The sequence below is a fragment of the Primulina eburnea genome, chromosome 1 (genome assembly GCF_022965805.1).
Source record: "Primulina eburnea isolate SZY01 chromosome 1, ASM2296580v1, whole genome shotgun sequence".
NCBI lineage: Eukaryota > Viridiplantae > Streptophyta > Magnoliopsida > Lamiales > Gesneriaceae > Primulina > Primulina eburnea.
This window is the reverse complement of record NC_133101.1, coordinates 14,432,097-14,504,185: the sequence shown is the minus strand read 5'-3', so window position 1 is coordinate 14,504,185 and position 72,089 is coordinate 14,432,097. Positions and strand designations below refer to the sequence as shown.

General features: G+C 39.0%; 2 protein-coding genes across 5 annotated transcripts in view; one reads left to right on the top strand and one right to left on the bottom strand.

The window, feature by feature from the left end:
* Positions 1-8,351, bottom strand: part of LOC140804741 (uncharacterized) — an 18,228-nt gene extending 9,877 nt beyond the window's left edge. The window contains exons 1-2 of the mRNA XM_073160853.1: positions 8,246-8,351; positions 8,037-8,114 (exon numbers count right to left, since the gene is read on the bottom strand). Of these exons, the coding sequence (XP_073016954.1) occupies positions 8,037-8,114; positions 8,246-8,351 (184 nt within the window). The remainder of the gene's footprint in view (positions 1-8,036; positions 8,115-8,245) is intronic.
* Positions 8,352-55,424: 47,073 nt separating this feature from the next.
* On the top strand, positions 55,425-58,422 carry LOC140811514 (uncharacterized). Of its 4 annotated transcripts, none has more exons than XM_073169470.1 (4): positions 55,425-55,857; positions 55,944-55,967; positions 56,233-56,272; positions 56,854-58,422. In XM_073169470.1, the coding sequence occupies exon 4, from the start codon at positions 57,505-57,507 to the stop codon at positions 58,099-58,101; it is 597 nt and encodes a 198-aa protein (XP_073025571.1). In that variant the 5' UTR covers positions 55,425-55,857; positions 55,944-55,967; positions 56,233-56,272; positions 56,854-57,504; the 3' UTR covers positions 58,102-58,422. The 4 variants fall into 4 exon arrangements, with proteins under 4 accessions (XP_073025571.1, XP_073025563.1, XP_073025554.1 ...); XM_073169462.1 differs by having other exon boundaries at positions 56,206-56,272; XM_073169453.1 differs by having other exon boundaries at positions 56,233-58,422.
* The last annotated feature ends 13,667 nt before the right edge of the window (positions 58,423-72,089 follow it).

Sequence of the window (72,089 nt, the reverse complement as noted above, 5' to 3'; positions counted from 1 at the left end):
AAGAGGCGCCCAATCTCGTGTCTTAGGTTAGTGGTCTTGGATAGAGTCCATGAAAATAGAAACAAATCTCGCAGAATCTTGCTGGATCGCGTGACTCGCTAGGGCGGTAGGTTTTGACCGCTGGGGCGAGTGACTCTCGAATAAAAATCTTTAGCCTTCTCTCTAGTCTCGCTGGGGCGGCCACTTTTGACCGCCCGAGCGAGAGATCTTCTGTTAAATTCTCTTGTCCAGGCTAGCAGTCTCGCTGGGGCGGTCAGTTTTGACCGCCCTAGCGAGAGGTCTTCTGTTCGATATCCTCGGTAAGACTAGAATGCTCGCTGGGGCGGTCAGTTTTGACCGCCCTAGCGAGGCTTCTTCGTTGTTGTGCCCATTTTCTGCCATATTTGGTTCCATTCCTACAAAATACCACAAAACACACGAGATCAGTCATATGCTAAATAATGCAAACAAAATGCAAGAATAAACTAAAACAAACTAATATGATGTATGAATGCGACTCGAAACCAACACTAAAAACACGTAAAAACGAGTCCTATCATCATCATTGACAGATTGACCAAATCTGCCTGTTTCATCCCGTACAGAATGACCTACAGACATGATCAAATGGCGGAGATTTACGTTAGAGCTGTCGTCAGATTGCATGGTGTGCCAAAGTCAATCGTATCAGATCGTGATACACGGTTCACTTCTCACTTCTGGCACAGTTTGCAGCAGGCTTTGGGTACGACATTGCACCTGAGTACTGCTTATCATCCTCAGACAGACGGACAGTCAGAGCGGACTACCCAGAGGATACGTTGAGAGCTGTAGTACTAGATTTTGGTACTAGTTGGCAGGATTCATTGCCTTTGTGTGAATTCTCGTACAACAACAGCTATCAGACAAGTATAGAGATGTCACCGTTTGAAGCTTTGTATGGCAAAAAGTGCAGATCTCCGTTGTACTGGGATGATATTTCTGAAGTACCAGAATTAGGGCCTGACATGATTCGAGAAATGACTGAGAAAGTGAAGATCATTCAGAAGAGAATGAAGACAGCGCAAGACAGACAAGCTAAGTATGACAATATCAGACACAGACCGTTAGTATTTGAGCAGGGAGACAGAGTATTCTTGAAGATTTCTCATTTCAGAGGCGTTGTCAGGTTTGGCAAGCGAGGAAAGTTGTCTCCTAGATACATCGGTCCGTATGAGATTTTTGAGAAGATTGGAGATCGAGCTTACAGACTTGCTCTTCCTCCTTCTTTGTCTGGGATACATGACGTCTTTCATGTATCGATGTTGCGTAGAGATATGCCAGATATTTCTCATATCATCTAGCCTGACGAAGCCGAATTAGATCAGACGTTGAGCTATGTTGAGCAACCGATACAGATTCTTGATCGGAAAGAGAAACAGCTCAGAACGAAGACCATTCCGCTTGTGAAGGTTCATTGGAGTCGTCATGGCAACGAGGAAGCAACTAGGGAGACAGAGTCAGAGATGCAACAAATATATCCCGAGTTATTCATATGATGTGAGTACTTTTTCAGTTCTGATTTTAATTATTGCTCTTATTCATGCCTTGATTGATTGCCTGCGATTTCGAGGACGAAATCATTTCTTAGAGGGGGAGAAATGTAAGGCTCGAGAATTATCAGTCTTCATTGATGTGAGATTCGAAGATATGAGAATGCATGACATGTTATAAGAAGCATTAGGTGAAATGGTGGAATATGGCAAGAAAAAGATAAAATTTCCGAAGTTTGGCCGAAGCCACACCGCACCCGCGCCTGGAAAGCCACCGCACCCGCGGTGCATGGCCAGTAGGTTGGGAAATTTTACAGAACAGGTACCGCACCCGTGGTAAAGTACAGATCGCACCCGCGGTCGATGAATTTCGAGAAATAAAAGTGATGCCGAAGCACTAGCGCACCCGCGGTCAAGATGCAGCGCACCCGCGGTGCTGCATGCGAGAAATCCACCTTGAAGTCTTGTTGTGACACATGGCATATATATATATAGATTCTTCAGCTGAGTCTGCATTTCTTCATTTTCAGACTTCAGAACCGAGACAACTCCATGAAAGTGTCAAGTTCTTCCATTTTATAAATTAGTTTGTGTAAGATTTATTTACTCAAACTGAAATCCAAGCATAGATTTGTGCTCCTTGCATCATTGGCTACAAGAAGATGTAAGTTTCTTTTTATTTCAGCATGGGTTGAAGTGTAGGTGTTGGGGAAAATCAGATTTGAGTTAGAATATGTGTTCTTGATATGTCGAGCATGGTATAATTGCAATCGGATCGATTTTCGGATACCGTATGTTATTGTTTCGATTTTCCATCTTATTTGGGCATGAGATCATGCAGATTTTGATACCTTGGTAGATAGATGGTATAATCTTGAGTTGAAGAGTATGATTTTGATTGAGTATGTTGTGTTGATACGACCGGTATCGAGAAAACACGCCGTTATGCCGTCGATTGTTACCGAGGTTGAACATGATTGATTATTGACTTGTGCAAGACTTGATATGAGTTATATATTGATAGAATGCATATCTATATTATCATTTCAGATTAGACTTGATAGAGTTGACATTCGATTTGAGATCTCGACTGATTCATTCGACAAGAAAGGTATAAATGCATGTGAATTGGGAGATGTGACTTGAACCAGATTTGGTTTAAGTTTCCCACAAATCACATATGAGATTGTTGTTATATTTGATTATGTTTATGTCTTGTTTATTGATTTATATTCAAGACTTTGAGATAGGAATCATTGACAGATTGTCAAACTAGACGTCCGATGTATCGACGCATAGGAGCAGATCATCTCCGTGTGTAGACATTCGATACAGATCTGACCGGAGTCTAGGAATAAGACGTACAGTTACCTCGATTGGTAGGGTAGGTGACAGATCAGTGACGTCTTATTCACACCGGGATCCCTAGATTTAGAAATTAATCGAGTCAAGAATAAGATGTTGAATACAGATTTGTATTCTTTTGCATGTCATAGATTATGATTCATATTAATTGATATTTGTTATGCTTTTGTACATGAATTGTTACATTGCATGTATACATGTTTTATACTGGGATTCGTTCTCACCGGAGTTTCCGGCTGTTGTTGTGTCTGTATGTGTGCATAACGACAGGTGGGACAGGATCAGGGTCACGAGCAAGATGAGAGAGCAGGTAATTGTGGTGATTTCGGGCATAGAAGACTACTAGTTGTTTGTACTAGACATGTACTGGTTTTCTGAACACTAGTGTATGATAGTACTAAACCAGAGTTTGTATGTACAGTATGTTTGTTTAATCAAATAAAGAATAAACTCATGCTTTATTTATACATTTGATTTAATGTTAAAAGCAAAATTTTGACCCGCATTTTATAATAAAGATCCATTTAATCCCAGATAGATTCGATTTAGAGCCCGGGTCCCCAAAATGTATCTATCAATCTATTAAATCATTTGAACTCTCTTTTGGGTATTTAAACAAACATTTTGCATACTCTTTTCTTTTGTATCCCCTTTTAAACAATTGAGGCAAATAAAAGCCTCTACTATACAACACAATGAATCCATACATACTATGAATCAAATGGAAGGGAATATCATAATAAAACTCTTGAAATACAATACATATACTTTCATGTGAGCAAAAGGAATGAATTCCACTTACAACCCAAAGGACACCTTGATACTAGCCTCTGGCACAAATCCTACAACAATAAACCATGTATTGAACCATCAACAACTCAATAATCACATATCCATATACATAAAACTCATAAAACCCAAATCATCACAAATACCATAACTTCCCTCAACACCAAAATCCAAAGATAAGTAAACCACAAGCTTACCTTAGCTCCTTGACTCCAAAATAACCTTGTTCTCACTACAAAAACCCAAATAGAAGCTTGAATCAAAGGATCAAAAGAAGAAAATGTAAGAACCCTAGCTCCAAGGAGAGAAAAATCGAGAAGGGTGGGAGAAGAATGAGGGAAATGAGCCAACTCTCTCTATTTAATCACTTAAAATCCGAAAACGCGACTTCACTGTTCACGCACCGCGGGTGCGCTCACTCATCCACCGCGGGTGCGCTGCACCTACTGCATCTCATCCAAAAATCTGAAAACGTCGACCGTAGGTGCGCTACAAATCTCACCGCGGGTGCGCTGCATATCTACCGCGGGTGCGGTGTAGCTACTGCATGACATCCCAAAAAATCTGAACATGACGACCGCGGGTGCGGTGGACCTGCTGCCCAAACAATAAACTTTGCGACTAAAAATCGAACCGTAACGTCGCTTCTCTTCATAATTAGGCAACACTCCCAACACGAAAGTTACACCTCTATGACTTATCTGACCACTCCAATTGGCCTCATACCAATCGGCTTAACATACAAATTACTATGAATTAAATCGCAACGATGCTACAATAAAACCACACTTCAACTATAACCAACAATACTATAAACCATAAATCACAATTCTTAACATCACAACTCTACTTAAACTTAACCAAATAGTCTATAAACATACGAAATCTTAAACCGTACGGTTCACCAGGCTTGGATATTACAATCTCCCCTCCTTAAAGGAATTACGTCCTCGAAATTGATGTCACTGCGAAAACAACTCAGGATACTTTCCTCTCATCTCATCATCTGGTTCCCACGTGGCTTCTTCAATCAATTGATTCCTCCAAAGGACTTTAACAATGCCGATCTCTTTGTTTCTCAATAATTTAACTTTGCGATCCAAAATCTGGACCGGAATCTCTTGATACGTCAAATTCGGCGTCAAATCCAATGGCTCGTGGCGAAGAACATGGGAAGGATTCGCCACATACTTTCTGAGCATGTAGACATGAAAAACATTATGAACTCTATCAAGATCTGGCGGTAGGGCTAACCTGTAAGCTCGATCACCAATTCTGTCCAAAATCTCAAATGGGCCAATAAATCTTGGACTCAACTTTCCCTTCTTGCCAAACCGCATCACACCCTTAAGAGGTGCAATCTTCAAGAACACATGAGCGCCAACCTCAAATTGCAACGACCTTCGTCTTACATCAGCATAACTCTTCTGTCTCGACTAAGCCGTCTTCATCCTCTCTTGAATAACAGCAACAACATCAGCTGTCTGTTGGACCAACTCTGGACCCAACATCTTTCTCTCACCAACCTCGTCCCAATACAAGGTAGATCTACACTTCCTGCCATAAAGTGCTTCATACGGTGCCATGCCAATCGTCGTCTGGTAGCTATTATTATACGTGAACTCAACAAGAGGCAATTTGGAATCCCAGCTACCTGGATAGTCGATAGTACAAGCTCTGAGCATATACTCCAAAATCTGAATAACTCTCTCTGATTGACCGTCGCTCTGGGATGATATGCTGTACTGAATGCTAACCGTGTACCCAAGGCTCTGTGCAAACTCTTCCAAAACTCTGAAGTAAATCTAGTGTCACGATCAGACACAATCGACACAGGAACACCATGACATCTAACAATCTCTGCTATGTACTCTTCGGCATACTGGTTCATGGAATACGTCGTCTTTACTGGGAGAAAATACGCTGACTTGGTCAATCGATCAACGATAACCCAAATAGAATTATAACCTTTCTGCGTTTTGGGAAGACCAACCACGAAATCCATAGTAATATGCTCCCATTTCCATTGAGGAATCGGCAATGAATGCAATGTCCCAGCAGGTTTCTGATGCTCAATCTTCACCTGATGACAAGTTAGGCACTGAGCAATAAAAACGGCAATATCCTTCTTCATACCTGGCCACCAGTAGAGTCTACGAAGATCATGATACATCTTGGTACTACCTGGATGTATCGAGTATGGCGCGGTATGAGACTCTGTCAAGACGTCTCGCCGAATATCATCATCAATAGGAACGCAAATACAACCTCTGAATATCACCAAACCATCTCTATTCATCCCAAACTCTGAATTACCTCTCTCTTCTGCTCTAGCTCTCATCTCTGTCAACTGTGAATCATTGACCTGCTCTCTACGGATCATGTCCGTCAATGTAGCTCTAATGATCAACGCTGAAAAGCGTGCAATGTTTCCCGGAACTACTAAAGCTATCTCCTCTCGCTGCAAGTCTAACAACAATGGTTTCTGAATCATAGAACTCAAAGAAGAACTTGACTTACGGCTCAAAGCATCCGCTACTACATTAGCCTTACCAGGGTGGTAACTAATCGTTACATCATAATCTTTGACAAGCTCTAACCACCGTCTCTGTCGCATATTGAGTTCTTTCTAGGAAAACAAATACTTTAAACTCTTTTGGTTTGTGAAGATTTCACACTTTTCGCCATATAAATAGTGTCTCCAGATTTTCAGGGCGAAAACCACAGCTGCCAGCTCCAAATCATGCGTAGGATAATTCTTCTCATAGTCCTTCAACTGACGAGAAGCATAGGCTATAACCTTTCCACGTTGAATCAGTACTGCACCAAGGCCCTTCTTCGACGTATTGGTAAAAACAACAAAGTCCTCTGAACCGCTGGGCAATGCAAGTACCGGAGCTGTCATCAATCTATCTTTCAACTCTTGGAATCCACTTTGGCATTCATTGGACCACTCAAACTTCACAGTCTTCCTCGTCAAGTTGGTTAGCGGCAGGGCAATCTTGGAAAAATCTGAAATGAAACAACGATAATAACCCGCCAAACCAAGAAAACTACGTACCTTTGATACAGTGGTAGGGATAGGCCACTTCTGTATCACCTCAATTTTCACTGGATCAACAGCTATACCATTCTTCGAAACAACATGGCCTAAGAAAGAAATCTGCTCCAACCAGAACTCACATTTCTTCAACTTAGCATACAACCACTTCTCTCTCAACAACTGAAGAACAACTCTGAGGTTCTCTGCATGAAGCTCTCTGGTCTTGGAATATATCAATATGTCATCAATGAAAACAATGACAAAGCTATCCAAATACGGCTTGAACACCCGGTTCATAAGATCCATGAAGACTGAAGGAGCATTAGTCAAACCGAACGACATAACCTGGAATTCGTAATGTCCATACCTGGTCCGAAACGCCGTCTTCGGAATATCAGACTCCCTAACTTTCAACTGATGATAGCCAGATCGCAGATAAATCTTCGAGAACACTGTAGCTCCTTGAAGTTGGTCAAAAAGGTCATCTATCTGTGCCAACGAGTATTTATTCTTGATCGTCACTTTTTTGATTTCTCTGTAATCAATGCATAGCCGCAAAGACCCATCTTTCTTTTTAACAAAAAGAACTGGAGCTCCCCAAGGCGAAGAACTCGGCCGAATAAAACCTTTGTCCAAAATATCCTGCAATTGCGCCTTCAATTCTTTCATCTCTGACGGGGCAATTCTATATGGAGCCTTAGAAATAGGAACCGTACCCGGAACTAGATCAATCACAAACTCTACATCTCTGTCCGGCGGTAAACCCGGCACATCATCCTCAAATACATCAGAGAACTCTCTCACAACATCAATATCATCAATATTCAACTTCACAATTCTATCCATATCAACAATCGAAGCCAAAAACCCATCACAACCTCTAAACAACAACTTCTTAGCCTCAAGACATGAAATAAAAGGAAGGACCAGTGAAGTACCTGCACTGGCGAGCATACCTTCCTTATTCCCATCATCTGCAAATTTCACCGTCTTAGCAACACAATCAATCACTGCACGATAAGTTGATAGCCAATCCATGCCAAGTATAATATCAAACACAACCATCGGGATAACAATCAAATCGACATAAACCACTCGCTCATCAATTTGAACAGAACACGCATACACAATAGACGTCGGGCACAACACATCCCCAGAAGGCAATACAACATTAAACTGGAGGGGAAGAATAGAAGGAACTAGACCCAAAGATCTCAAAAATAGTTCAGACATAAAAGAATGAGTAGCACCTGTATCAATCAATGTCGTAGCTACTCTGCCTGAAATTAAAATAGTGCTAGAGATCATAGAAGAATCATGGTTAATACCTTCCTTTGTCATAGTGAAGATGCGACCTTGCACCTTATCTTTACTTGATCCTCTTGGACAGTCCTTGGCAATATGGCCTGCAGTACCACATCGGTAACAAGTGTGAGTATCAAATCTGCACTCTCCCCTATGATGCCTACTGCACTTGGGACACAACGGCTTATCTGGATCAGATGGAACTGTCGATGCTTTAGAACTCTGCTCTAACTTGCCTTTCCCTTTGAAATTGCCTTTACCTCTTTGGTTCGAGCCTTGACCTCTTTGAGCAATAGACTGCTGTCTCGCTTGCCTCTCTCTAGCAATGTCTTTCTCATCTTGCTCGGCTAACAGTGCTTTAGCCACAATCTCTTTAAAAGTCACCGCCTTAGACATATTGATGTCTCTTCTGATTTCAGCTCGAAGTCCTCTCATCAAATGAGCACCCTTGTCCTTGTCATTCGAGGCAACATAAGGGGCAAACAGACAACCCTCCTCAAACTTCAAAATGTACTCGTCAACATTCATACCTCCCTGTCGAAGCTCTAAAAACTCAGTCACCTTCCTAGCTCGAAGTGCATCCAGAAAATACTTGTCATAGAAAAGCTCCGTGAAATCTTTCCACTTCAATGCCGGAATATCAACACCAACCTTGGTAGCATTTCACCAAATGCGTGCAGCTTTGACTAGCATGAAGACCGCACAACCGACTCTGTCTTTGTCTTCATAGTTGATATGATCAAAAATCGCCTTAAGTGCCTTGATCCACTCTACAGCCACTAATGGATCGGTGCTTCCTTCAAACTCAGGCGGATCCATCCTCTTGAAAGCAGTAAAGATCCCATCGGTCCCAACTGCTTGAGCCACTTGGCCTCCCCCTTGGCCTCTACCTTGACCTGATCCTTGCAAACGAAGCAACTGTTGAATCTGCTCACTATGAACCTTGGCTTGCTCTTTCAACAACTTGCCGAACTCGTCGACAACTCTCGATGAGGAGCTATCCTCACCCTCTGAATCCTTTCTCTTAGGAGGCATCTACTCCTACAATGTGCTCACATCATACACACCAATCGATACAATAAATAGATATGAAGAAGACATACCCGGACTGTTGAAAGTAGACGAAGTCATATGCATTGGTCCGAAGAACGTTGCTCTGATACCACTAAATGTAACTCTCTGACCCGATTTCATAAAAATACAGCTGAATTTAAAATTTTACTTTAATGAAGGAAGGATTTAAAATCTTCTTGACATAAACATTTACAAAATATACCACCAAAATTATATATATGATCCATAAAGTGTGGCATCAAAATACAAAATATCATTTTGACCATGTATAACAAAATAATCTTCCACTTCCTTCCATCTCTTATGCATATGACCTCGGCCCCAATCAACGTCCTGACCCGTCACTCTTATCTGCAACACATGAAATAACTGAAATGAGTATAAAACTCAGCAAGTGGAACTCTTACATAGCAATGCACATAAATCATACTTTGAAAAACATGGCTTTGAAAACATTAAATACCATCAACTCTGAAACATGAATAAAATAGTATAACATAGCAATAATGATGGTATTTCTCTTTTCTCTGGTGGATTGATATCTAAATAGTATCTCTATTTTTGTACCTATATCCCATCTATATAAATCAATACTTTGTTGGGATATAAGCCTATGGTCGTTGATCAACTAATTGCATGCAATCTCTGACTATGTAACTATCAATCCATTAAATCATTTGAACTCTTTTTTGGGCATTTAAACAAACACTTTGCATACTCTTTTCTTTTGTATCCCCTTTTAAACAATTGAGGCATATAAAAGCCTCTACTATACAACACAATGAATCCATACATACTATAAATCAAATGGAAGGGAATAGATATACGTACTAGTGCTAAACTTTGACTCATTTATCGACTCCACGAGGGTCATCAGATGGCGAGGTTCAGTATGGTATCGACATACATAGGAGCAGAGGCATTGTTGTTGATGATATGTATAAGCTAGAAACCGTATATAGGATCTGCTCGGATGGTATATTTTGTCGATTAATTTTCCGAAGACTGAATTATATATTCATTAATAGGTTGTTGAAGGCCACAAAAATTTATAAATACTACAGCCCAAGAACTCGAAATTTTGGGCACATCCAATAAGTTTGAACCCATTCAATGACTTGATGACAACCTATAATGACAAATCTCAAAAATTAATCCATGTCCGTATTCATATTGTAACACCCAATTGATGGCTACATTATAGCATTAAATAAGCTGCTTAAAAGCCTTAAAACGTTCACTAAGGCATCCGCTCAACTTCTCTCTTCCCAACTATAAGTAAGATCCAAACTATAAGTAAGAGATCAAACCAAGATAAAAGAACACCGAAAACCTCACAAAAATTCAAGAAGAAAAACTGCCAAATTCAAGGCTTTCAGCAGCAGATTTCGTGGCATTATTCTGTCCATTTTCGAGTAAAATTTCTAGTAGCAACCAAATACTATATTTGAACTACAATCTAGCAACTCATATTCACGTTTGGAATCAAGAAAGACCAAAGTAATCGGGCTTATGTATTAAAAAAATATATACACGTATGATATTCTATACACGTATGATATTCTATGTTCCATTTTTGAACAATTTCGTTTGAGCATGATTTATTCGTTTATGTCTTGTCTAAGATTATATGTTCCAAACATTGATATAATTCAATAAAAATTTGGAAAGCTATTATAAGATATGACCACTATATGGTAGGATTATAACTGTTATATGACCTCTATATGATGAGATTATAATCATTGTATGGTCTCGTCACTTGAGTATTAACATATAGGGGACATATATTAGTAAAATCATGGAAATTAGATGAAATTTCAATGCTTCATGTTCAGGATATGATTATGATACGTTATTTCTTCCGTTAAGAAATGTTACGTTTAGAAAAAATATATGTATTTGTTATATATATCCGAACAATCCCCACTTGCTGAGTGTTTCCCAGTTAAGTCACCCTTACCTCTCTCCCTATACAATACCAACAAACAAGTTGATGGACAAATCATGAGACGTCTGGAGCTGGTGAAGAAGCCACTTTCCAAGAAAGATTATTTTCATATTTCAATTGTCATTTTACGTTTTAAGTTTTACTCTTCTGCACTATTTGATTTCTTTCATGTTGTAAAGACAATGACGGATTATTTTATAAACTGGTTTGGTTATATATTGCATTACGAGCATGTTATTTTAAAATTATGTGATTGTTAAAAAACGAATGTGTCTGTACACCTAGGTCTCAGGACATGACATTTAAATGATATTAGAGCCAGCATGATCATAATCTGACTGAGATCCTAATATACAAAACGTGATAAGATGTCAAATTTTGCCAAAGGACCAGTGCATTCATATCCTTGACAATTATTTTCGAGGTAGTATATTAACCATCAATCAACGGCCTAAAATCTAATTTATAGTCGTAATCAGTGTCTCATCAGATTTGACATCCTCTATTTTTGGTAACAAGCTTACTTTTTGGTATATTTATGCTCATCAATGATGCATTTAAGGGATAGAATCGTGACTAAAAACTTTTCTTCCTCACATATAAGTAACCCTCCCATTTTGCACAAAGAAGATCACACCGATTTAAGCATAAATTCTCTAAAATCTCGAGCATGTTGCAACCATTTTCGAACATAATTTTGACAAAGTTTGAGCAAGAAATGGCAACCCAATCTAAGACCATGAGTAACCTCGAACTCGAGATTTAGCAACTTAGAGGGACCTTCACTAGTTTTTTTTAGAAGTTACTATTCTAATAAAAAAATTTACCTGCGTATGTGTTGTTTGATGGTGACACACATTCTTTTATATCTAAGAGGTTCACTAAGAAATTAAGGGTTAAACCTAAAATGCTTGTTAAACCTTTTAGGATGCAACACCTACTAGTAAGGCTTTCGAAACCTTCGAGTTACATCGAGACTATAAAATCAGTAACAATATGCATACGTTCAATACCGACTCGATTCAACTCTCAATGGTGGATTTTGACATCATTCTGAGAATGGATTGTTTGGCCAAGACTCATGCAATGGTAAATTGTTGGGGTGAGAATGTCAAATTCCAAACCGAGAAGAAATCATATACCATACGCCTCGGTCTCGGGGTGTGACATGTTGGTTTTATAATGAAAGTTCAAGGAAGAAAGAAGAAAGCTATGTTTTCCTTTTCTATATCAAAAACTAGTACATCGATTAGTGAGTAGTATTCTCCAACTAATTCCGAGATCTTAAACCATGATGACCAACATCCTGCTAGGTATCAAAGAAATTTTCTTTGGAACCCACGATAATATTTTTTTTATCGGATTAGTCAGCTCAGGATCAAAAAATATTTTTGCCGTGTCTCTAAGTTTTAATGTGACAATGTACACGTCATCGTCATGTAACATTGCGTCAACACTTCTTTAACACCGTGTGAGAAAAAAACTAAAATTGCAAAAAGAAAATAAGAAGAAAGAAACTAAGATAACATGCTAAGATGGAAATTTGACAATTTAGAAGACTAAAATAAAAAATAGACAAATAAATAGGATTATAATTACAATTTCCTAATTAATATTATATATTTGATATGGGTTGTCACTACAAAAAAACGGAAAGCATAGCGACGGTTTTTCTTGAACCGTCGCTATATAGCGACGGTTGTAAATAAAACCGTCGCTTATCAAATTAAGTGACTGTTAAATTAAACCGTCACTATAATAGCGACGGTTCAAGATCAAATTAAGCGACGGTTCAAGAAAAACCGTCGCTATAATAGCGACGGTTTTTCATAAACTGTCGCTAATATTGCGACTGTTTGATAAACCCGTCGTTATTTTGTGCGACGGATTTTTTACCCGTCGCATTATGCGATGGTCTTGTATTCTACCCGTCGTTATTTTGTAGCGACGGTTTTAGGAAACCGTCTCTTAATTTGACAAGCGACGATTTTATTAAAAACTGTAGCTATTATAGCGACGGTTTAAGGAAAACTATCGCTATAATAGAGACGGTTTTAATAAAACAGTCGGCGATCTAGATCGGCGACGGCTTTTGCCAAACCGTCGCCATAATAGCAACGGTTATGCAACAACCGTCACCGATCTAGATCGGCGACGGTTTTTGTAAAGGCCTGAAATCCTTACTTAAAAATTTGAGGAAAATTAAAATTTTCTTTTTAAATAATTAAAATGTCTCAATCACAAGTTAAACTGATAAATAATGTTTGATATTCAAAATTGCAACGGAAGAAATCTAATGTTTGCAAAATAATGACTTAAAAATAATTCAGCAACATAAAAACTTGGTTTGAATTAAAAATAATAAATGCTGAAATGAGGTCTTCGGGTTCCACTACTGCAGACTCGAGCTGGCTCACGGGTCCCCGCCCTCGGTCCTGACATCATCAATACCTACAACAATCAAGTCTAGTGAGTCTAAAGACTCAGCATGCATATATCGTAAATAACGAGTAATTAAATAATAAAATCGCATGCAAGTGAAAATATCATGTCGTGAGGCAAAACGTAAAATATCATGTCATGATTAATTATAATACGTGCATAACTGAGCTGAAAATCATAGTGAAAATGTTTGCTCCTTGGAGCCCTGTAATGAAATAACTTGTAATAATTTTCTTGGTGAGATTATGGTCTACGTAAGTGGTCCCTGAACTGAACTAACCGGTAATTGGCGACCGGGCCGGTAACTGACGACCGGGAGAAACTGACCGGTAACTGGCGACTGGGTGAAACTAACCGGTAACTGACGACCGGACTGGTAACTGACGACCGAGAACTGAACTGACCGGTAACTGGCGACCGGATGAAATAATAATCCCAAGATAGTAAAGTGACCCCAAGCAATATCGCATAAATGTCAAAATGAATATTTTGCACGTGATATAATTAAATAACATCATTAAATATGAAAAATTTCGATCTTCTTGGATTAAAATCATGTACTTGCGATATTTAAAAATACCTATATGGCTTGATTGAAGAGTGAAAGAAGATATAAACATGCCTTGGTTTGTTTTGACAGAAAACAAACGAAATAACAATGCGGCGCGGCGGAGACGGAGTGCTCTTCACTTTCTTACTTTTTCTCTCTTAATTCCTTTAAACCAAGCATGCACCATAATTATTATAATAGCGTAAAAATCGTAAACGTGATGCATGAACATTTAAAAATATCATGATTTGTGCTCAGGGCGCTGCCAGTACCAAAATCTCTCCCCAGGTGCAAAATGACCATTTTGCCCATGGAAACCCAAAAATTATCGTTTTAACCCTGGTCGTCTACAATTGACCCGAAGCTTACCAAACTCCTTAAAATGTCCCAAAACATTAATAAAATATTCTTAGACATAAATTCGAGCCCATATCATAACTTATCTAATTCGTTTTTAAAACTTGGACCGGGGTCCCGATTTTAACCAGAATCGAATTGAAACTTAACCGAATATTTTCCAACTTTTTATCATATTTTAAAAACACTATAATGATTCTAAAATCTTATCCCCATGCCATTAAACCTACGGCTGATGGTCCAACAAGTGAAATAAAATCTCGGCCACTCCCACTTGCACTATCATTCATCCTATACATGGCTCCACCCCCTTCAATCCCTCGGTCCACTTTTTATCACGCATTTCCAGCCTTTAAAATCTCACCCTTCAGACCATAAGAGACATGCTAAACTAAGCTAAACCAAAGCGAGAGGCAGCTGTACAAATCCTGCGTAGAACCGCAACACAACCAAAAGATCACACCCGAGACTCCCCTTAGCGCTTGACCTTGATCGAACCACTATGAGGACAGATCCAGCAGCTGTCAAGCCTCTCCCAGCCATGTCTTCAGCCCACCAAGGCCTAGTACGTGGCTCGGTTCAGCCCTCGCGCCGCTGGTTCGACCTCTCCCTCGCTCACCACCCAAAAGCGAGAAAACCCTTCCATCCTACACCTCTCGGCCTAAGCACGCTCCCACCCCCAACGTGATTCCACCTTACTGACCTTGAAACCCCGACCTTTATACAGTCCCTAACCACTGCAGCCGACAGCCCTTGCAAGCCACAACAACAAAACCGTGAGTTGCACAAATGAAACACATGCATGAAAGAAAACGAAGCTACCGATGAAAACATGAAGGAACACAAGTATGACACGCACAAAAGCAATTAATTAGCGTAGATGATTCAGCAATGAAGGTACACAACGTGCCTGAAGATTCTTTGTACAAAATTTCTCGAAGGAATGAGCTTGAGTTTGAAGAACAAAGAAGAACCGAATTCCCTTGCTGTAGCACTCACGAGGAGGCTGATGAGTGGAGGGGGTGGGCGGCTGAGTGGAGCGAATTTAGTTTAGGTTAAACGAGTTTTAGGGTTAATTAGTGCTTAGGAGCTTTAATAAATAATAAACAAATGGTTAATGGGCCCTCAATTATTTAATTAAAAGTTTAAAAGAGTATTAAGCTCAATAAGCTTAAAAGTGGGCCCATTAAATCCAAACACGCTCTCGAAAAATATTTCGTGTTGGAAAGATTTTGAAAATATTAGCCGAACCCTTAAAAAGTCCCCTGATTCGATAAAATTTATGTACCGATAAAATTAAAAATCATGCGGGTAAAAATACCCAAAAACTCCCATTTTTGAAAAATAACTAACAAACGCTTTAAATTAATTTATAAATATAAATCGTGTAATAAAATAATTTTCCTGAAAATTCTCTAGTCTCCGTTCCTCGTTCGAGCGTGAAATGCAACTTAAAAAATCTTAATGCATGAACTTTTAAAATTTCATGAATTAAATTCTACCATGCATGAATTATGCATTAAATTCATAAAAATAATTAAACATAAATTGATGAAATATACATGCATTTAATGCTTTAAAATAATTTAATAAAATACTAAAGAAATTTAATAATTTGCTTGCATGTGGTTCACGTGGACCTTCAGATTTTTGGGACATTACAATCTTTCCCCCTTAAATTGAATTTCGTCCCTGAAATTCGTATATCCTTGATAATCAAAAGGTTTCGATTTAGTACTAGAATCCCAATAATCCACGCTTCCGCTGCGCTACTCTGATAAAATAAGTGTTAAGTTGTCCTTACGTCTCCCCGATCCTAATTATTTTGCCTATTGAATCCTTATTTGCGAATCGCAACCTAGAACGACTTATGGCGACTTAGTTCTATCCGGCTCAGGCCTCGAATTCTGAGTTTTCTCAAAATTCTCAATATAAAAAAAAATGGCAGTCCGAATTTTATTGCGTCTTACTTTTCTTATACTGTACCTGTAATGTTCAGCGTCCTATTACATTAGCATTTAGGCAGTTCAACTTAGGAAACCTTAGCCCCTAAAATTTTAATGACCGACTGCTATCCTTGGTTATACATTTAAAAGTTAATCTTTATCTTAACCCCATAACAAGTTAGCTTAAGATCATTGAATCGAATCTTTATCTTATGGCACCAACTTACGTAACTTACTATTTACAAGTATATCCCAATTATAAAATTGTTGCAAATCTTAGTCCTCGAGTAACGATAAATCATAAATCCCAAAATATACAATATCGATCTTCTACTTAATAATAAAACCCTTTTTAATATCAATTACATGCTTAAACTATTCTTTTCCCAATTACAATATAGTTGAGGCCTAAGACTCTGGAATTTTCTCATTGGAACAAATGTCGCATTCTTACCTATCCCTAATGCTTAATTAATATTAGCATATAAAACTTAATAAGTTATCCCATGGTAGCATTAGACTTACTTTAATAATTCAACTTCACTTATAACTCATTGAGTTCTAGAATCCTCATATCAAGCTTTTAGATTTCTTATTCGATAAAAATCTTAATATTCATTCATTGATAACTAATGTTGAACACAACTAATTCTCTTTTGTTTTTTTTTTCACCCAAAATTTCCGTATGAACAAATAATTTGTAATAATTTTTTTGGTGAGATTATGGTCTACGCAAGTGGTCCCTGAACTGAACTGACCGGTAACTGGCGACCGGTCCGGTAACTGACGACCGAGGGAAACTAACCGGTAACTGGCGACAGGGTGAAACTAACTGGTAACTGACGACCGGACCGGTTACTGACGACCGAGAACTGAACTGACCGGTAACTGGCGACCGGATGAAATAATAATCCCAAGATAGTAAAGTGACCCCAAGCAATATCGCATAAATGTCAAAATGAATATTTTACACGTGATATAATTAAATAACATCATTAAATATGAAAAATTTCGAACTTCTTGCATTAAAATCACGTACTTGCGATATTTAAAAATACCTATATGGCTTGATTGAAGAGTGAAAGAAGATATAAACATGCCTTGGTTTGTTTTGACAGAAAACAAACGAAATAACGACGCGGCGCGACGGAGACGGAGTGCTTTTCACTTTCTTACTTTTTCTCTCTTAATTCCTTTAAACCAAGCATGCACCATAATTATTATAATAGTGTAAAAATCGTAAACGTGATTCATGAACATTTAAAAATATCATGATATGTGCTCATGGCGCTGCCAGGACCAAAATTTCTCCCCAGGTGCAAAATGACCATTTTGCCCCTGGAAACCCAAAAATTATCGTTTTAACCCTGGTCCTCTAAAATTGACCCGAAGCTTACCAAATTCCTTAAAATGTCCCAAAACATTAATAAAATATTCTTAGACGTAAATTCGAGCCCATATCATAACTTATCTAATTCGTTTTTAAAACTTGGACCGGGGTCCCGATTTTAACCCGAATCGAATCGAAACTTAACCGAATTTTTCCCAAATTTTTATTATATTTTAAAAACACTATAGTGATTCTAAAATCTTATCCCCATGCCATTAAACCTATGGCTGATGGTCCAACAAGTGAAATAAAATCTCGGCCACTCCCACTTGCACTATCATTCATCCTATACATGGCTCCACCCCGTCAATCCCTCGGTCCACTTCTTATCACCCATTTTCAGCCTTTAAAATCTCACCGTTGAGACCATAAGAGACCTGCTAAACTAATCTAAACCAAAGCGAGAGGGAGCTGTACAAATCCTGCATAGAACCGCAACACAACCAAAAGATCACACCCGAGACTCCCCTTAGCGCTTGACCTTGATCGAACCACTATGAGGACAGATCCAGCAGCTGTCAAGCCTCTCCCAGCCGTGTCTTCAGCCCACCAGGGCCTAGTATGTGGCTCGGTTCATCCCTCGCGCCGCTGGTTCGACCTCTCCCTCGCTCACCACCCAAAAGCGAGAAAACCCTTCCATCCTACACCTCTCGGCCTAAGCACGCTCCCACCCCCAACGTGATTCCACCTTACTAACCTTGAAACCCCGACCTTTATACAGTCCTTAACCATTGCAGCCGACAGCCCTTGCAAGCCACAACAACAAAACCGAGAGTTGCACAAATGAAACGCATGCATGAAAGAAAACGAAGCTACCGATGAAAACATGAAGGAACACAAGTATGACACGCACAAAAGCAATTAATTAGCATAGATGATGCAGCAATCAAGGTACACAACATGCCTGAAGATTCTTGGTACAAAATTTCTCGAAGGAATGAGCTTGAGTTTGAAGAACAAAGAAGAACCGAATTCCCTTGCTGTAGCACTCACGAGGAGGCTGATGAGTGGAGGGGGTGGGCGGCTGAGTGGAGAGAATTTAGTTTAGGTTAAACGAGTTTTAGGGTTAATTAGTGCTTAGGAGCTTTAATAAATAATAAACAAATGGTTAATGGGCCCTCAATTATTTAATGAAAAGTTTAAAAGAGTATTAAGCTCAATAAGCTTAAAAGAGGGCCCATTAAATCCAAACACGCTCTCGAAAAATATTTCGTGTTGGAAAGATTTGAAAATATTAACCGAACCCTTAAAAAGTCTCCCGATTCGATAAAATTTACGTACCGATAAAAATAAAAATCCTGCGGGAAAAAATACCCAAAAATTCCCATTTTTGAAAAATACACTAACGCTATAAATTAATTTATAAATATAAATCGTGTAATAAAATAATTTTCCTGAAAATTCTCTGGTCTCCGTTCCTCGTTCGAGCGTGAAATGCACCTTAAAAAATCTTAATGCATGAACTTTTAAAATTTCATGAATTAAATTCTACCATGCATTTAATGCTTTAAAATAATTTAATAAAATACCAAAGAAATTTAATAATTTGCTTGCATGTGTTTCACGTGGACATTCAGATTTTTGGGACGTTACAGTTTTTACCAAAACTGTCGCTATTATCGCGATGGTTTTGGTTGAACCGTTGCTATATAGCGACGGTTTTTAATAAAACCGTCGCTATAATTCTATATATACCGAGATTCGCAGACATTTTCTTAAACGATTTTTCGTCTATCTCTAGTAGTAGTTAAACTCTATCAATTTTTTGAAGTTTCGATTTTTTAATTTTTTACTAACATTTTTTCGTATTTATTTCGAAGATTTGCTCGTCGGTACGATCTTCCAGCGTTACGTGGAGCTGCATATCTTCGCGCAAATCAGGTTTTAAATTTTTTTTCCCCGAAAATTTACTACATAATTTTAATTTTTGCGTAGTAGTTTTTTTTATGCATTTTATGGTTACAAACCGTCGCTTCTTAAACGGCGGTTTTTTTAAAAAAATCGTCGTTTAATATAGCGATGACTTTTTCAATACCGTCGCGAACCTTTGGATGTTCAATTTTAAATTTTAATTTTGTTCAAATAAAATATTTTTACTTTTTATAATCATAATTTAAATTTTCAAAACTAGCTATTATAAATAGATAAATATAAGTTTTCAATAGTTCAACTTTTAGAAATAGCTTCAATATCATCCATTATCACACTTTAAAGAAAGAAAGACATTTATCTTTTATGTTTATCCAACTTGGGTATTTGGTAAGAGTAAATTCACTCGCATCCAAGATTTCTTGCTCGAGGTTTTTAACCTTTTCCAAAAACATCATGAAGATCAATAAATACTTGTGAAGATTGAAAGGGATAATGGTCAATTTTTTTTTAGCTTTATAAAATGTGCCACCAATACCAATCATCAAACTTTCATAATATCAATTATATGACGTAAAATAAAATAATATGTATATAATTAAAAATATTATATATTTATAAAATTGGTTCGGTTAGGATTTTTCACCAAAACTTTGAACAAAACCAATTTTTTCGATATGATTAATTTTAAAACCAATATAAATCGATCGACTAAAAACCAAACCAACTATTTGATTTGGCTTTGGTTTCTACTCACCCCTAAATTGGGTAATGCATGAGATTGACTAATGTTTCAACTTCATTTCTTCAATGCTTGTTGCTTCCTCAATATCCATTGTCTTTGCCCTCTAAGCGAGAAATCCCTAAATCCACATAAAAAAAAATATATTTTTTCTAATAATATAAAATAGAAGATTTTTTTTACTCTTCTAGTCTAGTCTAGGAAATACAAATATATGTAGGTTATATGGTGTAATTCGATTTGGACTATTCGAGCTGTTTCACAAATTAGGTCGAAGCATCGAATCTGCTTCACTCCAAAATAATAAAACGCCGCTGTACTTTTTGTTTCAATTCTCTTCAACAATGTCTTCCGGCTTCCAAGCAGCGCCTTGTTATCCGAACGCTGTTGCTTGGTCCGAAGAGAATCTGGTGGCCGCCACCACTGGTAGCCTCGTTACGATGCTGGTAATTGATAACTTTTCAAAGTTTGCTGATTTTAGTATTGAATTGCTTTGATGCAACTTTACTGATACGATGTATAGCATTTGAGTCTCAACATTGAAATTGCTCAAGTTCAGAAGTATCCTGGCATTCAATCTGTTCTAGCTGAGTTTTTAGTTGATCAAGAATTTTGGGTTGTCAAGTGATTCTGTTAGTGTGAGGATTATGCAGATGACATTATTAACCATGCACTGACATGAACAAGAATCAATGACCACTGATTCTGAGTCCAGTATTCTGTGATCCACCTGATGGGATCTGATCCCATGACTTAAGAAAGACAACTATTAAATCAATTGATTGCATATAATGTAATAATATTTCTGAATAGCATGCTTATTTTTTAGCCGAAGATTTTTGCATTGTTATTGAATTTTATACGCCAAAATTATGCATAAATTTTAATCTACCTGATCTTCATAACTGGTCTGGAAGCTATTTTATGTTGGAGTTCAATACAGGGTCTGATTTGAATTTGATAGAGAATCTTATAGTAGTTGGTCTATATAATTCATATTACCTTACTTTTTATTTGTTTTTTCAAATTAGGATTTAATTTTATACTGTTTGATGTAGCCTTCGAATCACTGGTATATGCTTGTTGTTCACTTGGTTAGAATCCTGCTAAACCTTCTGGAGCAGGATGTCGAGGTGTAATTTCTGTTCTCCCAAGCAAGCCTTTTTCCATTGGTGTCATAAATCCTTGAGGTACGTAGAATCATATTAAAAAATGAATTTCATAGTTTTGAATGAGCTCATTGTATGTATGTATGTACACAATTTGGATGCCATTTGGATTTCTGGGTTTGTGGTTTTACTGTAGAACCCGTAAATCAGTCTACGTATAAGCCATGCATAATTCTAGATTTTTAAATTTAATTGACTTCATTGCATGATTATTTTAAATGCATTTCTTTGAAGTTAATTATTTTATTATTTCAGTTCAGTAGTTGATTTTTAGCATTTCAGTTATTTCAGTGAGACCGGACCGGAGTTGGAGTTTTGAGATAGGATTTAAGATTCGAGAAATATTTCCGGGAGTTAATTTAGCGAACAAATAAGTTCATTTAAGTTAAAAAAGAAGTTTAAGGAATTATTTAAGTTGCTTGAGGTGATTAAGAAATAAGCCCATTTAAGTTGCATAATTAAGGGGTTAGCTCACTAAATTAATTAAAGGATTAGTGAGGCTTTTAAGAGTTATTAATTTAGTAAATAAACAACACTCCCCATTCATTTTATTAGTAGATTTCGGTCACCCCTTATTTTCTAGACAAACTCTTTGCCAACTCATCAAACCTTGAACCCTTCTTGATATTTAATTAGTAAGATAATCCCTCCAATTTGTTTAACACTATTTAATTAATTAAAGAGATTATCCTAGTCTAAGTTGGTATAGATGATCGGTCATCACACTCTAGAATCACCCAAGGGATCATTTGAAAACAACCATCATATTCAAATTTAATGAGGTGGGCTTGGCCATTGAGTTGAGATCCTTTATTTGTGGATCTTGCCCCTCACCATTCCAACCATCACTTCTCCTCCCTCATTCACGAAATTCAGATCATTTTCAGTGTAAAAAAACGTGAGTAATAGCTAGAGAGAAAGGGAGAAAGATTGAAACATCCTCATCTTTTATTTGCTTTAAAAGTACTAGAAATATTTTTTTTTTAAAAATCTCTCACATTTTCGGTCATTGCATGCACATGCACATAAAAATAATCTTGCACCATTTTAAAATAAATAATCCAACTAGTATTTGAAAATTGAAAGGTAATAGTCAAACCAGAAATCGTAAAAACGTTTTACCAAACCTAAAAAGCAATAAATGTTGAAAAGTGTAGATCATACTAAACTCTCAAAAACCTCTCAAAAGCATAAATAGATAGTCTTAAAATCTTTAAAAGAAATCATAAAGCGTAATGCGGAAAATAATGCGCTGGTCCTCGGGTTGTGTGCGCCATCAGTCCAGTAGTATCACTCATCAAGGCCTCCCTCAGAACCACCTGCATCCATCACACCTAGTGAGTCTAAAGACTCAACACACCATAATCTTGATAACAAGTAATACGTAATACAATCAACATATAACGGTGAAAAATACTTGTACTTAAAATATCGTTTTCATGAAGATGCATAAACATAAACATTTTCATAAATATTTTCATGATGCATTTCATAGACATTAACCTCTTTCTTTTTTCCTCAACATGACATGACATAAAACATTTTTCGTGATCATAAACATTTTTCCTTTTCCTTTTTCCTTTGTTGAATTCAGATCGTTAATTGTGACTTTCCTCTCATGACATGACCTCTTGATGGATCCATCAGAAATAAAACCACAGTACTGGGCGGCGGGGGACGCCAGCAACACTCTCACCGGTCAACTGGGCCCTGGCCTAACATGAATCGAATAGAAATACGATCGTCGGGGCTCCCAATGGGCTTTCCCCTCACGACATTCCTATCCTAACCTCAAACCTCATAACCTCATAACCTCTTGTTCGCAATAATGGAAACACGATCGTCGGGCTCCCACTGGGACCATCACCCTCACGATATCGCCACCATTGACGAACTAGTCACAATCACTTCACTTCATTCAACGTATTTCATTCACATCACTTATTAAAAACGTGCATACATAATATTTTCTCTTTTCTTTTGAAACCAAGCATGCAACATGTATTTTAAATGTCTTTTTCAATCATGAGCATTCTTTAGACATTTAAAAATCAGCATTTAATCATGAGAAATTCATAAACATTTCAAAATCATCATAATAACATAGAAACAGCATTTCGGGCACTGCCATGACCTTTACTAAATTTTAGGTGTAAAAAGACCGTTTTACCCCTGGACTCGACTTTTTACGAATTCGACTTTTTTCTTGATTTGACGACTCTAAAATGTCCCAAATAATTATTTAAGCTTATATGAATTTTCTCGTAATTTTATTTGGCTTAAAACTTAGACTTTTTAATTTATCTTTTATTAGTTATTTTAACGGTGTTTAAATCCCGAAAAATACCAAACTTTAATATAAAATTCCTAAATCAGAAACTTAGACTTATAATAATTATTTAAGCTTAAATCTAATTTTTCATGATTTTACGAAGCTTAAAACTAGACTTTTCAATTAACTCGTTAATTAGCGTTTCGAGCGACGATTAAATTCCGAATAAATCCAAAACTCGTTATTTTGATCCCAAATTTTAAACATAGCATTTTTAATATTTATTCTACCCTTCCAAGTCATTAACCACCCCCGTGGACCCTTGGATTTAATTTTAGCTTTATTATTTTCGTTTTTGACACCCTACCGTACGCACCGAGCCATCTCCTAATTTACCCGAGCCACGCCCGAGCCACCTCAAACCAAAACTTAGCCAACCCATCTAGGGACCCTACTGTGCAAGCCCAGCCCCAAAACATGACCCTAACCCGCTCAATTCTTGCTGGAAGTAGACCCAATATTCTGTTATTTTGTGCATGTGTAACCTTGCAAATCTAGGACTCCTAACCCAACTAGGACTCCCCCAGCCAAGCCACAACCGAGCCCACCTATCCCTAACCATCCCTAGACCAAGCCTAGACCAAGCCCAGACCAACCCAAGCAACCAGAACCCACGCACGCAGCACTGAAGCCTGACAGCAGCATCACGCGCAGCACATGCTGCTATGCATGCCTCAAGTCTTCTTGGACCAGCAGCCAACCAAGCCGCCACAGCCCATGCCCACGCCCTTAAGCACCCTCCTAGGACCCTAAAGAGTCTACCTAGCCCAGCCCAGAACCCCCAGGCCAAGCCCCTTCTTCCCTGCACAACACAACCAGCGCTGCCCCTAATTTGTTCTCGGGTGGGAGTCCTCATGTTTCAGGACTCTTCCCCGCCTTCACCATCGATTCCTAGCATGGCATGGCTAGGACTCTCTTCCTGACTCACCCCTGACCCTAGCCATGCCCTGGTCCCAACCCACTACAAGGACAACCCCTCCCTTGTGAAACCCGAATGCCCCTAAACCATTGGCAGCAAGTTACGGGTTCTTCCCTTCTTAATTCCTACGGCACCAGCTTGTATTCCTTAACGTGTATGGTAGTTTGCTTGAATTCTAAGCCTCTATACTCATGTAAAACAATGTCTAAACATGACCTAATCATGGCAGCCCCATTAGATCACATAAAACATGATTTTTGGAATTAAAAACACAAGTTTAAAGCATGAGTGTACATAGTTACGAAAATTCAGAAACTTATAAACAATTTTCATGCATCTAATAATTAAAAGGATTATATGATATAATGGATGAGAAAAGGAGATTAAGGTGTGCCTTTGCGTAAATTACGCTCGAATACACGTTGACGACGAAGAACGGGACGCGACGACGGCTTGAACTTGCCTTGATGCTTCGAGAATTGCTTTTGAAATTTGTGTTTGTGATGTGCTGTGCCGTGAGTTAAATTTTTAGAAAAGACTGCCGAGTGTGTGTGAGATTGAGTGGTGTTTAATGTGATGGAGAGAATTACAATTTGATAGAAAAGTGTGTGGTGTGTGATAAGCACGAATTATATAGCGTTTTAGGGTCTTTATTTTGTCATTTTCGTGCTTATCTGGCATGTTTTATTCCGAGTTTTGCGCTTAATTCGTACTATTATGGCTAATTGTAGGTTTGACCAAAAGATGATGAAAGCCAAAGAAATGAAAGAAAAGTCAAACTCCGCAATGCCACGTCAAAAATACCGGAAAAATAGCAAAAGTTGACATCCGGCCCCATACACGGACCCCGTGTAAGGGTCCGTTCATCATAAGCCAAAGGAAGACATTCACAGAGTCTATACGAACCCCTTGCCGGACCTGTATCCGGGGTCCGTGTCGCTTGCATCCAGAAGAAGAAAAGTACAGTATGTATACGGACCCCAGGACGGACCCCTACACGGGGTCCGTGTCAACCAATCCTGAAGAACGCTTGGGCAGAGTCTACACGGACCCATGTCCTGAGGCAGGCACGGGGTCCGTGTATTTAATATCGGAAGAAGATTTTGGCGAAGATTTGCTCGCGATTTGGAGGAGAATAAAAAGGAAAAAGAGAAAGAAAATTAGGTTGTTGATTTTCTGGGGATAGCAGCCGACTTCTGAGCCAAAAGAGGAGATTTCATACTTGTTGAAGAAGGCAACGGCTCGGGGAGAAAATCGAGGGAGAAACCAACGCGCTTCACACGCAGATCTGCGCGCCATCGCTGAGATTTTCTCGTCTCTTTTAATTTCTTAGTTTTATTCATGAATTCAATTATTAAATTTGATTTTAGTTTTGAATTTATGGAGTAGTTTTCTTTTGTGATCGGGACCACGATAGGAACAAACGATTGATTTTTGTTATTCATTGAAGTGTTTGATTTATAAAATTGTTCTATGTTATTGATTAATATTTGTATAAATTTCGTGCTTTTAATTTGGCCAATTATTTGCATGTTTGTTGTTTAATCTTGACTCGAAAGAGAATTGATTAAATTTAGCTTCAAAAATATTAATCAACACGCAGTTAAACCGACTAGAAATAGTATTCGGTTTCAGTGTGCGATTTTAGGCGACAGCTGTGATTTTATCGTTGATGAATGCGTTTTTGTTTAATTAAATTCAATTAGAAATAGTTGGACTGTTAAATGAAAATAGGATTATAAATTCTAGAAATAGATTTATAATTAATATAGAGAATCGCATCGTGACATCAAATGATCTATAGTTAAATAATTCCATTGCATGATATTAATCAAAAGTCTGTTATCATCGTGTGTTCCCGGTCATTTCATTTAAATTTGAAAATCCCCAAGTTCCAAGCATCTCGGATATTTGATTGTCATTTAATTAGCATACATTAGTTTGAAAATTTACTTAGTTGAAATAACAATCCAATCGCTCGTTATTGTTTGCCTAGATTAAATAAAATAATCGAATCTTAGTAATTAAATAATAGTCTCTGTGGGATCGATACTTGGACTGTTCGACCATTTACTATAACTTGACCTAGTCCGCTTGCTAGAATTAATCCCAACCGAAATCGTCGGTCAAGTTTTTGGCGCCGTTGCCGGGGACTATTTATTTAATATTAGGATAAATTATTTGTTTGAGACTAGGCTTTTATTCGTAGTTTTAAATTTTTCAGTTATTCTATTCTTTAGTATTTTAATTAATTTTTTTTCAGTTTTTCTTATTATATACTCTTTTGGAGCTTAAATTGTGCACTTAAATTTTTGATTTCAGGGGTTAGCTCGTGTTATATGAACCGTGCTCAGGACGTCAAAAATCTAGTGCCACTTGATCTGGAGATTGAAAGCACCCTTCGCAGCATCCGCAGAAATCGAAGGAACAACAACTTGTCTTTTGAATCCGAGTCTGAAGCAGAACCTGAAATAGATCTTAAACCAGAATTCGAAGGAATGGCCGGAGAAGAGGATGAACGTACGTTGATGGAACTTCATCGGCCAGCATTTGGAGGTTATGGGTCTAGTATCATCCGCCCTACGATTCAGGCAAATTCATTCGAGCTGAAGCCAGGCATCATCCAGATGATCCAAATGCAAGTAAAGTTCGGTGGAGCACCATCTGAAGACCCCAATGCACATCTGGAGAATTTTCTGTCAATCTATGATACAATTAAGTGCAATGGGGTGAGTACTGATGCCATTCGACTCAGACTATTTCCATTCTCCTTGCAAGGAGAAGCTATGGAGTGGCTTCGCGACCTTCCAGCTGGTTCTATCACTACTTGGGATGGGCTAGTTGAGTTCTTCATGCACAGGTATTTTCCCCCTACTAAGATTACACAACTGTGAAATGAAATCACTTCATTTAGACAGAGAGATGGGGAATCACTGAATTCAGCGTGGGCAAGGTTTAAAAAGATGTTGAGAATGTGCCCGAGACATGGTTTTTCAGTAGGCCAGCAGGTGGAGACATTTTACTATGGGGTAGATCCTTCTGTGAGATCTATGCTTGATGCGGCAGCAAATGGGAGTCTATACAGGAAAACGCCAACCGCAGCGCTCGAAATCATATCTAATATGGCCGAGAGCAATGTGGGTTGGCAAGACAACCGCAGGGAGAAGAAAGTAGGATTCCTTGAGATGGATGCTTTGACAGCGATTACAACAAAACTTGATGGATTGACACATCAGATGTCACAGTTACAAGCGCAGAAGTCAATACCAGTCAAGTCAGTGAATCAGATCCAAGGAAATGCTGAAATAGTTGGTGGTCCATCTTGTGACATGCCATTCATGCCGGATATGCCTTGTGAGGAAATACAGTGTTTTGGAGGGGAGTCAGTGAATTATTTGGGAAACCAGGGGCGTCAGCAAAACAATCCATACAGTTTCTCGTATAATCCAGGCTGGAGGAATCATCCAAATTTCGGCTGGAGACAGTCAGAAAATGCTGTTGTGCCATTACAGTTTAATCCTCCACAACATCCTATGCAGCAAAAGCCTCCTCAACAACCACCTAAGCCTCCACAAGGTGTTGGACCCTCTATGCCACCCGGTTTCAAGCCACAAGATGGCAAGTCAAACCTTGAGGACATGCTTGCAAAGTACATAGCAGGGAATGAGATGAGATGGCAAAATCATGATGCCATGATGCAAAGAGTGGAGACTCAACTAGGGCAGTTAGCGACACAGATGGCTACACGAGCTCCGGGTTCACTACCTAGTGACACGGAAAAGAATCCTAAAGGTGTCAATGCAGTCACGGTGACGTCTCCCATAAAGCAAGAGGTGGTTGATATCGATAAGTATGCGAAGGAGAAGGAGTCATCAAAGCAAGGATCCAATGACACGAAGGAGAAAGGTAAGTCCCTAAACTTGAACTCCAATGTTGATATAAATTCGCTCCCCTTTCCCCAACGAGCTAAGCAACTGCAATTGGATACTCAATTTTCAAAATTCCTTGAGATTTTCAAAAAGCTGCACATAAATATCCCATTTGCAGAAGCTTTAGCTCAAATGCCCTCGTATGCAAAATTTCTTAAAGAAATCTTATCAAACAAGAGGAAATTGGTTGACTTTGAGACAGTTAAGCTTTCGGAGGAATGTTCTGCTATTTTACAAAATAAATTACCTCCAAAGCTTAAGGATCCAGGTAGTTTCTCTATTCCCTGTACCATAGGAACTTCATTTTTTGCTAAAGCCTTGTGTGATTTAGGTGCAAGCATTAATTTGATGCCTTATTCATGTTTTGAGAAACTAGGAATAGGTGAAGTGAAACCAACTACAATTTCTCTACAGTTAGCTGATAGATCAATTAAATTTCCTAGGGGAGTTGTAGAGGATGTGTTGGTGAAAGTCGACAAGTTTATATTTCCAGTAGATTTTGTTGTGTTAGACATGGAAGAGGATCGTGAGATTCCTCTTATTTTGGGAAGACCATTTTTAGCTACTGGGAAAGCTCTGATAGATGTACAAAAGGGTGAGTTGGTGTTGAGACTGAATGATGAGAGTGTGGTGTTTAATGTTTTTCAGTCCATCAAATATCCTAATGATAAATCTGATTGTTTTAGAATTGATGCAACTGACAAGCTTGTTGAGTGCAGTTTGCAGGAATTGATCGGTGAAGATCCGTTGGAGGTTTGTTTGACTGAGTCATGTTCAGGAGAGTTGGAGAATGAGGATGTTAAGGAATACATGCTTTATCTGGAAGCAGGCAGACCGATCTCGAGAACGGTAAACTCTAGGATTGGGGAGCTTGGGCATGTCCCAAGACCTTTAAGGTCATCCATTGAAGAAGCCCCAATCTTAGAGATGAAACCTCTTCCGTCTCATTTGAAATATTTATTTTTGCTTGACAATGATAAACTGCCAGTAATTGTCTCATCTATTTTGACAGGTTTGGAGGAAGAAAAGCTGCTGCGAGTTCTGAGGGATAATATCAAAGCAATAGGTTGGAGCATTGCAGACATCAAGGGGATCAGTTCATCCATGTGCATGCACAAAATTCTGATGGAGGCTGACCACAAGACTTCTACCCAACCTCAAAGGCGACTGAACCCAGCTATGCAAGAGGTGGTAAAGAAAGAGGTGATTAAGCTACTGGACACAGGTATTATTTACACGATTTCTGATAATAGGTGGGTTAGTCCAGTGCAAGTAGTTCCGAAAAAAGGTGGGATCACTGTTGTCAAGAATGAGAATAATGAATTGATCCCTACTAGAACTGTTACAGGGTGGCGGGTTTGCATTGATTATAGAAAGCTTAATGACGCCACCCGTAAAGACCACTTCCCCCTCTCTTTTATTGATCAAATGTTGGAAAGGTTAGCTGGGCATCCTTTTTACTGTTTCCTGGATGGTTATTCAGGTTATATGCAAATTCCTATTGACCCTGAAGATCAGGAGAAAACCACTTTTACTTGTCCTTATGGGACATTTGCATATAAACGAATGCCATTCGGTCTATGTAATGCACCAGCGACTTTCCAAAGATGCATGATGGCAATTTTTCATGATATGATTGAGGATTTCATTGAAATATTCATGGATGATTTTTCTGTCTTTGGCTCTTCATTCGATACTTGTCTGGTTAACTTGTCTAAAGTCATGAAGAGATGTGAGGAGTAGAATTTGGTTTTAAATTGGGAAAAATGCCATTTTATGGTGAGAGAGGGGATAGTGCTGGGGCACAAAATTTCTGAAAATGGGATTGAGGTCGATAAGGCTAAGATTGAAGTGATAGAGAAACTCCCTGCCCCAACAAACATCCGAGGAGTGCGTAGTTTTTTAGGACATGCAGGGTTTTATAGACGGTTTATCAAAGATTTTTCCTGCATTTCTAAGCCACTGACCAATTTACTGATAAAAGATGTGAAATTTGATTTTTCTGCTGAGTGTGTGCAGGCATTTCAGGTCCTGAAGGAGAAGTTGATCACCGCACCAGTGATGATAGCACCTGATTGGGGGTCGCCATTTGAGGTGACGTGTGACGCAAGCGACAACGCTCTAGGGGCAGTGTTGGGCCAAAAGAGGGATAAATGTATTCATGTCATCTACTATGCTAGTATGACACTTTCCGCCGCCCAACTGAACTATGCCACTACAGAGAAGGAGCTTCTTGCCGTGGTTTTTGCTCTGGATAAATTTCGATCATATTTAATAGGGAGCAAAGTTGTCGTGCACACCGATCATTCAGCCTTGAAATAGTTAATGTCTAAAAAAGATGCGAAACCAAGGCTAATTCGTTGGATCCTTCTTCTGCAGGAATTTGACTTGACGATAATCGATAGGAAGGGGACTGAGAATCAAGTGGCAGACCATCTCTCGCGTCTGGAGAATCACATTCAAGGTACTGACTTTATTCGCGATGATTTCCCGGATGAACAACTCTTTGAGATCACCAATTTACCATGGTACGCCGATTTTGTTAACTACCTATCAAGTAAGTTCATTTCTCCCCATCTTACGTATCAGCAAAAGAAGAAGTTTTTCTCAGATTTGAAGTATTATTTGTAGGAGGATCCTTATTTGTTTAGAATATGTGCAGACGGTATAATCCGTAGATGTGTTCCCCAAGAAGAGGTAAGCGAAATTTTGTTTCATTGTCATGCTGGTCCGGCTGGAGGCCACTTTGGGGCCACTAGAACTGCATCCAAAGTCCTCCAGTCCTGTTTTTATTGGCCTACTTTGTTTAAGGATGTGCATGAGTATGTTACAAAATGTTCAAATTGTCAGCGCACAGGTAATATATCTAGAAGACATGAAATGCCTCTTAATAATATTTTGGTATGTGAGATATTTGATGTTTGGGGTATAGATTTCATGGGGCCGTTCCCGATTTCTTTTGGGAACAAGTATATTTTGGTGGCTGTAGACTATGTATCTAAGTGGGTTGAGGCGGCTGCATGCAAAACTAATGACTCTAGGGTTGTCGTTCAATTTCTTATGAAAAATATTTTCTCACGTTTTGGCACACCTAGAGCCATCATTAGCGATGGGGGTACTCATTTTTGTAATCGTCAGTTTGACAGTCTATTGGCTAAGTATGGGGTCCGACATAAGGTGGCCACACCTTACCATCCCCAAACTAGTGGCCAAGTCGAGGTTTCGAACCGAGAACTTAAACGCATTCTGGAGAAGACTGTCGGTGCTTCGAGGAAAGAATGGTCTAGGAAACTTGACGATGCACTTTGGGCTTACCGCACTGCTTTTAAGACCCCCATTGGCATGTCCCCTTTCAAATTGTTGTATGGAAAGTCATGTCACCTACCTGTCGAACTTGAGCATAAGGCTTATTGGGCTACTAAATTTCTGAATTTTGATGCTAAAACCACAGGTGACGCGAGAGTGCTGCAGCTAAACGAATTGGATGAGTTTAGGTTGGAGGCGTACGAGAATGCCAAGCTTTACAAGGAGAAAACCAAACGCTGGCATGATCAGAACATTGTCGGTCGAGAATTTTTGGTGGGTCAACAGGTATTATTATATAATTCTCGACTAAAATTGATGCCAGGTAAGTTGCTTTCTCGGTGGTCAGGTCCTTACACCATCACCCAAGTTTTTCCATATGGGACAGTGGAGATCACTAGTGAGGCAACTGGATCTTTCAAAGTGAATGGACATAGACTGAAGGTTTACCATGGTGGTGCCATACCCGATGAGCCGACCACAGTGGATCTGCAGGATCCAAACTGAATCAAGGGAGTACAGTCAGGCTATCGACTCTAAATTTAGCGCTTACTGGGAGGCAACCCGGTGTTTAGTTTTGTTTTTCTTTCATGCTTTAGTTTATTTTATTTGTTCTAATTTACTTTCTTTTTGTTTTTCCCGCATTATTCGTAAGCTAATCTCAGTGTTTGGTGGTGCAGGTAATTTATTCCTTGGTGGCAGGATTTATAAGGCATGGGATTCTATCAAAACGACGGATTCAGAACGTCAAATAGGCCAGGGAAGTTTCTGTACAATTCGTGCATCTTGTGTGCTTGGTTGCGTTTAAATTTTGTTGTACAGATGTCTCGAATTGTTCTTTCCTGACTTGCATTGTGTGTTGGGTCTAGAGTGCGTAGGGATTTAAGTGAAAAAATTGAAAAAAAAATAAAAAAAAATAAAAAAAAGGTGAAAATTTGAAAATTTCGATTCTTATACAGTAGGTCCACGGACCCGTTCCCGGACCCCTACACGGGGTTCGTGTTCTTCACTTCCAAAATATCGAAACTCCAGTAGGTCCACGGACCTCTACACGGACCCCAGCACGGGGTCCGTGCCCTCAAATTTCGGGACTTCTCTGAATAAAATCGCGACTTACCTCCCTTCAATCCCTAAAGCCCCAAATCGTTTACCGTCCTCCAGCTGCGCCGCCGCTTCCACCACCAGCACTGCGCCGTCCTTTCATCGTCCCCTCAGCCACCACTAACCACCACCGTCCTCAGCGCCGCCACTCACGCCACCGCACTACCACCGTCCAACAACACCACCTCTCACACAGCCACTCGCCGCCGGACCACCCCCCTACGCCGTACTCCGCCTTCTGCCACCTCATTACACCGCCCGACGTGAGTTATTGCACAATTTTTTCAGTTTAGCAGTTAGGTGTTTGGATTTCTATTGTTGGGCGTTGATTGTTGCGAATCAATTGTTCGTGGTTTTGATTGTCACTACTGTTATTAATTTCTCCGGGTTGATTTGTTGTTATTGAGCATCTTGGTTGTGAGTTGATTGGCCGTGGGTATTGATAATGCATTGTTTTGGGCTTAGCGTGATTTGGTTCTTATAAGTGCTTTGGGATCACGGGATCGATTCGTATTGGTTGTAGTATTAGATTGGTGTCCTTTGTGTATCGGGTTCTTGGTGTTTCATTGTTGGATTTATTGTGCTTGCATTGTTGGAGTGAATTGATAATGCCGCCCCGTCGTATTACTGGTAAGCGCGCTCGAACCGGTGCTTCTTCATCCTCTGGGTCAGCCCGGAGATCATTTGATGCTTCCAAATTCACATCCTTCGAAAATTTTGAATGGTACTCGGCACTTCACGGGAATTCTATCATTGTGGAGCGATCTATTCACCCACGTATCGATGCCGAAGTGCCACTCCGGGCAGAGTTTAATAAATTTGGGTGGGGACCCCTTTTGGACATAGCCGGGCCATACTACCCTGATCTGGTGTGGCAATTCTATGCCAATTTTGAAGAGAAAGACAAAACCGGGTTGACATCGATACGTACTTACGTAAAGGGCATCTCCATCGACATCTCTAGTGACTATCTGGCCGTAATTTTGGGCGTCCCCAATGATGGCCCTTGGGTAGAGTTCAACCAGATCGACTTTTTCCACTCCGACAGCACGTACAGAATCCCACAGGCACAGGACCGCCTCGACTACGATACGACCCCAACCGGATCCCGCTCCAGCATCCTCCCGACGTCCATCCCACTACTGGACCGTTTGATCTGTTATTTCACTGGGGCCAACATTATCCCGAGGAAGGCAGGCAACAATGAGGTCCGTCACATGGATCTGTACATCATTGATAAGATGTTGAATGGATTGGGGGCCATTCCTGCTATTCCGGTGGCGTCGATTATCATCTCACATATGCGTTCCGTCGCTCACATTGACCCCACCAAGAATAAAAAGCCGTATGCCCCATTTCCCATCATCATAGCTCGGATTTTAGCGGCCCATGGTGTCGACTTCACTGGTGAGACATCATTCATGCCTACCTCTACCCAGATGCTCACTGCTCAGGCCATGCAGGGCATGTTCTTCATTTTTCGACAGGGAGCGTGGTATCGTAATCCTGGGAGTCGACACATCAGTCATCATCCCCGAGACCCACCGGTGCCTCCCGCCGCCATCGCTGACCGGGCCTGGGAACCTCGTATGGAGGAAGAAGCGGCTATGGATGCCCGAGCTGGCCCTAGAGCTGACGTACCCCCTCGACCGCACAACTCACAAGCCCGGCGCCGCTTTTATTCATCCATGATAGACTGCATGGACGACATCCGTACTCGTTTGGCTCGACTCGAGCAGCAGTCTCCCGACGCCTATGCGCCACCTTGGGAAAGAGATACTCTGAACGAATTCATGAATTTAGAGCTGGGATCCGACGACGAGGAGCAGTAGTGTTATTTTGATAGGATGTAGGGTCGCGTGAATATGTTCTCTCTTTTATTTCCCTTGCATTTCAGTCGTACTTTGTTGTGGATCTATGGGATATTTATTCTTGACATTTATCTTATTTTGGATTTCATGTGATTATTAAAGTGTTTGCGTGCTTTATCTTTTCCATTTTACGTTTTTGGGTTTGGTGCATTCGATGTCTTTCTTTCAGGAGTTGCTGATCTTTACCTCTGTCCACCACGTACTCGACATCTAACCAGGGAAGTGTTTTTGCTTTCACATTCTCGATAGTTCTTTTTATATTGTTTTACACTGAGGGCAGTGTCGAGTTCAAAGTGTGGGGGTGAGTCAGTTTTGTTACACATCGTTGCACAACACTTAACATCACTTTTCACGTAGGATGAGATTATTTTTAGACAACGAACTCCTGTTTCACTTGATATTCTGATTAATTTGTTAGATTTTGGATCACCCGGGAAATCGTTTCACGCCTAGTATTGAATGAGAGGAGTCGTAGTTTCAAGGAGAGAGTCAGACATTAACTAGTTCTGTATCAACATTTCATTCTATGCACGTGGTCAGTTTTTTGCTCATTAATGGTAAATCGGTGTAAGGTGAACTTAAAAAAAAAAAGAAGAAGATATATCGAACAACGATCCCTAGAACTTGTCTGATTAGCCCTCGAAGCGAAAATACGAACGATGGTGACTTAGGGATGATTTAGGCGATCTTTGGACCGTTTGAGCCTTTCAAGCCTAACCGATACATCATTTATTGTCTCTAGTAACCCATTTTGAGCCTACAAAAATCGAATGGTGTGTGTCTATGACACACGATTAGCCCCCATTCGTAATTTATTCAATGTCCCACATCAACTACCTGAAGTTTAGCCTATAAACTTTTCCCTACCCACTTGTGAGAGAAATAAACTTCCTGTACACATTGAAATGGTTGAAATACCCCAATGGGTTGAAGAAATATGTGTGGAGGAGTCAATGAATCTTTATTCATGAAAAAGATTGAAAAAAAAAAAGAAAAAAGAGAAACAAAAAGAAAAGAAAAGGGAAGAAAGTGTGTAGTATTGAAAACACCCGAAAAATCTGTGGGTGACGTTGAGGGACAATGAGAAAAAAAAGGAAACGACAGGGCTCTAAAAATGATGAAAATGCAGTTGTTGGTGATGAGTCAAAAGTTAAGTGAATGTGCGACAGGATTAATTTTTTTATGTTCTCTCACTTTTGATTCCCACGCCTTCTTTTGTAGCCGTGAACCGTGGCCTTACGTTATAAGCTTAAAAAGACCTATTAACCTAGTCATCGTCGTTCAACATTTAGTAGAGAGGGGTATGAAAGTCAAGCATATGGGGCGGTTCGATAACAAACAAAAAGAAGTGATCCTAAAACCAAGTAACTGTTGATGAGTACGAGTCTGACATGCACACTACACACATCTTGTTCCGTTGATCTTTACTGGTGACTGTTAGATTTTTAAATTGCAACGAAAACGAATCTTGTGATTTGCGAAGCGTGATCTTTTGACTGGGGGTGAACGGATTTAACAAATTGAGAAGCTTTGATTGTGTCACTTGAGTTCTGAATCTGAAATATTTCTCATCCTTATTTTTGTCTGATTTGTTCGAGGACGAACAAAGGTTAAGTGTGGGGGAGTTGATAAGCACGAATTATATAGCGTTTTAGGGTCTTTATTTTGTCGTTTTCGTGCTTATCTGGCATGTTTTATTCCGAGTTTTGCGCTTAATTCGTACTATTATGGCTAATTGTAGGTTTGACCAAAAGAGGATGAAAGCCAAAGAAATGAAAGAAAAGTCAAACTCCGCAATGCCACGTCAAAAATATCAAAAAAATAGCAAAAGTTGACATCCGGCCCCATACACGGACCCCGTGTAAGGGTCCGTTCATCATAAGCCAAAGGAAGACATTCACAGAGTCTATACGGACCCCTTGCCGGACCTGTATCCGGGGTCCGTGTCGCTTGCATCCAGAAGAAGAAAAGTACAGTATGTATACGGACCCCAGGACGGACCCCTACACGGGGTCCGTGTCAACCAATCCTGAAGAACGCTTGGGCAGAGTCTACACGGACCCATGTCCTGAGGCAGGCACGGGGTCCGTGTACTTAATATCGGAAGAAGATTTTGGCGAAGATTTGCTCGCGATTTGGAGGAGAATAAAAAGGAAAAAGAGAAAGAAAATTAGGTTGTTGATTTTCTGGGGATAGCAGCCGACTTCTTAGCCAAAAGAGGAGATTTCATACTTGTTGAAGAAGGCAACGGCTCGGGGAGAAAATCGAGGGAGAAACCAACGCGCTTCACACGCAGATCTGCGCGCCATCGCTGATATTTCTCGTCTCTTTTAATTTCTTAGTTTTATTCATGAATTCAATTATTAAATTTGATTTTAGTTTTGAATTTATGGAGTAGTTTTCTTTTGTGATCGGGACCACGATAGGAACAAACGATTGATTTTTGTTATTCATTGAAGTGTTTGATTTATAAAATTGTTCTATGTTATTGATTAATATTTGTATAAATTTTGTGCTTTTAATTTGGCCAATTATTTGCATGTTTGTTGTTTAATCTTGACTCGAAAGAGAATTGATTAAATTTAGCTTCAAAAATATTAATCAACACGCGGTTAAACCGACTAGAAATAGTATTCGGTTTCAGTGTGCGATTTTAGGCGACAGCTGTGATTTTATCGTTGATGAATGCGTTTTTGTTTAATTAAATTCAATTAGAAATAGTTGGACTGTTAAATGAAAATAGAATTATAAATTCTAGAAATAGATTTATAATTAATATAGAGAATCGCATCGTGACATCAAATGATCTATAGTTAAATAATTCCATTGCATGATATTAATCAAAAGTCTGTTATCATCATGTGTTCCCGGTCATTTCATTTAAATTTGAAAATCCCCAAGTTCCAAGCATCTCGGATATTTGATTTAGTCATTTAATTAGCATACATTAGTTTGAAATTTTACTTAGTTGAAATAACAATCCAATCGCTCGTTATTGTTTGCCTAGATTAAATAAAATAATCGAATCTTAGTAATTAAATAATAGTCTCTGTGGGATCGATACTTGGACTGTTCGTCCATTTACTATAACTTGACCTAGTCCGCTTGCTAGAATTAATCCCAACCGAAATCGTCGGTCAGTGTGCAAAAAGGGAGGGCCGTGAGTTCAAAAGGGGTGGGGGAAAGAGTTTTGTGATTTTAAAAGTGTGTGGCCAATGGAATTGTGAAGTCTAGAATAGGTTTTTGTTTTAAATTGTATTTTAAATACTAATAAACCCCCAATCTAGATTTTAGGCCCATTAAGCCATAAATTAAAGACCAATTAAATCAATTAGATTTTTAAATAAAATAATTAAAAAGATTAGTAAAGTTTTCTTTTGAAATTAAATGTGAATTTATTAGCCGGGTAGCTCGAAAGCTCGTATTTTATTTAAAAATCCAATACCGATAAATTATACGTCCCGGCGTATAAAATCACCTCAAAACCCCATAATTTCAAAAATAATAAAAAGCATCTCCCAACTTTTAAATAATTAAAAACAACTATTTAATAAAATCATTTTTCATTTTTCAGCCCTCGGTCCCCGTTCCTCGATCGTCACTTGAATATTTCTTAAAAATATCATTTTAAAGCTATCATGTAGAAATTATAATTTAAACATGCAATTATGTACAACATAATTAATATTAATGCAATTAAAACAATTAATTAAAATACAAAGAATTTAATAATTGCACGCACGTTAATTGCGTAGACTTTAAAATTTTCGGGGCGTTACAATCTTCCCCCCTTAAATTGAATTTCGTCCTCGGAATTCGCTTATCCTTAATAACCCAAAGTTTAGATTCAGTTCTAGTATCCCAATTAAATTTTCCTTCTTAAATCCTTATTTTCAAATCGCAACTTAAAAAGACCCATAATTACTTAATGTTATATTATTATAACCTCGAATTTCAACTTTTCTTAAAATTCCCAATAAAATGTGGCTGACCACGCTTATCGTATTTTTCTTTCCTTATTTTATACCCAAAATATTCACCAACTTATCAAATTTCAATCTTAAAATCCCAAACGCAATCGTTAACGCTTAGATTTTCAATCTTAATATTGATTCATCCTTAAAAACCCTTGATTAAAATTTCTTATAACATTATACCTAGAATATCCAAAGGTTCCAAATATTCTTAAAAGTCTAAATCCTCAAAAGTCTTATCATTTAAACCATCAAATTATCGCTTATTGCTAAATTAATTCCCAAATTCCTTAAAAATCACAAAATAGATTCTTAATTTTCCCAAAATTATCATAATTAGTCCTTAATTTCAAAAATCTTACTATTAACCCCTAAATTTTTGGCATTTTTATTTTTCTTCTACAGGTTTCCCATAATATAATTTCAATAAGGTTAAACTTATTAACCCAAAAATCAATTTTTATAACCAATCTTACTTTTCATCAAACTTAAAATTCCAATTTATACATTTTCTTATTCCTAAAATCGTTGCAATCCTCGAATAATTATTCCTTACGTCTATTTCCCAAAATTAATTTGACTAGTAACCATGAATCATAAATATTTTCTTAGAAAATCTACATATCCCAAAAGCATTCATAATATTCAAGATTAACTTATAGCCCAAAAATAGAACATCGATACTAAAACCCAAAAATCGACATCGTCCAATTCCACCACAAAGCCAACATGCGCTAAAAATAATTTTTCATTTCGTATCGTATCACGAATAAAAATTCAAGCATATATAACATATTATCATGAAGCTACTAAACATGTGACGTAAACATTTAATTCATGTACTTATACAGGTAATATCATAAAATCATATAAAGCATGTAAAACTTACAACTTTGAGGCTTGACGATTGATCTTCCCGGCGCTGATGGTGGCACAACCCTATACAGGAACCACCGCTCTGATACCAACTGAAACATCCTCATCTTTTATTTGTTTTAAAAGTACTAGAAATATTTTTTTTTTAAATCTCTCACATTTTCGGTCATTGCATGCACATGCACATAAAAATAATCTTGCACCATTTTAAAGTAAATAATCCAACTAGTATTTGAAAATTGAAAGGTAATAGTCAAACCAGAAATCGTAAAAACGTTTTACCAAACCTAAAAAGCAATAAATGTTGAAAAGTGTAGCTCATACTAAACTCTCAAAAACCTCTCAAAAGAATAAATAGATAGTCTTAAAATCTTTAAAAGAAATCATAAAGCGTAATGCGGAAAATAATGCGCTGGTCCTCGGGTTGTGTGCGCCATCAGTCCAGTAGTATCACTCATCAAGGCCTCCCTCAGAACCACCTGCATCCATCACACCTAGTGAGTCTAAAGACTCAACACACCATAATCTTGATAACAAGTAATACGTAATACAGTCAACATATAACGGTGAAAAATACTTGTACTTAAAATATCGTTTTCATTAAGATGCATAAACATAAACATTTTCATAAATATTTTCATGATGCATTTCATAAACATTAACCTCTTTCTTTTTTCCTCAACATGACATGACATAAAACATTTTTCGTGATCATAAACATTGTTTCTTTTCCTTTTTCCTTTGTTGAATTCAGATCGTTAATTGTGACTTTCCTCTCATGACATGACCTCTTGATGGATCCATCAGAAATAAAACCACAGTACTGGGCGGCGGGGGACACCAGCAACACTCTCACCGGTCAACTGGGCCCTGGCCTAACATGAATCGAATAGAAATACGATCGTCGGGGCTCCCAATGGGCTTTCCCCTCACGACATTCCTATCCTAACCTCAAACCTCATAATCTCTTAACCTCTTGTTCGCAATAATGGAAACACGATCGTCGGGCTCCCACTGGGACCATCACCCTCACGATATCGCCACCATTGACGAACTAGTCACAATCACTTCACTTCATTCAACGTATTTCATTCACATCACTTATTAAAAACGTGCATAACATAATATTTTCTCTTTTCTTTTGAAACCAAGCATGCAACATGTATTTTAAATGTCTTTTTCAATCATGAGCATTCTTTAGACATTTAAAAATCAGCATTTAATCATGAGAAATTCATAAACATTTCAAAATCATCATAATAACATAGAAACAGCATTTCGGGCACTGCCATGACCTTTACTAATTTCTAGGTGTAAAAAGACCGTTTTACCCCTGGACTCGACTTTTTATAAATTCGACTTTTTTCTTGATTTGACGACTCTAAAATGTTCCAAATAATTATTTAAGCTTATATGAATTTTCTCGTAATTTTATTTGGCTTAAAACTTAGACTTTTTAATTTATCTTTTATTAGTTATTTTAACGGTGTTTAAATCCCGAAAAATTCCAAACTTTAATATAAAATTCCTAAATCAGAAACTTAGACTTATAATAAATATTTAAGCTTAAATCTAATTTTTCATGATTTTACGAAGCTTAAAACTAGACTTTTCAATTAACTCGTTAATTAGCGTTTCGAGCGACGATTAAATTCCGAATAAATCCAAAACTCGTTATTTTGATCCCAAATTTTAAACATAGCATTTTTAATATTTATTCTACCCTTCCAAGTCATGAACCACCCCCGTGGACCCTTGGATTTAATTTTAGCTTTATTATTTTCGTTTTTGACACCCTACCGTACGCACCGAGCCATCTCCTAATTTACCCGAGCCACGCCCGAGCCACCTCAAACCAAAACTTAGCCAACCCATCTAGGGACCCTACTGTGCAAGACCAGCCCCAAAACATGACCCTAACCCGCTCAATTCTTGCTGGAAGTAGACCCAATATTCTGTTATTTTGTGCATGTGTAACCTTGCAAATCTAGGACTCCTAACCCAACTAGGACTCCCCCAGCCAAGCCACAACCGAGCCCACCTATCCCTAACCATCCCTAGACCAAGCCCAGACCAGGCCCAGACCAACCCAAGCAACCAGAACCCACGCACGCAGCACTGAAGCCTGACAGCAGCATCACGTGCAGCACATGCTGCTATGCATGCCTCAAGTCTTCTTGGACCAGCAGCCAACCAAGCCGCCACAGCCCATGCCCACGCCCTTAAGCACCCTCCTAGGACCCTAAAGAGTCTACCTAGCCCAGCCCAGAACCCCCAGGCCAAGCCCCTTCTTCCCTGCACAACACAACCAGCGCTGCCCCTAATTTGTTCTCGGGTGGGAGTCCTCATGTTTCAGGACTCTTCCCCGCCTTCACCATCGAGTCCTAGCATGGCTAGGACTCTCTTCCTGACTCACCCCTGACCCAAGCCATGCCCTGCTCCCAACCCACGACAAGGACAACCCCTCCCTTGTGAAACCCGAATGCCCCTAAACCACTGGCAGCTAGTTACGGGTTCTTCCCTTCTTAATTCCTACGGCACCAGCTTGTATTCCTTAACGTGTATGGTAGTTTGCTTGAATTCTAAGCCTCTATACTCATGTAAAACAATGTCTAAACATGACCTAATCATGGCAGCCCCATTAGATCACATAAAACATGATTTTTGGAATTAAAAACACAAGTTTAAAGCATGAGTGTACATAGTTACGAAAATTCAGAAACTTATAAACAATTTTCATGCATCTAATAATTAAAAGGATTATATGATATAATGGATGAGAAAAGGAGATTAAGGTGTGCCTTTGCGTAAATTACGCTCGAATACACGTTGACGACGAAGAACGGGACGCGACGACGGCTTGAACTTGCCTTGATGCTTCGAGAATTGCTTCTGAAATTTGTGTTTGTGATGTGCTGTGCCGTGAGTTAAATTTTCAGAAAAGACTGCCGAGTGTGTGTGAGATTGAGTGGTGTTTAATGTGATGGAGAGATTTACAATTTGATAGAAAAGTGTAGTGTGCAAAAGGGGAGGGCCGTGAGTTCAAAAGGGGTGGGGGAAAGAGTTTTGTGATTTTAAAAGTGTGTGGCCGATGGAATTGTGAAGTCTAGAATAGGTTTCTGTTTTAAATTGTATTTTAAATACTAATAAACCCCCAATCTAGATTTTAGGCCCATTAAGCCATAAATTAAAGCCCAATTAAATCAATTAGATTTTTAAATAAAATAATTAAAAAGATTAGTAAAGTTTTCTTTTGAAATTAAATGTGAATTTATTAGCCGGGTAGCTCGAAAGCTCGTATTTTATTTAAAAATCCAATACCGATAAAATATACGTCCCGGCGTATAAAATCACCTCAAAACCCCATAATTTCAAAAATAATAAAAAGCATCTCCCAACTTTTAAATAATTAAAAACAACTATTTAATAAAATCATTTTTCATTTTTCAGCCCTCGGTCCCCGTTCCTCGATCGTCACTTGAATATTCCTTAAAAATATCATTTTAAAGCTATCATGTAGAAATTATAATTTAAACATGCAATTATGTACAACATAATTAATATTAATGCAATTAAATCAATTAATTAAAATACAAAGAATTTAATAATTGCACGCACGTTAATTGCGTAGACTTTAAAATTTTCGGGGCGTTACAAAGATCAAGAGCCAAGGAAAGGTAGAGAAGCAAGCAACTCCGTCTCCTCCGCGCCGTATAGCTTCGTTCTTTTCGTTTTCTTTCGAAACGAATCCAAGGCATGTATATACTTTTTCTAAACCTCAATCAAGTCATATTATCAAATATTTTTCAGTACATGATCATGTTTTATTGAGCAAAAACTGAAATTTTAAGCAACTTGAACAAAGAAAAATTCTGTGCAGATTTTTGTTCCACCTTGTGCTTCACGATTGGTATGTTTTGTTTCGATTTCAGGGATGGATCATTCCAGGGGCTCAAAGCTGATTATGGACATGTACTAGGACATGTTAGGGCCATGTTAGAACGTTTGTTTCAGTCCCATGCTTGCTGGAAAAACCGAAATGACAGCAAGTCCCATAGGTGCAGAAAATGGTGTTCAAAATTTCAGTTTTTATGTCAAGGGGTTGGATCTGATCTTGGCTGCCCTAAGGGCTCTTAGCCATGGTTGGATCACTCCTCTAGCAAGTCTAAGACGTGACTAAGTCGCCCTTTTGGTGGCTTGGTCCATGGTGCATCGGTTTTTAAATCCAACCCAAGAACAGCCCCTGCACCCTTTCGCCCCTCTTCATTTTACAGCATGTGCGTGTTCAATTTGGTGGAATGGTGTGGATCTTGGTTGGCCTATGGCCCTTAGCCACGGTTCATGCCATGCCCCTAGATGTCTGGATCGTGCCATGGTCAATGAAATGGCCACTGGAACGCCACGAGACGACAAGCGAAGCCAAACTCCCTACGCGCGCAAGATTTCCTTCTCGGCTAGGTGTGTAGTCTCGTTTCTGGTGGGATGAGAATTGTGGCTGGTCTTGTGCCCTTAGCCATGGTTCAAATCCTTCCTTGGGATGTTGGTAAGGGTCTCTGGTCGGTGGTGTAAGCCCCAATGGCCGGCGGACTCGAAAACGACACAAGGAAAACAAGTGAGCAGCTGCTGTAGTTTTTTGACAGCAAGTTGCTGTGACGGTTCAGAGGCTCGTTCGAGTTCTTGGTCGGCTTTTAGCCCATGGCCTTGGACTGGACAGTGCCCCTTTGAGTTTTAAAGGTCATGTTTCTGACCGTTTGTGATTCGGATCATTTTTGAATTCGTACGAGAATTTACGGTGCGATGTGCCAAATTGACTCTGGGAAGAGCGTTTCTTGTTTTGGCCTCCATTCCACCTAGATTTCGACCCTACCATTTTAGGAGCATTATTTTATGATTTTTCAGCGTATTTTAATCATGACTATACGTCGGTTAAGTTTCGGTTCAGGTTGGCTCGGAGTCATGATTAAATACGAAGTCATTAGGCGTCATAGTCGCATCTTTTGAACTAAATTGCATAATTGGTCAAGTTTAAGCTATTGCATATTTTCATGGCCCAGTTAGGTTGCAGCGAGCCTGGGGGACGATCCAATCCAATCCAGTCAGAAAAATTACAGGATTTTTCATTATGCCAGTTAATTATATTACGTGCATTAAAAACAGAAAATGATTATTTTTGAGATTTATGCGATATGGCTTGTGGTTCATTCACTATGTGGGAGTATTATTTTATACGGTCGCCAGTGACCGCTCAGTTCAGTTTGGTACCACCCGGTCGCCAGTGACCGACCAGATCAGTTCAGTTTCAGACTCCCCGGTAGCCAGTTACCGATCAGTTCAGCTTAGTGCAGTGGCCACAGGTGTAAAAAACATAATCTCAACAGACAATTTTACAAGTTATTTCAGTACAGGGCTCCAAGGAGCAAACGTTTTTACTGTGATTATCAGTTCAGTTATGCACGTATTATAATTGCTCAGTACAGATTATTTTCAGCATCAGTACAGATTAGTACAGATTATTTTCAGCATGCCTCATGACATGATATTTTATCCCATGCATATTTTACTTCAGATTTTACTCGTTACCTGCGATATATGCATGCTGAGTCTTTAGGCTCACTAGACTTGATTGTTGTAGGTACTGATGAGGCCAAGGCCGAGGACGGGGATTAGTGAGCCAGCTTGGGTCGGCAGTAGTGGCACCCGAGGACCTCAGCGCAGCAGTTGTTATTTTTCCGCTAATAATTTTATCAGTCGTTGGACAAATTTTAAATTGTTATTGTTGACAACTTTATTTTTCTTCCGCTGCAATAATTTGAAACATTGAATTTGATTAACCAGTGATTTTATGAATGAGGCCGTTTAAGTTCTTTTAAAAAGAAAATTTTTAATTTTCCGCAAATTTTCAAGCAAGGATTTTACGGGCCTTCACAGTTGGTATCAGAGCCTATGTTCTTGTAAAGGGTTACACTACTACTGACTCCGAGAAACTCACGAAGCCACGTCTTCGGTCTGTAAGTTTTACATTACAGCATTTTATTTAAAGCATGGATTATTTAACAGCATGTTTTCATGAAATATATATTACGCCCAGATTTTTATCGTTCAGTATTTAAATTTGAAGTATTTTGACAGCATGCTTCCATGTAATAGTTTACGATCAGATTTTCAGTATTTCAATGTTCATTTAAAATAAATTATGGAATTATGCATGTTAGTTACGTATGGGTTATGTTGGAACAGTATGCCCCCTAGACGTCAAGTTGGACGCCCGAGAGGTGGTGGCGAGCACTGTCGCGAGGACGATGATGATCAGGGACAAGAGAGGCAGACACATCCTTCTCCTCCTCCACCTCCACCGGATATGCATGCCCAGATGCTAGCTGGGATGACGCAGTTCTTCGCACAGTTTGCGGGGAACCATGCCGCAGCCGCAACCGCAGCCAGGCTGACAGGGCCCGAGGCTGTTTATGAGAGGTTTATGAAAATGCGCCCGAAGGAGTTTTCTGGGACGTCGGACCCCATGATTGCCGAGGGATGGATCAAATTCCTCGAGGTCATCTTCGAGTTTATGGAGCTTGGAGATGCCGACAGAGTCAGATGCGCCACCTATCTGTTCACTGGAGATGCCCGCTTATGGTGGGAAGGAGCAGCCGTAGCCCTGAACTTGGCTACGCTTACTTGGATGCGCATCACGGAGGTTTTCTACTCCAAGTATTTTGCTGAGGAAGTGCGCACCCGATTGACCACCGAGTTCATGAGCCTGCGACAGGGTGATATGACAGTTACGGAGTTCATACGTAAGTTCGAGAGGGGCTGTCACTTTGTGCCCTGATCACGAATGATGCCAAAGCTAAGTTGATGCATTTCCTGGTGGGTTTACGGCCGATCTTGCGCCGAGATGTTAGGGTGTCTGACCCTGCTACTTATGAGATTGCCGTCTCCAAAGCCCTAGCCGTAGAGCAGGACCTGCGGGATATTGAGAGGGATCGCCAGGGCAAGCGCCTAGTCCAGGCAACGCACCGCCCTCCTCCTCATCAGCATCAGCAGCAGAATAAGAGGCCTTTTCATGGATCGCCCAGGAACCGAGGCCAGCAGCAGCAGCAGCGGGGACGCCCAGCCCCGAGGACTCAGGAGCACCCAGTCTGTCCCAGGTGCTCACGTCGCCATTCTGGAGCATGTATGGCTGGCTCAGGAAAGTGTTTTAAATGTGGCAGTCCAGACCACATGTTGCTGCAGTGCCCTCAGAGGAATCTGCCTACCCAAGGAAGAGTTTTTGCTCTCCATGCCACGGAAACAAACCCGGAGACTATGTTGTTGACAGGTACTTTTAAGCTTAAGTATTATTTGAATTTCCGTATTTTGGGAATCGGGATTTAGATTTGAACTTAGAACTGCGATAGGATTGCATGCTCTACTCAATATTAGTTTGGGGATTTAAGTTAGAAGAACTTTGACCTTTGCATGCCTATAAGTTTAACTCTTGTAGCTATTGGATTCAACTTAGAGTTCCGATCTTTCAGGGAGAATTTTTATATCTGGTTCCGCTACCAAGGCCTTGATAGATTCAGGGGCCACTCACTCGTTTATTTCAGAGGTATTTGCAAACTTTCTCAAGATCAAGACCATTGGGCTAGACACAGCCTTTTCAGTAGTGTTGCCATCAGGCGAGGAGATGGCAGCTACCAATGTTATCTGAGATATAGATCTTGAGTTGCACGGTAATATTGTTTATGCGGATCTGATCGTGCTACCAATGCCAGAATTTGACATCATCTTAGGGATGGACTGGCTATTGAGGAACAGAGTGTTGATAGATTTCCAGCGGAGATCTGTTCTTGTTCGACCGCCTGGAATGGAACAGTTCTTATTTGAGCCAGACATGTACTTTTCTTTACCGCGCATTATTCCTTATGTTCAGGCCAGGAAGCTCATGCATAGAGAGTGTCGGGCATTTCTAGCGACCTTTTTATCTGTCCCCGAGGAACCCAGCCAGTTAGCCTCAGATGTTCCGATTGCCAGAGATTTCTTAGACGTTTTTCCCGAAGACGTCTCTGGTATGCCGCCCGAGAGAGAGGTGGAGTTTTCCATTGAGCTTATGCCAGGTACGACTCCGATATCCAAAGCGCCGTACCGATTAGCACCGACAGAGATGGCAGCGCTTAAGAAGCAGATTCAGGAACTTCTCGACAAAGAATTCATTCGCCCGAGCTTTTCACCTTGGGGCGCGCCAGTCTTGTTTGTTAAGAAGAAGGATGGCTCTATGAGACTTTGCATTGACTATCGGGAATTGAACAGGGTTACAGTGAAGAACAAATACCCACTTCCGAGGATCGAGGATTTGTTTGACCAGTTGCAGGGAGCTTCGATCTCCAAGATTGATCTGCGTTCCGGTTATCACCAGTTGAGGGTGAAGGATGCTGATGTTTTCAAGACTGCTTTCAGGACTCGTTACGGTCACTATGAGTTCCTTGTGATGCCGTTCGGTCTGACGAATGCGCCAGCGATCTTCATGGATCTCATGAATCGCGTATTTCAGCCGTATCTTGACCAGTTTGTGATAGTGTTCATAGACGACATTCTCGTCTACTCCAAGAGTCAAGAGGATCACAGTAGACATTTGACCACAGTGTTGCAGACCTTGCATAAGCACAAGTTATTTGCAAAATTCAGTAAGTGCGAATTCTGGTTAGAGAAGGTGGCGTTCTTAGGCCACATTGTTTCTAGCAGTGGTATTGAGGTAGACCCAGCAAAGGTTACAGCAGTCAGAGATTGGGTTGTGCCTCAGAATGCATCTGAAATCCGCAGTTTTCTCGGCCTAGCAGGATATTACCGGAAATTCATTAAGGGATTCTCCTCTATTGCCGTTCCACTCACATCATTGACCAAGAAGAATGTGAAATTTGTATGGAGCGAGGAGTGTCAGAAGAGCTTTGATACTTTGAAGCAAGCTCTTATCTCAGCACCAGTTTTGGCCATGCCGTCAGGGCCCGGAGAGTTTGTTCTGTATACCGATGCTTCGAAGCTCGGTCTTGGCGCAGTGTTGATGCAGCATGGGAGAGTGATAGCGTATGCTTCTCGACAGCTGAAGGTCCATGAGAAGAACTACCCTACCCATGATCTGGAGTTAGCAGCCGTAGTTTTTGCTTTGAAGATTTGGAGGCACTATCTGTATGGAGAGAAATGCCAGATCTTTACCGACCACAAGAGCCTCAAGTATTTCTTTACACAGAAGGAGCTGAACATGCGTCAGAGACGTTGGTTGGAGCTTGTGAAAGACTATGATTGTGACATTAGCTACCACTCGGGTAAAGCTAATGTAGTTGCGGATGCTTTGAGCAGAAAAGTCGCAGTGATGGCTCATTTGACGATTCAAAGACCTCTTCAGCTTGAGATGCAGAGGTTTGATCTGGAGACTTATCCTCGAGATAGAGTTCCTCGTTTATCTACCTTGACCATTCAGTCTTCCCTTTTGGACCGTATTCGCAGTGGTCAGGCAGAAGATGAGCAGTTGGCACAGTGGAAGAAGAGAGATGAAGTCAAGGGCAGTGTCTTGTATTCAGTCAGCGACGGTATTGTGAGATACCGAGACAGGATGTGGGTTCCTAACAGTGATACTATCCGAGCAGATATTCTATCAGAGGCCCATATGTCACCGTACTCCATTCACCCTGGGAGTACGAAGATGTACAAAGATCTGCAGTTGTTGTATTGGTGGCCTGGGATGAAGAAGGACATCAGACGTTTTGTATCTGAGTGTCTGACTTGTCAGCTAGTGAAGGCAGAGCATCAGAGACCAGCCGGCTTGCTCAAGCCTCTTCCCATTCCCAAGTGGAAGTGGGAGAATATTACCATGGACTTCGTGACAGGTTTGCCGAAGTCAGTCAGAGGATCAAATGCCATTTGGGTGATTGTATATCGTCTTTCCAAATCAGCGCACTTCTTGCCCATTAAGACGACTTTCAGCATGGTTCAGTATGCAGAGTTGTATATCCGGGAGATAGTCCGACTTCATGGTATTCCAGTTTCTATCGTATCTGACAGAGACCCCAGATTTACTTCCTCTTTTTGGAAGAGCTTGCATTCGACTATGGGTACGAAGTTGCTGTTTAGCACAGCTTTCCATCCGCAGACAGATGGGCAGTCGGAGAGGGTTATTCAGATATTGGAGGATCTTCTCCGTGCTTGCGTCATTGATTTCTCAGGGAGTTGGGAGTCGAACTTGCCACTGGTTGAGTTCACTTATAACAACATTTTCCAATCTTCTATTGGTATGGCTCCGTATGAAGCACTGTATGGCTGCAAGTGCAGATCTCCTGTTCATTGTGATGAAGTAGGAGAGAGAGCAGAGTTGGGTCCAGAGATTGTTCAGCAGGCAGCAGATGTAGTAGTCAAGATCCGTGATAGGATGAGGACTGCTCAGAGCCGACAAAAGAGTTATGCCGATCAGCGGAGGAGAGACTTCGAGTTTGCAGTGGGCGACCATGTCTTTGTGAAAGTGGCACCTATGAAGGGTGTCATGAGATTTGGGAAGAAAGGGAAGCTCAGTCCGAGATTCATTGGACCATTTGAGATCCTTGACAGAGTTGGGACACTAGCTTATCGTGTTGCTCTTCCGCCGAATCTGGCCGGAGTACACAATGTCTTCCACGTCTCTATGCTGAGGAAGTATATGGCAAATCCTTCGCATGTCTTGAACTTTGAGCCGTTGCAGCTTACTCCGAACCTATCTTATGAGGAGAGACCAGTGCAGATCCTAGACAGACAGGAGAAGAAGCTTCGGAACAAGCTGGTTAAGCGAGTCAAAGTCAAATGGCTCAACCATTCTGAGGAGGAAGCCACGTTGGAGTCTGAGCCGGAGATGAGAGAGCGTTACCCTGAGTTATTCGGTGAGTTCTAATTTCGAGGACGAAATTTCTTTTAAGGGGGGAAGGATTGTAGAACCCGTAAATCAGTCTACGTATAAGCCATGCATAATTCTAGATTTTTAAATTTAATTGACTTCATTGCATGATTATTTTAAATGCTTTTCTTTGAAGTTAATTATTTTATTATTTCAGTTCAGTAGTTGATTTTTAGCATTTCAGTTATTTCAGTGAGACCGGACCGGAGTTGGAGTTTTGAGATAGGATTTAAGATTCGAGAAATATTTCCGGGAGTTAATTTAGCTAACAAGTAAGTTCATTTAAGTTAAAAAAGAAGTTTAAGGAATTATTTAAGTTGCTTGAGGTGATTAAGAAATAAGCCCATTTAAGTTGCATAATTAAGGGGTTAGCTCACTAAATTAATTAAAGGATTAGTGAGACTTTTAAGAGTTATTAATTTAGTAAATAAACAACACTCCCCATTCATTTTATTAGTAGATTTCGGTCACCCCTTATTTTCTAGACAAACTCTTTGCCAACTCATCAAACCTTGAACCCTTCTTGATATTTAATTAGTAAGATAATCCCTCCAATTTGTTTAACACTATTTAATTAATTAAAGAGATTATCCTAATCTAAGTTGGTATAGATGATCGGTCATCACACTCTAGAATCACCCAAGGGATCATTTGAAAACAACCATCATATTCAAATTTAATGAGGTGGGCTTGGCCATTGAGTTGAGATCCTTTATTTGTGGATCTTGCCCCTCACCATTCCAACCATCACTTCTCCTCCCTCATTCACGAAATTCAGATCATTTTCAGTGTAAAAAAACGTGAGTAATAGCTAGAGAGAAAGGGAGAAAGATCAAGAGCCAAGGAAAGGTAGAGAAGCAAGCAACTCCGTCTCCTCCGCGCTGTATCGCTTCGTTCTTTTCGTTTTCTTTCGAAACGAATCCAAGGCATGTATATACTTTTTCTAAACCTCAATCAAGTCATATTATCAAATATTTTTCAGTACATGATCATGTTTTATTGAGCAAAAACCGAAATTTTAAGCAACTTGAACAAAGAAAAATTCTGTGCAGATTTTTGTTCCACCTTGTGCTTCACGATTGGTATGTTTTGTTTCGATTTCAGGGATGGATCATTCCAGGGGCTCAAAGCTGATTATGGACATGTACTAGGACATGTTAGGGCCATGTTAGAACGTTTTTTTCAGTCCCATGCTTGCTGGAAAAACCGAAATGACAGCAAGTCCCATAGGTGCAGAAAATGGTGTTCAAAATTTCAGTTTTTATGTCAAGGGGTTGGATCTGATCTTGGCTGCCCTAAGGGCTCTTAGCCATGGTTGGATCACTCCTCTAGCAAGTCTAAGACGTGACTAAGTCGCCCTTTTGGTGGCTTGGTCCATGGTGCATCGGTTTTTAAATCCAACCCAAGAACAGCCCCTGCACCCTTTCGCCCCTCTTCATTTTACAGCATGTGTGTGTTCAATTTGGTGGAATGGTGTGGATCTTGGTTGGCCTATGGCCCTTAGCCACGGTTCATACTGTGCCCCTAGATGTCTGGATCGTGCCATGGTCAATGAAATGGCCACTGGAACGACACGAGACGACAAGCGAAGCCAAACTCCCTACGCGCGCAGGATTTCCTTCTCGGCTAGGTGTGTAGTCTCGTTTCTGGTGGGATGCGAATTGTGGCTGGTCTTGTGCCCTTAGACATGGTTCAAATCCTTCCTTGGGATGTTGGTAAGGGTCTCTGGTTGGTGGTGTAAGCCCCAATGGCCGGCGGACTCGAAAACGACACAAGGAAAACAAGTGAGCAGCTGCTGTATTTTTTTGACAGCAAGTTGCTGTGAAGGTTCAGAGGCTCGTTCGAGTTCTTGGTCGGCTTTTAGCCCATGGCCTTGGACTGGACAGTGCCCCTTTGAGTTGGAAAGGTCATGTTTTTGACCGTTTGTGATTCGGATCATTTTTGAAATCGTACGAGAATTTACGGTGCGATGTGCCAAATCGACTCTCGAAAGAGCGTTTCTTGTTTTGGCCTTCATTCCACCTAGATTTCGACCCTACCATTTTAGGAGCATTATTTTATGATTTTTCAGCGTATTTTAATCATGACTATACGTCGGTTCAGTTTCGGTTCAGGTTGGCTCGGAGTCATGATTAAATACGAAGTCATTAGGCGTCATAGTCGCATCTTTTGAACTAAATTGCATAGTTTGTCAAGTTTAAGCTATTGCATATTTTCATGGCCCAGTTAGGTTGCAGCGAGCCCAGGGGACGATCCAATCCAATCCAGTCAGAAAAATAACAGGATTTTTCATTATGCCAGTTAATTATATTACGTGCATTAAAAACAGAAAATGATTTTTTTGAGATTTATGCGATAGGGCTTGTGGTTCATTCACTATGTGGGAGTATTATTTTATACGGTCGCCAGTGACCGCTCAGTTCAGTTTGGTACCACCCGGTCGCCAGTGACCGACCAGATCAGTTCAGTTTCAGACTCCCCGGTAGCCAGTTACCGATCAGTTCAGCTTAGTGCAGTGGCCACAGGCGTAAAACATAATCTCAACAGAAAATTTTACCAGTTATTTCAGTACAGGGCTCCAAGGAGCAAACGTTTTTACTGTGATTATCAGTTCAGTTATGCACGTATTATAATTGCTCAGTACAGATTATTTTCAGCATGAGTACAGATTATTTTCAGCATGCCTCATGACATGATATTTTATCCCATGCATATTTTACTTCAGATGTTACTCGTTACCTGCGATATATGCATGCTGAGTCTTTAGGCTCACTAGACTTGATTGTTGTAGGTACTGATGAGGCCAAGGCCGAGGACGGGGATCAGTGAGCCAGCTTGGGTCGGCAGTAGTGGCACCCGAGGACCTCAGCGCAGCAGTTGTTATTTTTCCGCTAATAATTTTATCAGTCGTTGGACAAATTTTAAATTGTTATTGTTGACAAATTTATTTTTCTACCGCTGCAATAATTTGAAACATTGAATTTGATTCACCAGTGATTCTATGAATGAGGCCGTTTAAGTTCTTTTAAAAAGAAAATTTTTAATTTTCCGCAAATTTTCAAGCAAGGATTTTACGGGCCTTCACATTTACAGTGCAAATGAAAATTAATTTTGAGTTGAGGTTTCAAGTACTTTTTATTTTCTCAGGTCACTGCATTTGATTTTGTTTTCATTTTGTCACAGGGATAGATTTTCTCTCTGGGTGCTTGTTGCCAATGCATGTGTCGAGGGATACACGGCCATGTGTTAGGTCAATTTCCTGGTCTCCTGCAGGTCTTGCTAGCAATGCTGGGTACTGATACCATTACCCCTGATCGAAGTTTTTGTTTGAGTATGCAACGCAAGTTGCCTCCCTGAATTAATTCTACATTTTGCTATGAATCGTGCAATTGTTTGCTTTCTGTTTGCACCACTGGGGGACGCGTCAAACTTTACCGCTTTCCCTTCTGTGATTTTTCGGCTGAATGGATTGAGGTATTAAGTATTTTATAAATGAAGCTTTCAGGAAGTAGTGGTGGCAGGACCAGAATTATGGTTCGAGCTTGCTGTCTCTTCACTTTAATAATCTTCCTGAACCAAAAAGAATGGTGAAAATTTTAGCAATGGAATTGTTTCAATTCTTGTGTCTATAGATGCTCTTAATTATGTTCTTACTGTTGGTTCTGTGTTGGCTATGAGCCCATGAGTAGATTCATATTTGTGCTAATGTGTAAATTTGTTGTGTTAGTACTGGAGGCTTTGTTTATGTTTGGAGAGGCAATACCTAATCAACATTTCTTTCAAAAAGAATTTCATAACCCTTCAAGTTTGTTGTATTTACAGTTTTGTTGCTTATGCATAATAAATGTCATGAATTTGGAATCTAGTATGTTATCTGTGATTCCTAAATTTAATGTTTGTTTTTCACACATTTGCTAAAGTTATAATTTGAAATTTTCTAGGTTATGGACATATCAGAGATGATGTATAATTATCTTTCCAAGATCAATTTCGGAGAGTCTCAAATTATATCTTCAGAAAGTTTAGATGTGAGTTGTTTCTATCTTTCAACTTTTTGCTGATTACCGTTTCTTGCATATCCCCATATACTTTTCTAGATGAAAAATATTCTTGATGACATAACAATTAATGATATGAATTCCAACTATTCTTGGGGTTTTTTCTTTATACAGGTGATAGGGAGTCGAGATAATGCAGAATCTGAATGCCCTAATGAGCCATCTGTATCTAGTTTAAGAAAAGAAAGAAAACGAAGGAGACAGAATGAAACTAATGTACTGCACACTGCATTCACTATCTGATTTAGTTTTATCATTTTATTCCATGAAATGAACCTCCGTACTTACTAAATCAGCTTCAATGCAGCTACATGATCTGCTTTCAATTTGAAAAGTTGTAATGACCCGATTTAAATATATTATTTGGCGATAATTAAGATTAATTTAAAATAATTAAGCCAAATAATTAGATTGTGTGTTTAAAATATGTATTAGAAAATATCGGTTTATAGACGATATTAAAATGCATATCTAAATTTTATAGCACACAAGAGTTGAAATAAAATAGACTGGGTCAAATTTCGAACCTCAAAAAGATAAAAGATAAACATGCACATATAATATATATATATATATATATATATATATATATATATATATATATAAATATATATATATATATATATTATATAAAATACACATCGCCATCCGAAATGTTCCTTCTCTCTCCAGAAACCCGTAAACCCCATTGTGAAAGCTTCAAACCATCATTTTCGCCTCTTTGACCGCCGATTGTAGCCGCCCCGGTGACCAAAAAATTCAAGTAAATATACGGTTGGAAAGCCCTTGACGAAAGCTATCCATTGATACCAATCTTGCTAGATAAAATCGCGATTTCTGAAAACCCGTCGAGAAACGCCGCCGGTTTCACCGTTGAAATCGCCGTTTTCCGCCCTCAAAACTGAAAATTGATTGAGGGGTTTTGTTCTTTATGTCATGAGCTTTCTTTTGGTACCAATTTTGTAAATTTTCGAGAACCCCTGTTTTTCTGTGTGATTCCGTTTACCTACTCCGGCGAGTTTGCCGCATGTTGCCGGTTAGCTTCGATTTAGGATCGATTTTAGCCTCTGCTATTGGAAGTATAAGCTACATCGGTGAGGATTATTGTCTATGTGAATTTAATTCAATTTCAAATCAAATATTGTATCATTATTGATTAATTATTGGGTTATTGTTCTAGGTTCCGGAATTGTGCGAGTTGGAGGTATTACCTGGCGAACCTAGAATTTATCGCAGTCGCTTAAATATTAGTTTAGCGTCATTTAAAGCTGAAAAGAATATTTTGCGACGATAGAATAGAAAGGATTGATTTTAGGCATTTTAGTCGAATATTGGAATTTTAGGAATTTATAATGCCTAAATTGTTGAAATTGGATTTTTAGTGAATTTAAATGGTTCTGGAATTTTTATATGATAATAAGACCATTTAAATTAATATTCAGGTGATTTGTCTGAGTTGGCATTTGCAGGACTTTCTTGAGGATTTATGTTACTGGTAAATTAGTTGAGGTACGTAGAGATCAGTTATTTTCACGATGTCTGACAGAGGCATCTGATGATCCTGTGTATGATTTATTTGATATTTGTTGATTTATGTGATATTATATGCTGACTCGCATATTATCAGTTGGTAATTGATGTGCAAAATAAAATAAAATATTTCTTTTGTTTACACACATTTTATTTTAGTTAGACACATCAATACCACTGAACATATCATATTGAGCCTATCTGTTATTGAGATCCAGTTATATTTCGGTTGAGATCCGTTACATATATGATATGATATGGTGTACTGGAGATGTTCGGCTACCTTGATTCGGTCCGGCTTAGGTAGTTGCTGGCTTCGAGGCTGGGTCATATCCCAGGCACGGTCCGCTAAGTCGTGGACCAGCTCGAGCATATATGTATGATTGTTGATATCGATCATTTGATTCCTGATATCCTGATATCTTGCACCTACACATGCATTGAATTCATGCATGGCATCATTGAATTTCTGTCATATATCGTGGTTTCTTGATGTCTCGTACTGGGGTTTCTGACCCTCGAGAGGGGGCTGTCGTGTCTTTTGTGTGTGGACATGACAGGTGGTACAGATGGTTCGACCTCAGGCGCTCGAGAGGAAGCCTCAGGAAGTACCAGAGCTCCTTGAGAGTGGGCTCAGTTGTATTTAGGTACTGCGTGGTGTTGATGTCTCCCAGATATTATATGTATATATTTGGAGTATTGTATAATGGTATTATCGAGCCTTGTCGGCTCTATGATATTTTGGGTTTGTATATGTCATGTTTGTGTTTAGCTGGCACATGTTTATGCTGTTGTGTTTATTGAGGGCATACGTTGTGTATTTGATTTTCTGGTATGTCCCATTTATGCGAAGGTCATGCCGAAATTTTTATAGGCCCAAACGCAAATTTTTAACTCATTTTTCCGCTGTTTACTGATTAATTATGATTGCATGTTAATAAATCGTTTTTAGGATAACGGGCCCTCACAGTTGGTATCAGAGCGTAGACTAGGATACGCTCGTATTAGAGTTAGTACACTCGAGTTTCGGCACAAGAGATTTGTGCGCATGTGTTTGATTATTTGAAATTAATTGCTCTTGCCTGATGTGAATTACATGTTAGTATATTAGAGATATGACATGTAGACTATGCATTTGAGTTTTATTCCGGTGTTTTGGATTATATTGAGGTTATTGAATATTTTGGGAATTTAACCTTAAATTCTGTAGAATGGCAACTAGAGGAAATAAAGGGAAAAGGAAAGAAGTGGCTCAGGAGTCTGGGGCAAAGAATATCAGAGGAATTGACAGAGTTCCTCAAGGTAGACGCTGGCGTCCTGCTGCAGAGGTAGCCGCTAGAGCTGATGCAGAGGTAGAACAGTTGGTGAACAGGGTTGATGAAATGGAATTGGCTGTAGCTCGATTTCAAAATATGCATCCCGCGAAATTCTTTGGGAATGAAGGCAGTGATCGAGCAGAAGGATGGCTGAAACACATGGAATTCGTGTTTAACACAGTGCATTATGATTCTGATAGAAGGTTGATCATGGCAGTTCTCCAATTACGGGATCGTGCACAGCGTTGGTGGGAGGCTACTACCAATGTATTGCAACAAACAGGTAGTCAAATCACTTGGGAGGTGTTTCGTGCTAAATTTCTCCAAGAATATGCTCCACCATCCTACTATTCAACCCGAGATTCAGAATTTCATCGACTAGTTCAGAGCAATATGTCCGTTGAAGAATATGCTCGACAACTTTCTGCTCTCCTCACTTATGTGCCACATGTGGCTGTGAGTGAAAAAGGTAAAATTTCAAAATTTTTGTAAGGACTGGACTTTCAAATACATGCTATGGTTATGGCTTGGTCGCCTACAACTTATGCCGAAGCTGTGGATAAGGCGATTGGAATTGAAGCTGGATTGAAAAGGGGTAGAGAACAACAGGCTCCACAAATGCCTAGTGGGGGTTCATATTTTCCAGCAGGTACACCATCTTTTCCATCTCAACAGTCATACCAACAGAAACAAAAACAATTCAGACCAAAAAGAAAACAATTTAAAAAGAAATATCAGTTCAGTTCCTCTAGTTCGAGCAGTTTAAAAAGTGTGACAGGTGGACAGTACCCCGTGATTTACTGTGATCGATGTGGAGGAATACATACTACTGCACTAAAATGTCCTCACCTCTTATTGTTTTAAAAGTACTATTTTTTTTTTAAATCTCTCACATTTTCGGTCATTGCATGCACATGCACATAAAAATAATCTTGCACCATTTTAAAGTAAATCATCCAACCAGTATTTGAAAATTGAAAGGGGATAGTCAAACCAGAAATCGTAAAATGTTTTACCAAACCTAAAAAGCAATAAATGTTGAAAAGTGTAGCCCATACTAAACTCTCCAAAACCTCTCAAAAGCGTAAATAAATGGTCTTAAAATCTTTAAAAGAAATCATAAAACTTAATGCGGAAAATAATGCGCTGGTCCTCGGGTTGTGTGCGCCATCAGTCCAGTAGTATCACTCATCAAAACCTTCCTCAGAACCACCTGCATCCATCACACCTAGTGAGTCTAAAGACTCAACACACCATAATCTTTATAACGAGTAATACATAATACAGTTAACATATAACGGTGAAAAGTACTTGTACTTAAAATATCGTTTTCATGAAGATGCATAAACTTTAAACATAAACGTTTTCGTAAACATTTTCATGATGCATAAAAACATTTTCAAAAGGCATAAACATATCACTTACACATATTCATATTCATGTCCATATTCGTATCCATATTCATATTCGTATTCATGTTCATGTTCGTGTTTGTTGAATTCAGATCGTTGATTGTGACTTTCATATACGTGTTAGGCGATGGATCCATCTACATGTAACCACAGTACTGGGCGGCGGGGGACACCAGCAACACTCTCACCGGTCAACTGGGCCCTGGCCTTACGTAATATCATATCATCATATACATATACATGTCCGTGTCCGAGGAAATACGATCGTCGGGCTCCCACTGGGACCATAACCCTCACGATATCTCCAACATATCATCGTGTTAGTCACAATCCATTCACATCATTCAACATGTTATCATCACTGAATAAAAATCATGCTTATAACATTTTTTTTTTCATTTTAAACCAAGCATGCAACATGTCTTTTAACGTTATCGTTTCATCATAAAAATCCATAGACATCTAAAATGACCATTTTAACATTTACAATCATAAAATAATCATTTTAACTTGTAAACATTCATAAACATTAAAAATAATCATATTAGCATATAAAACAGCAAATAGGGCACTGCCATGACCTTTACTAATTTTTTAGGTGTAAAAAGACCGTTTTACCCCTGGACTCGTCATCTTACGTTTTCGACTTTTTTCTTGATTTCACGACTCTAACATGTCCCAAATAATTATTTAAGCCTACAAGAATTTTCTCATATTTTTATTTAGCTTAATTCGATGACTTTTAAATTTATCTTTAAATATAGCGTTTCAATGCGTTTTAATCCCAAATTAAACCAAACTTTCATGTAAAATTCCCAAATTAAAAACTTAGACTTATAATAATTATTTAAACTTAAACCTAATTTTTCATAATTTTATTTGGCTTTCAACTTAGACTTTTTCAATTTATCTTTTATTAGTGATTTTAACGGTGTTTTAATCCCGAAAAATACCAAACGTTAATATAAAATTCCTAAATTATAAATTTAGTCTTTTTATATTATTTTAGCCCTTATGGATCACGACTCGACCCCCGTGAGCCGTTTTTCAAATTTTCTTTATTTTAGAACTCAATTTGACACCTAAACTTCGACCCCGAGCCATCTCTTAAGTTTAACGAGTTACCCCCGAACCATATCGAACCAAAAGGTGCCCAACATGTTAAAGTTACCCACTGGACTCTAAGTTTGACAAGACCATACCATAAAACCCAAAAACGAACCCTTCCCTTACCATACTATTCTCGGCCAAGGGGTTGTAGATGGACAAGGACTCTAGTTGCTACTAGGACTCTATCCCAAAGTCTCCAGCCTCTGAACCAACGTGTTGGACACTGACCTAGAACCCCTAGGACTCCTTCAAACCCGTGACAAGCCCCTAAGCTAAGCCCCAAAACCCCCTGCGACGCCTGAACTCGCGCACCCCGCTGCGCAGAAATTCTCGGGAAGAGTCCTTCATGAGAAGAACTCTTCGCTGCTGGTAGGGATGAGTCCTAGCTTGGCTAGGACTCTACCCTAGACCTTCCTAACCATCTCTAGACATCCTAGGGTACCGACCAGACCACCCAGACCAGCCCCACACCGAGCTGAGAGCCCCCCAGCCCGAGACCCACCTGTTCGTGCAAGGGGAAGAGTCCCTACTGCCGTGGACTCTTCCCTAGTGTTTCCCTCGTGTCCTAGCCGCCAGCCCGCCACTCCAGCCCCTAGACCAGACCTTACCCATCTTCCTTAGACCCTATAGGACCCTCCTTGCTCGCCCCCAGGCCAGCCGTGCGTCCCTTTTATCATCTGCGCACAGCATAATACACCAGCGCTGCCTTCCTAATTTGATGCTCTCGGGTGGATTTGGGGAAGAGTCCTTGTGCTCTTGGGCTCTTCCCTAGCCATCTAACTCGAGTCCTAGCATGGCTAGGACTCCTTCCTAGCCCCTAGCATAAACCCAGCAGTGACCCAAGCAAGCCCATGCATCGAATTTCCCTAAAACCGAGCCCCAAGATCATTACGTTCCGATACGGTCCCGACTTGTTTTTATTATCAGTTGTGGCTTGTTTCTTTGGTGATTGCCGTGAGTCTAGTGGGTGTTAAAACATGCATAAACACTACTAGTTCATACCTAAGACCATGGCAGCCCCTTAAACAATCAATATGTAAATTATTTGAATCAAAAACCATGTTGTTTCACTCATCCATGCAATATTACGAATTTCTGGAAATTAAAGTCTTGATTTTCATGCACTCAATAATTCAAACATAATATGATGTAATGGATGAGAAAAGGAGATTAGGGTGTGCCTTTGCGTTAATTACGCTCGAATACTCGTTGACGACGAAGAACGGGACGCGACGACGGCTTGGACTTGCCTTGAAGCCTTCGAAATTCCTTCCTAAAATTTTCCCTCAAGGTGCCGTGAGTTGTGTGTGGTGTTTGAGAGAATTTCTGAATTTTAAAACTAATAGGTGTGGCCGTCAGTTTAAAGGGGTGGGGGAAAGAGTTTTTCAAAAGTGAAATAAGGTGGCCGATAGTTTTTTGTGTAGTCTAGAATAGGGTTGTTGCAATCTTTTATACTAATTAATCCTTAACTAAACTTTAGGCCTATTAAGCCATAAATTAAAGCCCAATTAAATTAATTAGATTTTAAATAAAATAATAGCAAAGTTTTCTTTTAAATAAAAAATGTGAATTTAATAGCCGGGATGCCCGAAAACTCGAATTTTATTTGAAAATCCAATACCGATAAAAATTACGTTCCGGCGTATAAAATCACCTCACAACCCTTATTTTTGAAAATAACTTAAAAGCATCGACCGCATTTTTAAAATAATAAAACTAAACATTTAATAAAATCATTTTACATTTTTAGCCCTCGGTCCCCGTTCCTCGATCGCAACTCGAATAACCTTTAAAAATAAATTTTAATGCAACAATGTAGAAAATATAATTTAAACATGTCAATTATGCACCACATAATCAATTAATGAAATCCCAACAATTAATTAAAATACAAAAGCATTTAATAATTGCACGCATGAGGTTTACGTGAACTTTAAAATTTTCGGGGCGTTACAATCTCCCCCCCTTAAATTGAATTTCGTCCTCGAAATTCGCTTATCCTTAATAACCCAAAGTTTAGATTCAGTTCTAGTATCCCAATTAAATTTTCCTTCTTAAATCCTATTTTCAAATCGAAACTTAGAAAGACCCAAATTATTCAGTGCTATTACTATTATAACCTCGAATTTAAATTTTTCTTACGATTCCCAACATTAAAATATGGAAAACCAAACTTATCATATATTACTTTCCTTAATTTATACCCAAAATATTCGTCGACTTATCAAATTTCAATCTTAAAATCTCAAACGTATCCGCTAACGCTTAGATTTTCAAACTTAATATTGATTCATCCTTAAAATCCATTGATTAAAATTTCTTATAGCACTAACACCAAGATATCCCAAGGTTTTGACTATTCTTAAAAGTCTAAATCCTCAAAATTCTTATTATTTAAACCATTTAATTATCGCTTAATGCTAAACTAGTCCCCAAATTCCTTAATATTCACAAAATTAATTCTTAATTTCCTCAAAAATTATCTTAATTGGTCCTTAATTTCAAAAATCTACGGTTAACCCATAAATTCTTGGTATTCTTAATTTTCTTCTACAGTTTTCCCATGACATAATTTCAATAAACTTAAACTTATTTACCCAAAAATAAATTTCTATAACCAATTTCATTTTTCATCAACTTAAAATCTCGATTTATCTATTTTCTTATTCCCAAAGTCGTTGTAATCCTCAAATAATTATTCCTTACGTCTATTTCCCAAAAATCGACATCGTCCAATTCCACCACAAAGCCAACATGCGCAAAAAAATAATTTTTCATTTCATAATGTATCACGAATAAAAATTCCAAGCATATAAAACATATATTATCATGAAGCTACTAAACATGTGAAGTAAACATTTAATTTATGTACTTATGCAGGTAATATCATAAAATCACATAAAGCATGTAAAACTTACAACTTAGAGGCTTGACGACTGATCTTCCCGGCGCTGATGGTGGCACAACCCTTTACAGGAACCACCGCTCTGATACCAACTAAAAATGTCCTCACCTCTTATTGTTTTAAAAGTACTATTTTTTTTTTTAAATCTCTCACATTTTCGGTCATTGCATGCACATGCACATAAAAATAATCTTGCACCATTTTAAAGTAAATCATCCAACCAGTATTTGAAAATTGAAAGGGGATAGTCAAACCAGAAATCGTAAAATGTTTTACCAAACCTAAAAAGCAATAAATGTTGAAAAGTGTAGCCCATACTAAACTCTCCAAAACCTCTCAAAAGCGTAAATAAATGGTCTTAAAATCTTTAAAAGAAATCATAAAACGTAATGCGGAAAATAATGCGCTGGTCCTCGGGTTGTGTGCGCCATCAGTCCAGTAGTATCACTCATCAAAACCTTCCTCAGAACCACCTGCATCCATCACACCTAGTGAGTCTAAAGACTCAACACACCATAATCTTTATAACGAGTAATACATAATACAGTTAACATATAACGGTGAAAAGTACTTGTACTTAAAATATCGTTTTCATGAAGATGCATAAACTTTAAACATAAATGTTTTCGTAAACATTTTCATGATGCATAAAAACATTTTCAAAAGGCATAAACATATCACTTACACATATTCATATTCATGTCCATATTCGTATCCATATTCATATTCGTATTCATGTTCATGTTCGTGTTTGTTGAATTCAGATCGTTGATTGTGACTTTCATATACGTGTTAGGCGATGGATCCATCTACATGTAACCACAGTACTGGGCGGCGGGGGACACCAGCAACACTCTCACCGGTTAACTGGGCCCTGGCCTTACGTAATATCATATCATCATATACATATACATGTCCGTGTCCGAGGAAATACGATCGTCGGGCTCCCACTGGGACCATAACCCTCACGATATCTCCAACATATCATCGTGTTAGTCACAATCCATTCACATCATTCAACATGTTATCATCACTGAATAAAAATCATGCTTATAACATTTTTTTTTTCATTTTAAACCAAGCATGCAACATGTCTTTTAACGTTATCGTTTCATCATAAAAATCCATAGACATCTAAAATGACCATTTTAACATTTACAATCATAAAATAATCATTTTAACTTGTAAACATTCATAAACATTAAAAATAATCATATTAGCATATAAAACAGCAAATAGGGCACTGCCATGACCTTTACTAATTTTTTAGGTGTAAAAAGACCGTTTTACCCCTGGACTCGTCATCTTACGTTTTCGACTTTTTTCTTGATTTCACGACTCTAACATGTCCCAAATAATTATTTAAGCCTACAAGAATTTTCTCATATTTTTATTTAGCTTAATTCGATGACTTTTAAATTTATCTTTAAATATAGCGTTTCAATGCGTTTTAATCCCAAATTAAACCAAACTTTCATGTAAAATTCCCAAATTAAAAACTTAGACTTATAATAATTATTTAAACTTAAACCTAATTTTTCATAATTTTATTTGGCTTTCAACTTAGACTTTTTCAATTTATCTTTTATTAGTGATTTTAACGGTGTTTTAATCCCGAAAAATACCAAACGTTAATATAAAATTCCTAAATTATAAATTTAGTCTTTTTATATTATTTTAGCCCTTATGGATCACGACTCGACCCCCGTGAGCCGTTTTTCAAATTTTCTTTATTTTAGAACTCAATTTGACACCTAAACTTCGACCCCGAGCCATCTCTTAAGTTTAACGAGTTACCCCCGAACCATATCGAACCAAAAGGTGCCCAACATGTTAAAGTTACCCACTGGACTCTAAGTTTGACAAGACCATACCATAAAACCCAAAAACGAACCCTTCCCTTACCATACTATTCTCGGCCAAGGGGTTGTAGATGGACAAGGACTCTAGTTGCTACTAGGACTCTATCCCAAAGTCTCCAGCCCCTGAACCAACGTGTTGGACACTGACCTAGAACCCCTAGGACTCCTTCAAACCCGTGACAAGCCCCTAAGCTAAGCCCCAAAACCCCCTGCGACGCCTGAACTCGCGCACCCCGCTGCGCAGAAATTCTCGGGAAGAGTCCTTCATGAGAAGAACTCTTCGCTGCTGGTAGGGATGAGTCCTAGCTTGGCTAGGACTCTACCCTAGACCTTCCTAACCATCTCTAGACATCCTAGGGTACCGACCAGACCACCCAGACCAGCCCCACACCGAGCTGAGAGCCCCCCAGCCCGAGACCCACCTGTTCGTGCAAGGGGAAGAGTCCCTACTGCCGTGGACTCTTCCCTAGTGTTTCCCTCGTGTCCTAGCCGCCAGCCCGCCACTCCAGCCCCTAGACCAGACCTTACCCATCTTCCTTAGACCCTATAGGACCCTCCTTGCTCGCCCCCAGGCCAGCCGTGCGTCCCTTTTATCATCTGCGCACAGCATAATACACCAGCGCTGCCTTCCTAATTTGATGCTCTCGGGTGGATTTGGGGAAGAGTCCTTGTGCTCTTGGGCTCTTCCCTAGCCATCTAACTCGAGTCCTAGCATGGCTAGGACTCCTTCCTAGCCCCTAGCATAAACCCAGCAGTGACCCAAGCAAGCCCATGCATCGAATTTCCCTAAAACCGAGCCCCAAGATCATTACGTTCCGATACGGTCCCGACTTGTTTTTATTATCAGTTGTGGCTTGTTTCTTTGGTGATTGCCGTGAGTCTAGTGGGTGTTAAAACATGCATAAACACTACTAGTTCATACCTAAGACCATGGCAGCCCCTTAAACAATCAATATGTAAATTATTTGAATCAAAAACCATGTTGTTTCACTCATCCATGCAATATTACGAATTTCTGGAAATTAAAGTCTTGATTTTCATGCACTCAATAATTCAAACATAATATGATGTAATGGATGAGAAAAGGAGATTAGGGTGTGCCTTTGCGTTAATTACGCTCGAATACTCGTTGACGACGAAGAACGGGACGCGACGACGGCTTGGACTTGCCTTGAAGCCTTCGAAATTCCTTCCTAAAATTTTCCCTCAAGGTGCCGTGAGTTGTGTGTGGTGTTTGAGAGAATTTCTGAATTTTAAAACTAATAGGTGTGGCCGTCAGTTTAAAGGGGTGGGGGAAAGAGTTTTTCAAAAGTGAAATAAGGTGGCCGATAGTTTTTTGTGTAGTCTAGAATAGGGTTGTTGCAATCTTTTATACTAATTAATCCTTAACTAAACTTTAGGCCTATTAAGCCATAAATTAAAGCCCAATTAAATTAATTAGATTTTAAATAAAATAATAGCAAAGTTTTCTTTTAAATAAAAAATGTGAATTTAATAGCCGGGATGCCCGAAAACTCGAATTTTATTTGAAAATCCAATACCGATAAAAATTACGTTCCGGCGTATAAAATCACCTCACAACCCTTATTTTTGAAAATAACTTAAAAGCATCGACCGCATTTTTAAAATAATAAAACTAAACATTTAATAAAATCATTTTACATTTTTAGCCCTCGGTCCCCGTTCCTCGATCGCAACTCGAATAACCTTTAAAAATAAATTTTAATGCAACAATGTAGAAAATATAATTTAAACATGTCAATTATGCACCACATAATCAATTAATGAAATCCCAACAATTAATTAAAATACAAAAGCATTTAATAATTGCGCGCATGAGGTTTACGTGAACTTTAAAATTTTCGGGGCGTTACATGCACAGTGTAGTGGAGTACAGGGTTCATGTCATACTTGTGGTCAGTCAGGGCATTATGCCAGAGTTTGTCCGAGCCGTGCACAGGGATAGATGCAGCCACAGCAGTTGCCTTATGCTAGAGGTAGTTTTCCAGGTGGCTCATCTCAGTGACCATTTGCTTCTGCACCGTCATACCAGCAGTCTAGTTAACCACAGGTCAGGGGTAATGTGCCACAGTCTTTTCAGGGTCCCCAACAAGCCCGAGTGTATGCTTTGACTGAGGACCAGGCTAGAGAGGCTCCAGGAGGGGTGATCGCAGGTACTTGCCTTATTTACGATCATATTGCACGAGTTTTATTTGATACTGGAGCATCTCATTCATTCATTGCATCCGATTATGTTGATGAATATGAACTCTGGACTACACCATTTAATGAAACTGTATCTGTGTCTACGCCAGCTGGTCGATTTATTCCATCTGGGCAAATTGTGTTAGATTGTGTGTTGCATTTCGATGATAGCATTATGATCACAAACTTGATTGTATTACCGATGCATGATTTTGATTGTATCATTGGTATGGACACACTGTCCAGTTATCGAGCCAATGTAGATTGTTTTCATGGTGTTGTACGATTTAGGCCATATTATGGTAGAAAATGGAATTTTTATGGTCAAGGATCACAGGCTAAGATACCGTTAGTCTCAGCAATGGAAATGTTTAGATTATTATCTTTAGGAAATGAGGGATATATGGTTTATGCTGTGGATGCTACAAAGAAAGAACCGAAATTATCTGATATCCCAGTAGCGAAAGAATTCCCCGATGTCTTTCCTGAATAAATACCAGGCTTTCCACCACAGAGAGAAATTGATTTTAGCATCGACTTGATGCCGGGTAATGCGCCGATTTCTAGAGCACCGTACAGAATGGCTCCTGCAGAACTGAAAGAATTGAAAGAGAAATTACAGGACTTACTTGAAAAGGGTTATATACGCCCGCCCTAGTATGTCACCCTGGGAGCACCTGTATTGTTCGTAAAGAAGAAAGATGGTTCTATGAGAATGTGCATTGATTATAGGCAGCTCAATCGAGTCACTGTTAAAAATAAATACCCTCTGCATAGAATTGATGACTTGTTTGATCAGCTTCAAGGAAATTCTGTTTATTCGAAGATTGATCTTCGATCAGGATACCATCAACTTCGGATTAGAGAAGAAAATGTTCCTAAAACAGCTTTTAGAACTAGATATGGGCATTATGAATTCCTAGTAATGCCGTTTGGTTTAACAAATGCACCAGCAGTGTTTATGGATCTGATGAATAGAGTGTTCAGAAATTTTTTAGATAAATTTTTTATTGTCTTTATTGATGATATACTGGTGTATTCGAGATCAAAACGGGAACATAAAGAGCATTTACGATTGGTTCTTCAAACAATTCGAGATTCTCAATTGTATGCTAAGTTGTCAAAGTGTGAATTTTGGATGGATAGCGTGATATTTTTGGGTCACGTGATATCAGCCCAAGGTATATCTGTAGATCCGAGTAAAGTTGAAGCAGTCCTGAATTGGGCTAGACCAACCAATATACCGGAGATTCGAAGTTTTATGGGATTGGCCGGCTATTATAGACGATTCATTGAAGGATTTTCCCAGATTGCCTGACCCATTACCCAACTGACCAAGAAAGATGCAAGATTTATTTGGTCAGATGAATGTGAAAAGAGTTTTCTTACATTGAAAGAGAAGTTAAAAACCGCACCAGTGTTGGCATTGTCATCTGGATCAGGTGGATTTGTGGTTTGTACTGATGCATCATCATGAGGTTTGGGATGTGTTTTAATGCAACATGGAAAAGTTATTGCTTATGCTTCAAGGCAATTGAAAACACATGAATCCCGATATCCAGTTCATGATCTTGAACTAGCAGCCATTGTTTTTGCTTTAAAAGTTTGGCGACATTATTTATATGGTGAGCAGTTTATTATCTACTCAGATCTTAAGAGTTTGAAATATCTATTTACTCAATCAGAACTGAATATGAGGCAGAGACGATGGTTAGATTTATTGAAAGATTTTGACTGTGAAATACAGTATCATCCAGGAAAAATGAATCAGGTTGCAGATGCATTAAGCCGGAAGTATCAGGATGTTATGATAGCATCTATCCATGTCTGACAGAATTATGATGATTTATGTACTTCTGGTTTGACTTTTCAGCCGAAAGGCAATCATTATTGTTTCTGCTTTACAATTTGAGCCGAAGATTATTTCGAAGATCAAGAAAGCTCAAAAGAATGATCCACAAGTTCAGAAATCGAAAGACTTGGTTTTTTTTGGTAATCCAGATAAATACAATATATCATCAGATGGTTGTTTACGAATGAATAACAGGTTAGTGGTACCAAATGTCACAGGATTGAGAGAAGCATTGCTTCAAGAGGCGCATTGCAGCCGTCATAGTGTTTATCCTGGTACTCATAGAATCTACCACATACTGAAGCCATATTTCTGGTGGGATGCGATGAAGAGAGAAATTTCTGAATTTGTAGCAAAATGTTTGACATGCCAGTGGGTTAAAGCCGAGAGAATGAAACCTGGAGGTTTGTTACAGAGTTTAGAAATACCACAATGGAACTAGGAACATATTGCAATGGACTTCGTGACTCACTTGCCCAGATCAAACAGAGGTTGTGATGCTATCTGGGTGATAGTCGATAGATTGTCCAAATCAGCACACTTTATCCCATACGATCGTACTTATGCTTATATTAAAATGGCACGATTATATGTGGATAATATTATTCGATTGCATGGAGTTCCAGTATCTATTGTATCTGATCGAGATCCTAGATTTGCTTCCAAGTTTTGGAGTAGTCTTCAGAATGCTTTGGGTACTAAGTTGGCAATGAGTACAACTTATCATCCCCAAACAGATGGTCAGACAGAGAGGACTATACAAACTTTGGAGGATATGTTACGATCAGTGGTAATGGATTTTGGTGGAAACTGGCAAGAATCTTTACCATCGGTTGAATTATCCTACAATAATAGTTTTCAAACAACTATTGGGATGGCACCATTCGAAGCTTTGTATGGTAGAAGGTGTCGATCGCCTGTATGTTGGAATGAGGTTGGAGAAAAACCATTGGTACAACCTGAGTTTGTTGAAGAGATGAATGAAAAGATTAATTTGATTAGAAAAAGAATGAAAGCATCTCAGGATCGTCAAGCTAGCTACGCGAATAAAAGACGCAGGCCTTTGGAATTTCAAGTCGGTGATCAAGTTTTTCTAAAGGTGTCACTATTTCGTGGCACGATGAGATTTGGGCTAAAAGGGAAGTTAGCTCCACGTTATATTGGACCGTATACTATTGTTGAAAGGATTGGCTTATTGGCTTATAGATTGGACTTGCCGCAGAGTTTGTCTGCTATACATGATGTGTTTCATGTATCGATGCTGCGGAAGTATGAGCCGGATCCATCTCATGTTCTGAGACCCGAGGATGTGGAGTTAGACAGTTCTCTTAGCTATATTGAGTATACTATACAGATTCTTAATCGAAAGGATAGGCAACTTCGAAATAAGACGATTCCACTGGTTATGGTACAGTGGAGTAGAGATGGGACTGAAGAGGCTACATGGGAGCTGGAGGCTAAAATGCGGCAAGAATGGCCTCACTTGTTTGAAAGCTGTCACAAATTATTCCATGTACTCTGACTTTCCTATGTAATATCAGTGGTAGATGTTTGACTATGTTGTATATAAGGTGTGTGTTGTGTGTTTCGATTTCGAGGACGAAATCTTTTGTTAGAGGGGGAGAAATGTAATGACCCGATTTAAATATATTATTTGGCGATAATTAAGATTAATTTAAAATAATTAAGCCAAATAATTAAATTGTGTGTTTAAAATATGTAATAGAAAATATCGGTTTATAGACGATATTAAAATGCATATCTAAATTTTATAGCACACAAGAGTTGAAATAAAATAGACTGGGTCAAATTTCGAACCCCGAAAAGATAAAAGATAATCATTCACATAGAATATTAATATATATATATATATATATATATATATATATATATATATATATATATATATATATATATTTTATAAAATACACATCACCATCCGAAATGTTCCATCTCTCTCCAGAAACCCGTAAACCCCATTGTGAAAGCTTCAAACCATCATTTTCGCCTCTTTGACCGCCGATTGTTGCCTCCCCGGTGACAGAAAAATTCAAGTAAATATATGGTTGGAAAGCACTTGACGAAAGCTATCCATTGATACCAATCTTGCTAGATAAAATCGCGGTTTTTGAAAACCCGTCGAGAAACGCCGCCGGTTTCACCGTTGAAATCGCCGTTTTCCGCCACTCAAAACTGAAAATTTATTGAGGGGTTTTGTTCTTTATGTCATAAGCTTTCTTTTGGTACCAATTTTGTAAATTTTCGAGAACCCCTGTTTTTCTGTGTGATTCCGGTTACCTACTCCGACGAGTTTTCCGCATGTTGCCGGTTAGCTTCGATTTAGGATCGATTTTAGCCTCTGTTATTGGAAGTATAAGCTACATCGGTGAGGATTATTGTCTATGTGAATTTAATTCAATTTCGAATCCAATATTGTATCATTATTGATTAATTATTGGGTTATTGTTGTAGGTTCCGGAATCGTACGAGTTGGTGGTATTACCTGGCGAACCTAGAATTTAGCGCAGTCGCTTAAATATTAGTTTAGCGTCATTTAAAGCTGAAGAGAATATTTTGCGACGATAGAATAAAAAAGATTGATTTTAGGCATTTTAGTCGAATATTGGAATTTTAGGAATTTATAATGCCTAAATTGTTGAAATTGGATTTTTAGTGAATTTAAATGGTTCTGGGATTTTTAAATGATAATAAGACCATTTAAATTAATATTCAAGTGATTTGTCTGAGTTGGCATTTCCAGGACTTTCTTGAGGATTTAAGTTACTGGTAAATTAGTTGAGGTACGTAGAGATCAGTTATTTCACGATGTTCGACAGAGGCATCTGATGATCCTATGTATGATTTATTTTCTATTTGTTTATTTATGTGATATTATATGCTGACTCGCATATTATCAGTTGGTAATTGATGTGCAAAATAAAATAAAATATTTCTTTTGTTTACACACATTTTATTTTAGTTAGACACATCAATACCACTGAACATATCATATTGAGCCTATCTGTTATTGAGATCCAGTTATATTTCGGTTGAGATCCGTTATATATATGATATGATATGGTGTACTGGAGATTTTTTGCTACCTTGATTCGGTCCGGCTTAGGTAGTTGCTG

What these genes read in the sequence shown, in the direction of transcription:
- LOC140811514 (XM_073169470.1), top strand. Translation starts at nt 57,505, where the DNA reads ATGGCAACTAGAGGAAATAAAGGGAAAAGGAAAGAAGTGGCTCAGGAG.